Source organism: Rutidosis leptorrhynchoides, chromosome 5 (genome assembly GCF_046630445.1).
Source record: "Rutidosis leptorrhynchoides isolate AG116_Rl617_1_P2 chromosome 5, CSIRO_AGI_Rlap_v1, whole genome shotgun sequence".
Lineage (NCBI taxonomy): Eukaryota > Viridiplantae > Streptophyta > Magnoliopsida > Asterales > Asteraceae > Rutidosis > Rutidosis leptorrhynchoides.
Genome location: NC_092337.1, coordinates 356,466,984 through 356,539,072, shown reverse-complemented (window position 1 = coordinate 356,539,072; position 72,089 = coordinate 356,466,984).

Here is a 72,089-nt window from a genome sequence, read left to right as displayed (position 1 = left end):
TATAGTTCAATATTAAATATGCTAATACAAAATTCACACAACCATGGTTAACCAATCGTAAAAAGGAATGGTACTCGAATTTCCCATCGGTGTTCATAACAACCGTTAGTGTACAACACATATATCACTAACCCTTGGACAACACATATCCGCTCATAAAATCGTTAGTGTACAACACATATATCACTAAATTGGACAACACGTATCCATTCGTAAAACGTTAGCGTACAACGCATATAACACTAACTTGGACAACACATATCCATTCATAAATCTGTTAGCGTACAACACATATATTGCTAACTTGGACAACACATATCCATTCATACAAATAAACACATCATATACATACATGTATACTTATCCCACTCACCTCGAGATGCATGCACAAGTCATGTATGTAAAGTCGCCACCAAACGCAACCGAGCAAGATTTTACCTATAATATACATATAGGTATTCACACAATCAACACACATTCCCTTCAAGAGAATTTGACGCAAACGCCCTTAACCAAGGGTTTATACCTACCTCCACAATCTGCCCATTTAGATACCTAAGTGCAAAATACACCTTTTTATACATTTAACGACACCCGAAGGTCCAAAACTAACGAGACTAGTTCCCGCGTTCTCGAAATACTCAAATACATCAACTTTAGCCATTAAATGCATACTATCCCGTATATTACCCAAAAACCCGTTTCATGGTTGACCAAGTTTGACTTTATGGTTAAAATACCAATTTTAACCCGAAATCATTTCTCACGTTTACTTTCATTCAAAAAATGCCATTTAACACTTAACAAGAGTGTTTAACATCCATTTAATCCAATTTAGTGTCATTACCAAATTCGACCCAATCAAAGTCGACCCATTTTGACCTAAGTCTCAAAAACGCCCAAAATCAATAACGACTAGTGATTATATTACCAAAACACCAAATAACACCTAAAACAAGTATTTACATACTTAATTCACCAAAACTTGACTCAAAACCCATTTTGACACATAAACCCTAATCTTGACCCATTCCAAAATTAGTCAACTCAAATACACCCAAAAGGGTTCCAACGCTTCCAAAATCACTAAACTAAGTGATTACACCCAAAACCAAAGCCTAATCATGTCCAAAACGTCAATCAACCCAAAACCGCCATGTATCAAAAATAACTAGTTTCCATAAACCCACTTCATCATCTAAATGGGTTTTACAACTAAAAAGCTAAAAACCCTAACTTGAATATCAAATCATAAAGATGAATTTCGGAGTTAGAACTTACCATCACTATCACAACGTAGCCGTGAACGAGGAGAACAACTTTAACTCTTGAGACCCGACCCGAATCACTCTTCTTCATTCCCGATTCGAGCTTTCTCTCTCTAAACCCTTTACTCTCTCTCTAGGGTTTGGGGTGTGAGTGGGAGGGAAGAAATGAGAAGGAAATGAGGTTTGGATAAGATTAGGATCAGTTTTATGGCTAAAGACCCGTCCATATGTGAAATACCAACTTTGCCCCTCATTTAACTCATTAAAAGGCTGAAAAGTACCAGATCGTGCCTATTGTCGCGCCGCAGAGCAAATTTGTCGCGCCGTGGCCCAAAGGGTGATTTTAGATCACTTTTTTAAGCTTTCTGACCCTCAAAATAGGCATTTGTTGCGCCGTGGCCATTCTGGTCGCGCCGTGGCCATTCTGGTCGCGCTGTGACAATTGCCTGTTTCATCCGAACTTCAGCAAACTTGTTTTGGCCATAACTTTTTGACCGTAACTCCGTTTTCGATGAATCAAATATCGTTGGAAACGTAATAAGATTTCCTTTCTAATGGTAAGGTTTTGAAATATCAACTCAAATTTATTTGGGGTCGAAAAGGTACGTACACATCTTGTAACTCAAACAACGTCCAGTTTTCTTCGACATTCGAACAAGAAATACGTACACACTTGGTACACTTCATGCACTCATCACACAATCATCTTTATACTATTATACAACCAAGTATGAACATTCTAAAGTTCATCACGTACCTTGGACATGTTATGATGAAAAACGGGATGTTACATGTTGCATACTAAATTAAGGACAAGATTTGGAGTCCATGCTTGTATAATATTGTTTAAAAACTGCATTCGAAGACTTATGTTGATGTGTAATATTATTGTAAACCATTATGTAATGGTCGTGTGAAAAACGCTATATTTTAGATTATCATTATTTGATAATCGTCGTAATATTTTAAAGGTTATGGTTTGTTCTAAAATCGAATGCAGTCTTTGAAAAACGTCTCATATAGAGGTCAAAACCTCGCAACGAAATCAATTAATATGGAACGTTTATAATCAATATGAACGGGACATTTCACTTGAGCTCTCAACCTTTAGATTGAAAAGACTCGCACGGTTAAGAAAATATCGATTTTTAATCTCATTGTGACTTTGGTCGTTCAGAAGAGATTCTTTCTCGATCAGAATAATAAAATGAAAGACACTACAAAAAAGATATATTCCTATCACCTACCGTCATATTAGATTATAAGTTATTTGGTATCAAGTTTTCTTTATTAAGACATAAGTTTCATAAATTTTATGTTTGGGGCATTACATTTCGAGAAACTAAATAGAATTCTTGAAAGTGTTTTAATATCTTTTTTTTTTCTTTAATAAAGGTTAAAACTTGAAAAATACTATAGAGAAAATACCATGAGTTCATAAGCATCAAGATAACACCTTGAAACTTAAACAACCAACTCACTTAGTCAAACCCAAAACCCAAAAGCACAAACAAGTTTTATATTTTTGAAGACTATGTAAAGATGTGATGGTTCCTTTGTATATTGAGACAATCAAAAGGTAATGATGCGAAAAACCATACTTTTTAACATTATTAAATTGCATGTCCATTGAGTGACTATAAAACAAACTTTTAATCATTTTTGGGACCAAGCATATACTTCGATATGATTATGGATTTGTGATTGAATAATCATATGAATCGCAAAAGGTGTCTCAATGCAAAAAAAAAAAAAAAAAAAAAAAAAAAAAACAACGTAATCATGATGCTTTTTACGTGAACGCGAGTATATGGATTTTTTATATTTTGCCATCACCTTCCTTTTTTTATAAAGGTGACACACTTTTGACCTATTTAGGTCAAAATGACTAATGTTAAAATAGTTTACGAATTATATTTATGGGTTTAGATCTTAGTTAATCGTTTTTCGTTGTTTTAAGTGCTTTTTGAAGCATGAACTATATTTTAAATTTGTTGACAAAGAATTAGTACATAAACAATAAGTCCACAGTTTTTGTCAATCTTTGAATGTTTGGAATGTAATTGATCTTTGGTATTTTTGTTTGGTGGAAGTGTATGCGTTACATTTCACTACTCCCTCGTTTTCAATTTAATTGTCTCATTTTGATTATTTAATTTTTTTTGTTAACTTTGAATTAAAATATTTTAGTTTCTTTTTATTTAATGAAATTTATATAATTAAAAACATATTTAAATCCCAAGACTTCACATAAATTTTACCATATCCTACGTAACAGAAACAAAGATATTTTACCTAAAAGTTGGTAAATAAAGACTTGAAAAGTCAAAGTAGAAATATTAAATTGAGACGAATGGAGTACCGTAAATTAATCAAGTATAAGCTCGTTAATGTTTTAAATAAAGTTATGATTCATCCACACAGATTTGTATATCATCCGTACGGATGAAGCTTGTCCATACGGATGAGTGAGTCATTCGCACAGACGAAAGACTCGTCTATCGGGTCAATATATATATGGGTTACGAGTTTCATTGTTAAGTTATTTGTGAAACAGTAGCCACATATTACAAGTTATTTTCGTCCCAAATCATTCATACAACTCATGTGGTTGATTCTAAACCTCATAACGTCCATACAATCGATTAGTCTATCTCGTTTCATAATGCATCTATAAGGAAACTTAATATTGAAGATTTCACACTCGATATTGATATTAATTATTGATTTAATCCGCTAAACCGGTCCAGAACAAAATATGATAAATAAATGTTGAATTCACGCAATAATAACAACCAACCATCAATTATCAATTATTGAATTAAAATACAGTATCAATCAATCGATTATTAGATTGAAAATACAGAATATAACATACTTACTTTTTTGGAGGGGTAACGCCCCATCCCATTTTAAAAGGTACCAGGTTTTTTTTTTTTTTTTTTTTTTTTTTTTTTGGAATTACGAGAAATTATTGTAAATAGTAGCAGAAGTTCAACAAACAAATGAACCTCCTAAAATATATAAATGAGCAAGCTACCAGCTAAACTAAATAATCGAGCTACCCCAAACTCACTACATCAAAACAAAGGCGGATCTACACGTACACAAACACCAGAAACGAAATAAACCAAAAAATGGAAAGAGAATCGCTAATCTATATGAAGATTATCTTCATCAAAAGAAGAAAAATCGAAAACTACGTGACGATAATGAGATCAAATATCCTTAATAAATTCATGAAAGGTTTGCAATTCCTTGCCATGCACCGGTCTCCTTCTTTTTTGAAAGGTATTAGTATCATTTTTCTTGACCGACAAAATTATTTTATTGAAAAATCCTCACTAGCAAGGCGCTACTGAGGGATTTTATAAGTCGATCGTTCCAACTAACATTAACTTTTTCTCTATTACACAACCGATAAAAAGAAAAGTTACGAATAAAGTCGAACAAGAACTCTTTCTTCATCGATCACGACCCGAACAACTTATCATTCTGGAATCTCCATACGTGCCATACCAAAGCTGCAACTGTGCGCATTATAACCTATCCTTCGAACCGGACGAAGAATGCTATGCCTCAAACCATTGTACCCAATCCGACCAAGAGTAGAAATCGCGTATATCGTTGATGTCAATCCATAATCTAGTCCTTCGCCACAAATCCCGAGCTAAAGAACACTCAAATAATAAATGGTCCAAAGATTCAACTCTATAGTTGCATAAAGGACAACTAATATCTTTTATATCCATAACTCGAGCCGAAAAATTAACACAAGTCGGTAGTTGGGCGATTGAATATGTTATTTGAAAGTATGAAAGTAAATCTACTTTGTCTACAACAAAGTAGATGTACACTTTGTCTGCACTTAATGATCTTATTATCTTCTTATTTTTTTTCTTTACTATTACTATTTACTATTTTTGATATTACAAGTAATCGGCTTGTCTATTTCTGATTTGACAAAAATTCAGTAGTACGTTGTAAGGTTTTTCAAGTTAGCTTTTGTTGATGTTAACTAGATTTTGAGTACTGATGATTCATAGATTTATTTACAATACTTGATAGTTGATATTCCTTTTTTTGCATGATATGATTTATGTACAACACGAATTGACATAGTTATAGAGTATATGTAAATGTATTAGGGTGTCACTCAAAAAGTGTATTAATTCAACACCAAGTAGAAGATCAAAGTTTACAATGGTGTAAAAATTTAGGAAAAATATTTTGGTGATGATTCACATATTTTATATAAAACTAAGTTCTTAAAACTACAGTACAACGTACGAGCTCACATTTGATTACAGTAGGTAAACTATTTCTCGAATATTAGGCTGATTCATTTATATTTACAAATTTTATACCCTTTCACAAAAATGTCAATAGTATTCCATCATTTATTGACATTTGTGAAAAACTATAGTTACAACTTCCGTCAAACGGAAGTACTCATAAAACTAGTTATATATATTATACATAAATGAATTAAACTAAATTAAAAACTCAAGCTAGATTGAAATATGTATATGCAAAACCTTTTCACAAAAGGTTACAAGCTACATTTTCGATAGTTTTAAATTTATTTTTTCCCTCTTTTCCTTTTTCGAATATCTTTCTAGCAATATATGCTTGTTTTTAGTGTAATACTTGCTTCTAATCTTCTCCACGACTTCTCAACTACTCCACGTCTCCATTCCTCCATTTCTCCACTTATTTCTATTACGGATAAACATTGAAGATTTGGTTTATATTTAGTTGTTATGTATTTTCCTTAATTATCTCATTGTATAGTTATCTTCATTGTTGTTGTGTACCCTATATATGTACCAATTATTCTATTGAATAAGATTAAGAAACACTTATTCTATATGGTATACAGAGCCATACGACTCCAACCCTAACCCTAACCCTAATTTTTTTTCGAAGGCAGCAATGTCTTACAACACAATTATAAATGATGCAGATCCCACTCATCCCATCATCATTGTATCATTAGACAATGTAATCAAGCTTACATCTGTTATCTACAACTCGTGAAAGTTACATATTCAAGCTACGGTTGATGGTTATGGCTTGTTTAAGTTTTTGGATGATACATATCCTACTTCACTACAACCGATCACCAAAGAAGGTACTTCGTCTATCAATCATGCGTATACAACTTGGATACGCCAGGATCGTTTATTGTTTGAGGCCCTTATCGGCACTTTGGATTCAAGTGTTGTTCCACTTTATCCTTAACCACAACCACCAAAGATTTATGAGATACTCTCACCAGCACCTATGCTAGTTCATCTCGTGGCCAAATAAAACATCTCAAGATGAAGCCAAAAACATCACCAAAGGACCGCAATCAATAACCGTATATATGCACGCCATCAAAGCTTGCACCGATCACTTTGACTTACTCGACTCAACTGTTCCTCCAGAGGACATCACCGATTGTGTTCTCAATGGGCTTGAAGACTCATATCAGAGTGTAATCAATGGTGTAAATTCTCGTGACACTCATATTCCCTTTAATGAGCTCAACGAAAAGTTACTAAACAAGGAACTTGCACTAAAAAGTAAACCTTTGTTTAGTGTTTTTCGTGGTACCACTAATGTTACCTACACACGTACAAACTATAATGGGTCCAGGCCTCCTACTACACTAGACGACCCGAATTTTTCAAGTACATGTCATTTAACACCCCGTCAAAGTCCATTAACGGCGATGTTAACTCTGGTTTCAGTGCTTGGCTCGACTTCTATGAAACAGCAAAGTTCTACAACAGAAGTAATAAGTACCTGAGAATAGACATGCTAAAAGGTCAACACAACAGTTGGTGAGTTATAGGTTTAGTATCACAACAGTAATAAACATAGACCATAAAAGTTTTGTAGTTCAAAAGTTTGTACACAACGTAAGTTCATGTTTTCAAATCTTTGTAGACAATAAAGTGTCTTAGTTTAAATCTTTCGTATACAACAAAATGTCTTGTTTCTAATATTTGTATACAATACCATATTCTGTTTCAAATGTGTAAAACAACAAAAATGTCTAGTTTCAAGTTTGTAAACCACGATATTTAGCAATAAAAATTTCTAAAGTGTATGCATCTCGTGAGCACTCGAATTAAGAAGCTTAACATCGCGCATGGTATCCCACACGTCTTCCTTTTACCCTATAATAGTGTACACCGACCAAGTGTATCGTTTACGAAGTAACATGCACCTCAGTTAAGATAGGGTGGGGTTTGTCAAAACCCAACAGATCTGTCCATATGATTCGCGCTTACATAAGTAATTTAACATATTCGAGTTAAGGGCTTTTCAGTCTGTAACTCATGCAATACAAAGTTTGTTTCTAATTCAATGTGTCTGGTTGTAAATCTGTTCCAACAGCGTGTAATCACATCCCGAGTATAAACAGTAAAAGTTTAAAAGAAAGTAGGACTATGAACATTCGTATAATAATTTTTTTTTGAAAACTAGTAAGCATGTATTCTCACCCCAAAAACAGTAGAGAAAAAGGGGGCAATAACTCACCTTTAGCGCAGCTACAAATACCACAGTAGATAACCAAGATGTAGGTCCTTGACCCGTAGACTCAACCTAGAGAATATAAGTTGGTCATTATGTGTCTAATAAGCTAGGTCAGTCCATAGGGTGCACATAGTCCTAATGCTCAAGTCCAACGCCATTGTATAGTAAAAGTCAACTAGTTCATGCAAGTCAAACAAAAGTAAAACTTGGTCAACTCATGAGTTTCACACATTCGTTTAGCAAATTAACGTTTACTAGTTTAATTATCGTACTTGTTTACAACGGTCATGCAATCGGACACGCATTGTTCACAAATGACACACCAATAAATTATGATAAACCCCAGATCACAAGTACATGTCATAAGCTTTCTAAAAAGACCAAGAACGCTATCTAAAAATTCCTAGAAATCACGTAGTATGCAAATCTTTCTTGTTCAGTTTCTGTTTGCGCATCAGTTTCATAAAACCTCTCATTTAATCTAGAAAATAGTAAATCACGAACGACCAATTGGAGATGGCAACTAACACCTTAAAGTATCGGTGGTCAAAAGATCTAAGAAAACCATATAGCCAATTAGTACAGTTTTTCCCAACAAGTCGGACTTTCTGATTTAGACATAATCCGGACCTATGGTTTAGGCACGCATATAACATATAGCAATTAGAGTTTTCAGAGTTAAACATACAAATGAGATATTCTACATAACATACATTTAACAACATATCAAAAGATCAAGCTCCAAAACAATTTCAACTTCATGCTTGACCATTATATGTACAAACGGGACAGATTCGATCCCGTTCAGGTAGTTGTTTTCGGGGTTGATTATACAAGCATCAGAAACAATTAGCACATTAGGTCTACATGAAAGATTAATTACTAATCATGTAATTTTCAACACAAAAAGGCATATTTTCCAGAAGTCATGTTAAGTAGTCGTTTGACTTAAAAGAAAATCGTTGTTTAACAAGTTTTATCGCAAACGTTCAAGTAAGCATAAAATGACTTTCAAAAATTCAATAGCTATGATACCCTAGTTCATTTTGTGTGTTTTTCAATTATCTATCCATAAAACATCAGTTCATGCATCAATTTCAAACACATAAATTACAGTTTTCAGAATAAAGCATAATTACACGTCGAAACTTCAATTAAGCATAATTATAGCTATACATAACGAAATCGCGCGATTCTTGCGACAAAATTAATAATTTTTCATTGGATTTCCATCTAAATACTTCATATGTAAAGAAAAAAACTCATCATATCATTAGCATATCAAACAAATTTGAGATTAAACCCTAGCATGCAATCCGAGCAAAATAACGACTAGTAACACATACACAAATCAAGATTTGAGCACTAGAAACTCTAGCAACCCTATACATGTATAATAACAATTAAATCTAGAAAAATAGAGTTTTTAGATCATACCCTAATCATACAATTGTTGGTATAGATGCGTAGAGGAGAACGAGAGGAACACGAATACGTAAACGATTTAGCAATCAAGCAAGAAATTGATGTGATCTTGATCCTTGAAGATGTTGATCATGATGATAGGGTTTTGGGGCTGTATTAGGTCGTGATTTGGGAGGCAGGAAGAAGCCTTGCCTTAATTTTTTGTTAAATGAGGGTTTAAGTTGGGTTTAGGGCTTAAAGGATGATAGTTTGGGCCAATTAAGCAAACCGGGCCACAATTAAAAATAAGGGATGGACTAATGGCATGTGGTCTGCCGAATGGGGCTGAAAGAGGTGTCCATGGGCTCTTTTGGCTAGGTAATTTAATCGCTAGGCTTGTTCCCATAAATCGTTAACCGAAAATGAAAATCGAATCGTTAAACATTAAATCCTTCGGATTCTTGAATTATATTAAATTCTCTTAATTATAAAAGAATTCTAATTTTATAAAGTACATGGAATAATTATTTACTTAATAATTATTTATTCCGTTGCTACGTATCGTTAACCAAAATCGAAAGCTGGAATGTTAACCGAGCGTTTAGCAAATTTTTCGTGCTTTTAATTTATAAAACTTCTAATAAATTAAAAGTATTTTAAAAAATTTATAATTATGTAAATAATTATTAAAAGTGAATTATCTTTCCTTTCGTTGCCTTAAAAGAAGTTTTTCCGGTTTTCACTAACCGTACGTTTTTCTTGCTTTTTCTAAGTCTCTCGCATACTTCTAAAACAAAGTATGAACTCAAGTAATATGTAGCACATATTAAAAATAGTATTTTCTAAAAAAATTTCCGGCGTATAAATTCATTTAACTAACGGTAGTTAAGTATTTAATGGAAAAGTTAACGAAAAAAGTCGGGTTGTTACATTACCTACCCGTTATTGAAAATTTCGTCCCGAAATTTTGGTTAGTGCCATCCATCAACGTTACGTTGGGGAAAATAGATGCAGGTAATTTCATTTCGTTTGATCTTCTAGCTCTTACGTGAGTTTGAGTTCTCTACGAGGGTTTCAACGAATTCTAACAATAGAAATTGTGCTTTGTTTGAGTTGGTTGAGCTTATGGTCCAAGACCTTTATGGACTCTTAGATGAAAGGAAGTTTGGCATCTAAGCATATCTCAAAGAGATGATCGATGAAGCTTTACTCTGCTAAGTGTTTCTCCGAGTTTCAAACGTGAAAGGTATCATGATTGTTCTGCTTTAGTCTCTTGACTTCATGGTTTACGAAAAATTTTGTTAAAATTTTCACTCTCGTGGTTAATACTAGTTTAATTTTGGTAGAGTTCCTCACCTTTGAGGAATGGTATAAGGAGATTCCTGTATGAGGAGAGTATCAGCTTAATGAGAGAAGAAGTTTTCGTATTCGTGTAGCCACCTCGAGCATCTCATAGTTCAACATTAAAACTAGGCGAAAATGAGATAATATACATGTAGTTATATATACGTTTTGAAGTTGAGTAACAGCTGACCATTTATCAGAAGCATAAAAATGACGTGTCAATGAAGAAAGGCGTGTTCTTGGATTATGTGATATATAGGGTCTCGGTATTTTCAGATGGCAACAAAGAAAATAACAGAGTCATGTAACATGGTACGTGGTGGTGATAAGGTTGATCAAGCCTCATCACCATCACGATTTATTAGAACTTCAGTATGACTTACTGTAATATAACCACGTTGATCAGGCGCATTATATTACACCAATTCATACCCCCATTCCAACATCACTCCATCAAATTTAAGAGGATATAATCGTGGAGAACGAAAAATGAAAAAGGTGTATTGGTATCTCGAATAAAAACTCGTAGTTAATCGAGCAGAGTTTGTGCAACCTCCAAAGGTGTGTATCTCGATAGAAATGAATAACTGGATGTTGACGTCAATGTGTTCAAAATCTTTTGGTAATGTCTTTAGGTACAAAGAGAGTAGTGAAGCATGGTAACGAGTAGTACACAATAGTAGTTATAAGTAGTAATGACAGTAATGATCAGTAGTAGTCATAGTACTAAGTGGTGATAGGTAGTGTTTAATAGTAGTGGTAGCAGTAGTGATCTTCAGTATTACGTGTACGTAATGGTAGTGTAATATCAGTAGTGAGTAATTATTATCACAACGAATAGTAACAGAATTAAGTGTTAGTGTACACGTACTATACACATATATATGTACACATATATGGTCATGTAAACAGTAATACATAACAGTTAACATTCAGGTTGTAGTCTAGACTCACTAATGCGTCCTAACAACTCAGTTAAAGACACTAATGCAATTTCTAGATCCCTACAACCATTAGCTCTGATACCAAATTTTATAACATTAAAGTTGGGGTAGAAACCCACCCAGTGCCTTTCCTATGGTGACCACTGGGCATACCTCAGACGCTGATTTTACGACCTGCGTTTCCACCAAACTTCCAACCCTACAAGGGATCGCAAGGAGTAAGAGCCAATGCTTCATCACATGTTACACTGTGAGAACCCCCTCTACGATTAACCCGCCCAAAATCGTTGCTGTTGATCGAAACCGAATCCACAGAACGTTAACCGGTCGTGATTTGGACACAGTTAGACCAGCTCTGATACCAACTTTAATGCCCCATCAAAGTCTATTAACAACGATGTTAACTCTGGTTCCAGTGCTTGTCTTGACTTCTATGAAATAGCAAAGTTTACAGCGGAAGTAATAAGTACTTGAGTATAGACATGCTAAAAGGTCAACACAACAGTTGGTGAGTTATTTAGTATCACAACATTAATAAAGATAGAACATAAAATTTTCGTAGTTCAAAAGTTTGTACACAACGTAAGTTCATGTTTTCAAATCTTTGTAGACAACAAAGTGTCTTAGTTTAAATCTTTTGTATACAACAAAATGTGTTGTTTCTAATGTTTGTTGACAATACCATATTCTATTTCAAATGTGTAAGACAACAAAAATGTCTAGTGTTAAGTTTGTAAACCACGATATTTAGCAATAAAAGTTTCTAAAGTGTATGCATCTCGTGAGCACTCGAATTATGAAGCTTAACACAACGCATGGTATCCCACACGTCTTCCTTGTACCCTATAATAGTGTACACCGACCAAGGTATGATTTACGAAATAACATGCACCTCAGTTAAGGTAGGATGAGGTTTGTCAAACCCCAACAGATCTGTCTATATGATTCGCGCTTACATAAGTAATTTAACATATTCGAGCTAAGGGCTTTTCGGTCTGTAACTCATGCAATACAAAGTTTGTTTTTAAATCATCATGTATGGTTTTAAATCTGTTCTAACAGCGTATATCCACATCCCAAGTATAAACAGTAAAAGATTAAAAGAAAGTAGGACTGTGAACCTTCGTATAATAAACTTTTTGGAAAACTAGTAAGCATGTATTCTCACCCCAAAAAAAGTAGAAAAAAGGGGCTATAACTCACCTTTAGCGCAGCTACAAATACCACAGTAGATAACCAAGATGTAGGTCCTTGACCCGTAGACTCAACCTAGAGAATATAAGTTGGTCATTATGTGTCTAATAAGCTAGGTGTAACAACCCTAGTTTTTCCATTACTATCGTTACTTGTCCCTTAATTATTTAACGGTGATTACGTAGAACTTTATGTGTTTAACTGATTTAAATGCATACATGATCCTAGTGGATTACTTGAATTAATATGTTTATATTAATTGATGAACTTGTTTCGGATAACGAAATACTTAGAAAACGACACGATTACGTTAATCGCATCTAAAGCCTTTCAGTTTACCTAACTTAGAAATTTGAATAAAATAATTGTTTTTAATAATTATTAGCTTTATGAAAAACTTATTTACTTTATCATTTATTTAATGAGTTAAACCTGATGGATTACGTTTCAATGACCGGTTAACGTTTCGGGGACCCGGTACGGTTAACGGCACTCGAAACGGACCACGCGCATACGAGGTAATAAGCAAAATGTGCCCTGGAAACCCCCTATAGGGCCCCACGGCCGAACCCACCCCATCACCCCCTTATGGACTTGTTTTTGGGCTATTAATTCATTAGTGGACTTTTAGATCAGGGCCTAACTTGATTTAATTAATAAATAAACATCCCTGGCTCCTCATTCATTCAACCTAGTCGACATTTCATGCTCCCTCCTCCCTCTTGTTGGCCGTCGAACATCATCACCATCATACACCATCAAAACTTGAAAATTAGAAGAAGTCTTGAGCATAAACGTTGTTCTACGCATCGTTCTACGTCTAGTATTGTTGTTTAATTGATCGTTTGAGGTATAATCACTAACCTTAATCTCTTTAAATCTGATTTTATTCAATTACATAGTGTACAAGAGTCTAGTGCTCAATTGGTTGTGATTGCATACGTTGTTAGTCATTACTTTGCGCGATCGATGTATTTGGTTTGAATCACGAATTGGTTTGCTATGAGTCTGATGAGATGAGTTTAATTACTGTTTGTATAATGTATCTAGATGGATAGATCTCGAAAAATTAATAAATTTGGACTTTGGAATTGCATGATTTCGTTACTGGATGCAGTAGTTATGATCAATTGAAGTTTTTGCTAGGGTTTTGCATGCAATATGAATTTTCTGGTGTTTATGCTTTATGAATGAGTCATTGAAATGCTAATCACTGGATTCCTTTTTAAAAATCACTCAAGTTAGACTTAAGAATCATGCTAATTGGCTATGTATAGCTCTCAGTATGATTAAATGAAAAATGGTGTCTTGTATTGCTCGAAAACTGTTTTCATATGCACACGAAATGACCTCACATGAACTATAAATTGTTTGAGACTTTTATCATCTGTAATATTGTCATTTAGATGTTCATAAACATATTTCATTTGTATGATAGCTTTTGAAAATATTGTTTGCTATGTGTATTATGCATCACCAAATGACATGTCTAGTTGTTGTCCAAAAACAGAAGATCTGTAGAGTTATGAAAAACTGTACAAATTGGCTACATGAATTTCTTTGATTATTTTATCACAGATAATTTGGAGTGTCTAAATTTAATGGAGATTTTTTCTAAAACTGCTGCGCGTGCTGAAACTGATTTGGTAAACCTTAACTAAAGCTTATCTGAAACACGACTTGTAGACATCATATGAGGGCATGACTAGGCTTTTTGGAAATGTTTATGAGTCTAGTTATGATATGGAGTTTGCCATATTACCATGACTTATGTGCTATGAATTATGTTCGTTGTTTGCAAGTTGTGCATGAATTTTATGCTATACGATAAACTGTGAACACGTACTTGACAAACTGTGAGCTAAAACATGTTAGTTGACTTAGAATTGACATGTTGACTAAGATTGCATGACCTACTGATATGGTTGACTTTAGTTGACCACTTTAACCGAGTTTAACTTTTGGTTTGACTTTGGTTGACTTTTGTTGACTTGCTTGGACTAGTTGACTTTTGCTTACATGATTGAGTCAGTCTGAGCACTAGGACAACACGTACACTATGAGTTGACATAGTGTATTAGTGTGACTTATGTATTTACTTAAGGTAACTTATTTAATTAGGTTACGTTTTACGGTCGTAATCGTCCGGCTACCGTACTATTTTACTAAGAGTTTACTGTGCATTTTCAAAGGTGAGTCTACAGTCCCTACTACTTTTACATGGGATGAGATAACATGCTATTTCAAATGTTTTACATATTAGGAACGAGTAACTAAATGATATACATATGAGTTCAGATCAAAAATCCGTTAGCTTGATTATATTAATTACTTTACGTAAGCTCGACTTATAGGGACGGTACCGTTAGGTTTGACAAACCTCGCCCCAGCACACGGGGGTGCTTATTCTGTTGTAACTTGTATACTTGATCAGTGTATGCTTAGAAAGGGTAAATGGAAGACGTGTAGCGAATGAGCTATCCGCAGGCTAAAGTCTTATAATCAAGTGTTCATGATAATTGTATAATTTTTACGATGCTTTCAAAGAAATCTCGTGGCCTAACTTACGATAAATGTTTTTCTAAACCTGTAGATTCACTCAATAATTTTTGTTGACTTTTCGCATGTTTTTATCTCAGGTCCTTAGAGGTATTGCTTCCGCTAGCTGAGGTTCTTATGATTGCTTATTGCTATTACTGGAGTGAAGTCCAGCATTGTTTACAACTTGTCTCATGAATAATATACATTCGCATTATGAAGTCTTTTCATTTGTTTAAATAATGTTTGGGAATTATTTACCGTTGGTCATTTCTATTAAACATTTTTGAAGTATATTTTATTTAATGACCACGTTTACTAAATTGTAATGCGAATGCTTTCGGAAACGTCTTATATAGAGGGTGTGACCGTTAATTGTGGGGCCAGAGTTAATACGCCGTTAGTCAATTCTGATGGGGTATTACACTAGGTCGGTCCATAGGTTGTACATAGTCCTAATGCTCAAGTCCGACGCGATTGTATAGTAAAAGTCAACACAAAGTCTACTAGTTCATGCAAGTCAAACAAAAGTAAAACTTGGTCAAGTTGGTCAACCTAAGTCAACTACATCAGTAGGTCATGTCAATGATTTCACAAAGTCAAACCAAGGTCAACTCATGAGTTTCACACATTCGTTTAGCAAATTAACGTTTACTAGTTTAATTATCTTACGTGTTCACAACGGTCATGCAATCGGACAAGCATTGTTCACAAATCACACACCAAGAAATTATGATAAACCCTAGATCATAATTACATGTCATAAGCTTTTTAAAAGACCAAGAACATTATCATACGATTCCTAGAACTCACATAGCATGCAAATCTTTCTAGTTCAGTTTTTATTTGCGCATTAGTTTCATAAAAATTCTCATTTAATCTAGAAAATAGTAAATCATGAACGACCAATTGGAGATGGTAACTAACACCTCAAAGTATCAGTGGTCAAAAGATCTAAGAAAACCATGTAGCCAATTAGTACAGTTTTTCCCAACAAGTCGGATATTCTGATTTAGACATAATCTAGACCTATGGTTTCAACACGCATATAACACATAGCAATTAGAGTTTTCAGAGTTATACATACAAATGAGATATGCTACATAACATACATTCAACAACATATCAAAAGCTCAAGCTCCAAAACAATTTATGATTCATGCTAGACCATTATATGTACAAATGGGACAGATTCGATCCCATTCAGGTAGTCATTTTCAGGGTCGATTATACGAGCATATAGTAACAATTAGCACATGAGGTCTACATGAAAGATTAAGTACTAATAATTTAATTTTCAAAATAAAAAGGCTTATTTTCCAGAAATCATGTTAAGTAGTCGTTTGACTCAAAAGAAAATCGTTGTTTAACAAGTTTTACCACAAACGTTCAATTAAATAAGCATAAAATGACTTTCACACATCCAATAGCTATGATATCTTAGTCCATTTTGTGTGTTTTTAAATTATCTATCCAAAAAACATCAGTTCATGTATCAATTTCAAACACATAAATTACAGTTTTCAGAATAAAGCATAATTACACGTCGAAACTTCAATTAAGCATAATTATAGCTATACACAAGGTTGGAGAGCTCGGGTCTCGGGGAGATCTCGTTTGGACATTTTTTGGGAGATCTCGGCATCTCGAAAAAATCTCGGGGAGATCTCGGACGTTGACTTACGTTGACTTTTTAGTTTTTTCATATAAATATAAATATATAGATAAATATATGTATATTTATATATACATTTTTACGAGATTTTACAAGAAAATTCGAGAAAATCGGAGAAATTACTAGATTCTGCGAGAAAATCCGAGAAATGAGCGAGAAAATCAGAAAAATGAGCGAGAAAATTCGAGAAATCATGGCTTTAACCAAGATTGACCCCGTTGACCGAGAAATCTTGGGAGATGGACATCTCGTCTTGGCCATCTTTCAAAAACGAGATCTCGGGGAGATCTCGGGGAGAAATAAGGAGATTTACAACACTAGCTATACATAACGAAATCGCGCGATTCTTGTGAGCAAACTTTATAATTTTTCAATGGCTTTCCATCTAAATAGTTTATATATACAGAAAAAACACTCATCATATCAGTAGCATATCAAACAAATTCATGTTTAAACCCTAGCATGCAATCCGAGCAAAATAACGACTAGTAACACGAACACAAATCAAGACTTGAGTACTAGACATTCTAGCAACCCTATACATGTATAATAACAATTAAATCTAGAAAAATAGAGTTTTTAGATCATACCCCAATCATATAATTGTTGATATAGATGCGTAGAGGAGAACGAGAGGAACACGAATACGTAAACGATTTAGCAATCAAGCAAGAAATTGATGTGATCTTGATCCATGAAGATGTCAATCATGGTGATAGGGTTTCGGGGCTGTATTAGGTCGTGATTTGGGAGGGAGTAAGAATCCCTGCCTTAATGTTTTGTTAAATGAGGGTTTAAGTTAGGTTTAGGAATTAGGGCTTAAAGGGTGGTAGTTTGGGCCAATTAAGCAAACCAGGCCACAATTAAAAATAAGGGATGGACTAATGGCATGTGGTCGGCCGAATGGGGCTGAAAAGAGGTGTCCATGGGCTCTTTTGGCTAGCTAATTTAATTCCTAGGCTCGTTCCCATAAATCGTTAACCGAAAATGCGAACCGAATCGTTAAACGTGAAATCCTCCGGATTCTTGAATTAAATTAAATTCTATTAGTTATAAAAAAAATTCTAATTTTATAAAATACATGGAATAATTATTTTACTTAATAATTATTTATTCCGTTGCAAAGTGTCGTTAACCAAAATAGAAAGCTGGAACATTAACCGAGCGTTTTAGCGAATTCTTCGCGCTTTTAATTTATAAAACTTCTAATACATTAAAAGTAGTTTAAAACTTCATAATTATTTAAATAATTATTAAAAGTGAATTATCTTTCCTTTTGTTGCCTTAAAAGACGTTTTTCCGGTTTTCACTAACCGTACGTTTTTCTTGTGTTTTCTAAGTCTCTCGCATACTTCTAAACCAAAGTATGAAATCAAGTAATATGTAGCACAGATTAAAAATAGTATTTTCTTAAAAAATTTCTTGCGTATAAATTCATAGAATTTAACTAACGGTAGCTAAGTATTTAACGGAAAAGTTAACGGAAAAAGTCGGGTTGTTACAGGTCAAGGTTCAAAGCAGTCCACCAACTACACTAGGTCTAGGACATTTTTTGGGTAAATGTTTATTGTGTCATGAGAAAGGACATTCATTACAGAAGTGCCATGTGTTTGCTGAAGCTTATCCTGCAATACATCCACCTTCACCTCCCACCTTTCACAATTCCAGCCCATAAGTCCATGATACTTCACTCAATTCGCAGGCTTCTATTCAACTGTGGCTTTTGGACTCAGGTGCTTCACACCATGTGATAAAAGACATGGCTAACTTATCGGTGCAATCACCTTATAATGGTACATATGAGATACTCATCGGTGATGGTAAGGGATGGCCCATTTCCCACATCGGGACTACATCTCGTTCCACTTTTACAAAAGATGTTAGGACCCCAAAGTTGTATAGTGTTAATGTGAAACATGCTTAGATGAAGGTTCCTTAGAAGAGGGCTATATAAGGAACCTATGTAGTCTTAATTAGATAGCCATTGCATTGTAACTAGAACATGAGTTCTAGAAGCTGTGGAATGTAAATTTTACCGATTCTCTCTCATACCGAGTCTCCTTCTTACTTACCGAATCTCACTCTAAATTGTCTCATCTTCCAATCTCAACATGATCTGACCTATCATTTGGTATCAGAGCATCCAGAGAGTGATATTACCTCACTAGATCGATCTAGAGATTGAAGATTACAGAATCTGTACACTCTCGATATATTGAATCAGATTCGGTATATTCAAATCTGATAATCTGACGTTCAGATTCTTGTGATAAGTTCAGCGAAGGTGTATTAGGTTGATTAGAAAGAGTTTCGATCATCATTACAGCTTTTGAACAACAATTATGAAGAATCAAGTTAATTTTTAGAGTTCGTGGTTAAAACTCTCGGTATTGATCAATTCTAGCTTGATTATGTATTTTAGTAAAGATTTGAGGTTTCAGTTGTGTTCGTGAGGTGATTAATCAAGTTTTTGACGGTCCAATTTCATCAATTCTTTAAGTTTTGAAGATTCGATCAACTCTCGGTATCTTAACTGCCATACCGAGTCTGCTTCAAAGTTAACAATTCGTGTTAAGTGTTGTAGATTATGGTGTGTTTGTGATTCTATCACATTCGGTTTGATCATACGCAGCTAATTGGTGTGATTTGAGAAAGGATTCGATTGTTTTCTAAGATTCTATACTTAGACTCAGTGTTGTCAACTGCTACAGTTGACACTCGGTATCCTATACATTCGGTATCTTTGATATTCTGTGTGTTACTAACTTGTTTCCTTTTGCAACAAGGTTACCGAATCTAATTCAAAGGAATTGGATTGTGTTTGCATTCAAAAGTTTACAGAATTTGACTACCGAGTCAAATACCGAACCAGAGTCTTAGTATCACTTAATTCATTGGTTTTAAGTGTTCTAAGGTTTCAAATCTTGTGGTTACTAAATCTTTACCGAATCTGGGTGTGTTACTTGTGCTACTGATCAGTTTCTGATACAGAATCTGGTTTACCGAATCTTTACCGAATCTGCTATAGTACCGAACCACTTACCGAGTTTGCTACAGTACCGAACCAGATACCGAATCTGACATTTTGTTAGATTTTTGTGAACCTTTATCCTAGAATTGTGTAATACCGAATCTTTACCAAATCTACCTCAATTTCAAGATGTCTACACAAGATACTTTAATCATTGGATCAGATTCCCGACCTCCAGTGTTGTTTGATGGCAAGTACACTCAGTGGCTTCATCGTATCACTCAGTAATATACTACAAGGGTGAGAAAGCAAAGTATATATGGGCTTCTCTGAGAGATGGTCCAGTTGTAGAGTATTATCCGGATACTGGTATGCCAATTCCAGTCTATGAACTTTCTGGTGATAGATGTGAGAGAGCTCAGGGTGACATAGAGGCAAAGAACATTATTATGCAAGCCATCCCGTATGAGTTATTTGAAAATTTTAATAGCAACACTACAGCAAAAGACATATGGGATGAGATCAAACGACAGCAAGAAGGTTATGACATGTCAGATATTACTAAACTAAATAAGGCTCTGGGATTTTATGAAGATTTCAAGCAGGAACCCAAAGAACAACTCAAGGATACCTATCATCATTTCAATAGTGTTCTCAATGAGTTGAAAAGGTGCAAGATCATAAAAGTGAATGCTGAAGTCAACATGAAGTTCCTCAAAAAGCTCAATGATGATTGGCTTCCTTATGGAACCATTGTTCGATCTACCAAAGAGATTGATAAGATAACTATTCATGAGCTTGTTGGAGTTCTTATGCATTATCAACCAGAGGTGTCTAAACTTCAAGAGGGAAGGAAAGAGTCGTCTCCAAGTGATCCTCTTGCTCTCATTGCCAAAAACAAGAGTAAATTATTTACAACTTCCAAAAGCTTGTCCAAGAAAGTGCTTGTTGAAGAATCAACTGATTCTGAAGAGTTGAATCTTTCTGATGTTGATGATTCTCACCTTGAATTAGTCAAGATGGCAGCTATGTTCACCAAAGCCTTGAACAAACACAAGTTCAAAGGCAAATCAAGCAATCAACGTAAGAACTCATCTTCATCCTCCTACTACAAGAAACCTGATCAATCAAAACAACAACGTGCTGATGATTCCAAGAAGAATGATTCAATCTGTTTCAGTTGTGGCAAAGCTGGTCATTACTCTCGTGAGTGCAAGATGCCAAAGAAAAAAGATGCAGCTTACTACAAGAAGAAAATATTAATGGAAAGATTGTGGAAACAGGAGGAGAGCTGAAACCGATTGATGATACTTTGTTTAACTGGACTGATGATTCAGATTCAGAGGTGGAACATGCAAATGTTTGCAAGGTGACCAAGCTCATCAAAGCAAAGGAAGCAATGAAGAATTCTGACTCAACATCTGATGATGATGAGGTACAATCAAATGAAATCTCAAATGATTTTATCAAAATGCAAAATGACCTGATGAAGAACTTGGTCTCAATGTCAAAAGAAGTTAAAGGTTTAAAATCTGAAAACAAGGTTTTGAAAGATAAAATCAAACTAAATGAGACAAAAACTTCATCATCTAAATTACAATCGGAGTTGGAAAGATTGAAAGTCCAACTCATCTCTACGGAAACTGAGTTGGAAGATCTCAAAAAGACAATTCATCCGATTAAAGTCGAAAGGACTGATTATCGTCTAAAATCGGAACGACTTGCAGAAAAAGTTCAATTTTTAGAAAAAAGATCTTTATGATTTGAAAACTCAACATGAACCCACACTTTCAAAGATAAACAAGAAAATTATTCAATTGGAAAACACCATAATTGAGAAGAACACTGAAAGTTCTTCATTGTCAAAAGAGTCTCTTCAAATGAAAGCTCAACTTGCTCGATATGAGGAAAAACTCTACCGTACAGAGCAATCTAAAGCTATCATTGATATGGAACTTTCAAAACAAACAATTTTCATGAATAGACCAAAAACGATTCATGGTGAAAAGTGGGGGTTGGGTTATGAAGATCCTAAGATTTTAGATAATGCTTCCAAAAAGATTCCAGGATTATATCATTCTGATTACTTTCAGACTGGTTTACCATCTCATTTTGTGCATGCTTCTGATGCTGATTTTGATGATATTATTGTTAATCGCAAATCTAGAAAATACCATCAAATTAGCTTAATGTATGAGAAAATCAATGCTAAAATAGGTAAATCATATCTTGATTTTTTGAAGGAACTTGTTGAAACTGAAAAGAATATGCAACGTGAAAATTATGTGCCTAAGCATAGACTGGTTTATATTCCTACACTCATTCTAGAGAAATACATTTTAATGCTTGAGAATGAAGTGTTTAACAAATGATAATGCTAAAAACGAACATATATTTCATAGCATTATCCCTCAAGAAAGACAAGCTTTTAGTTGCAGTTGTCCTATTTAAAAGGAATATTCGTTTAAATATTAAAAGGTGAAGACAAAAGACAGATTCGACGAATTGAAGACGCAAACGACCAAAAAGCTCAAAATTACAAAGTACAATCAAAGAGGTTCCAATTATTGATGAGAAATGTCTCAAAATTACAAGAGTACAAGACGCGAAACGCAAAGTAAAAGATATTAAATTATACGCAAGGACGTTCGAAAATCCGAAACCGGGACCAGAGTCAACTCTCAACGCTCGACGTAACGGACTAAAAATTACAAGTCAACTATGCACATGAATATAATATAATATATAATTAATTCTTAAAATTAATATATATATTATATTATAATTAAAAACCGTCGGCATAAGAAAACAAGCTCATGTGAGCTGGAAATAGAGGCCATGCGATCGCATGACCTTGAAGAGTAATTCCCATGCGATCGCATGGCCAACAGTATCTGGCCACAACCCTATAAATTCGCGTGTTTGGTTCAGTGTAAAAAGATATATCAATCCATCTCTCTATCTCACATACGATATATATATATATATATATATATATATATATATATATATATATATATATATATATATATATATATATATATATATATATATATATATATATATAATTTTAATTTTAATTTTAATTCTAATAATAAGGGTATGTTAGCGAATGTTGTAAAGGTATAAGTCGAAATTCTGTCCGTGTAACGCTACGCTATTTTTAATCATTGTAAGTTATGTTCAACCTTTTTACATTAATGTCTCGTAGCTAAATTATTATTATGCTTATTTAATACCGAAGTAATCATGATGTTGGGCTAAAAATATTAAAATTGGGTAATTGGGCTTTGTACCATAATTGGGGTTTGGACAAAAGAACGACACTTGTGGAAATTAGACTATGGGCTATTAATGGGTTTTATATTAACTAAACAATACCTTGTTAATTTAATATATAAACTTATAATTTGACGTATTTATATATAACCACATACGCTTGACTGGGTACGGTGGGCGGGATATCTATAAATACCAATAATTGTTCATTTTACCGGACACGGAACTGGATTAATAGTTAATAGACTTGTTGAAACAGGGGTAAATTACATTCAAGGGTAATTGGTGTAATTGTTAACAAAGTAGTAAAACCTTAGTTTACACGCAGTCGATAACCTGGTGTATTCATTAAACAAAGTATTAAAACCTTGTTACAATTCGAATCCCCAATTAGTTGGAATATTTGACTTCAGGATTAAGAATAATTTGACGAAGGCTTTCGCTCTTTATATTTATGACTGATGGACTATTATGGACAAATCCGTATGGACATATTAAATAATCCAGGACAAAGAACAATTAACCCATGGGCATAAAACTAAAATCAACGCGTCAAATATCATGATTACGGAAGTTTAAATAAGCATAACTCCTTTATTTTCATATTTAATTGCACTTCTAATTATTACACTTTTATTTATTGTCATTGTATTTAATTGCACTTTTAATTTTCGTACTCTTTAATTATCGCAAGTTTATTTTATCGCAATTTTATTTATCGCAATTTCATTATCGTTATTTACTTTACGCTTTAAATTAAGTCTTTTATTTATTTAATATTTTACATTAGGTTTTAACTGCGACTAAAGTTTTAAAAATCGACAAACCGATCATTAAACGGTAAAAACCCCCCTTTATAATAATAATATTACTTATATATATTTGTATTTTTATAAATTAAAACTAATATAGCGTTAAGCTTTGTTTAAAAGATTTTCCATGTGGAACGAACCGGACTTACTAAAAACTACACTACTGTACGATTAGGTACACTGCCTATAAGTGTTGTAGCAAGGTTTTGGTATATCCATTCTATAAATAAATAAATATCTTGTGTAAAATTGTATCATATTTAATAGTATTTCCTAGTAAAAATAAAGCTATTTCATATACACCTCACATAACATCAACAAACCTAGTTCTAGCATTATTACCAAAGGTGAGGTGTTTGATGAACTAACTTTTGATGTGAAACCAATTCTACCGGCCTTACCTGCATGTTCTGATGATGTTTTCTCTGAAGACCTAGCACATGAATTAACTGTCTTCTTTGAGACAGAATCCCTAGGTCAAAATTCTTTAGATGAAAAAATAGAACCTCGAGATGAACCACCTGTTGAAAACTTGATAGACTTTAACACAACAATTGATCCTTTGAATGAATTCTATGCAAGCATACCTGCTGTATGAATTTCGAGTCGTAAAGTAGATATACTGGAAAAGAAAAATGTTGAATTGCAACTTAAGTGTCAATCATTAGAACAAATGCTTGCTTTGTGTGATAAATTGCCTCCACTTCCTAAGAAAGAATGTACTTATGATTTTAAGGAAGGTGAAGTGATGGTTTCTGCTAAGGAATTATGTCTTGAGATTAAAAGCTTAAAACAAAAGATAATTCAACTGAAACAGGCTAACACACTTAAGCAACCATCTTCTGTTGAAACCAATGTGTGTTGGTGGGATTACTAAGAAGGGGAAGGGGACAACAACATCTAAGGATGCAAAACCCATTACTATTCTTAAAAATCCTCTACGTTCTTAATTTGGTAAACGTGTTTCAAAAGTTGCACATTGAACACAGTTTGTTGTCAAAAAGGTTCATTCTCAAGATGGTTCCGTGTCAACTGAAAAGATTTCTATGATTCCAATGTCAAATAAATCAAAAGAGAGTCTTTTAAAAAGATCAGTTAAGTCTACACAACACACAAGTCCTAAACATGATTTGAGTGAACGTAAAATCAAATTAGAAATTTTGCAAAATCAATCATCTCATGTGTCAACTGAAAAGTTTGGACGTCTAACTAACAGAGGTGTTTTCCGTGTCACAGGTCATAATTAAAACTTGACTTACAAGTCTGTATGGGTTCCTAAGTCAACGACTAAGAAAGTAGCAAACAAACCAAAGAAATCTGCTAGTCGCCCTAGGAAGTCATCACATGTATTTCAATTTTCTTCTGTGAATAAAACATCTACATGGAATAAGTTGTGTGTTAAGACTTCTGATAATGATGTAAAACTTGATATTGAGTATGATGCTTCATGTAATGTGGTTTTAAATGATGCTTTATTGTCTAAATTGCATGATACTGTACGTGATTATCTCATTGTTGATCTAAAGTTTATTGTTGGTACTAACCGTAGAGGACCCAAGAAACTTTGGGTACCTAAACTCTCAGAAATTAACGTTTACAGGGTTTTGACGTCTGTGTTTGGTATATTGATTTCAGTTGCTTTTGACACATGATGGGCGATAAATCCTTGCTTGTCAATTTCGTTGACAAATTCCTAGGAACGGTTACATTCGGAAATGATGAGATTGCAGCAATAACGGGTTATGGAGATTTTGTGAAGAATGGCATAACAATCAAACGGGTCTCATATGTTGAGGGTTTTGGGTGCAGTTTATTTAGTGTCAGCCAATTTTGTGACGGAGATCTCAAAGTTTTATTAGAACGTCGTCAATGCTCGGTGCAATCCACCGATGGAAATGATCTCCTTGTTGGTAAATGTTATGCTTCACTTTATACTATTGACCTTAATGATGCACCATCACATGGAAACATGTGTTTGGCTACCCGTTCCACGAAGAAAAATTCATGCTTATGGCATCACCGGATGTCACACCTGAATTACAAGGGTATTAATTGACTAGTCTCTAAAGACTTAGTTGATGGTATTCCAAGCTTTCAATATGATAAATATCATGTGTGTCCATCATGTGCGATGGGTAAGCTGAAACGGACTAATCATCCGCTTAAGCAAAAACCTAGTACTTCATCATCTTTGCAACTATTGCATATGGACTTATGTGGACCCATGAGAATTTCTAGCCTCGGTGGCCGGAAACATGTGCTTGTCATTGTAAATGACTATACCCGATATACATGGATTTTTCTTTTGAGGACCAAATCTGAAACCCCCACCATTATCATTGAGTTCATCAAAAAGACTCAACGCTCCTTTAACAAACATGTTAAGAGCATCCGAACTGATAATGGGATGAAATTTAAGAATGACCTGCTTGATAGTTATTTGAAAGACCAAGGCATTGAACATCAGTTCTCTGCTGCACGAACCCTTCAATAGAATGGAGTGGTCGAACGATGTAATCGTACATTGTGCGAGGCAGCTCGAACGATGCTTGCCTACTCCAAACAACCTCCAAAAATGTGGGGGGAAGCCATTTCAACTGCATGTTATACCCAAAATCGCTGCATCATTAATAAAGACTTTGATAAAATTCCTTATGAGTTACTATATGGTAGACGCCCGAATGTCAAATATTTCCGTGTCTTTGGTTGTATATGCTATGTGCTTAACGATTTTGACAGCCTCGAAAAGTTTGATCCTCATGGCGATCAGGCCATATTTCTCGGTTATTCCTCGAACGAAGTTGCTTATCGTGTCTATCACAAACGAACAAAGACAATCAAGGAAAGCATTAATGTCAAGTTCGATGAATTTTCGAGAATGGCTTTTGAACAACTCGATTCAAAAGCCGATCCTAACCTGGCTACTACTTCTTCTGCGCATAATTCAATTTTCTTGAAGAAGGGTGTTCCTACGGTTACAATAGAGGAATTGGATATCTTGTTTGATAGTCTTTATGCTCCTCAACGGAATTCAAATGTTCAAGCCGTATCGGTTACACCATCACAGTCAACTACTGTGGAGACTCAACCAAGTCTCTTTGATGAAGATACAACACCAACTGATTCACCTGTTGCTTCTTCATCCTCCCTCCCACCTCCTGATGATAATCTTGAACCAACTCAAGATACATCCATTGATACAACTCCAGTTGTTTCTCCAGATACTCAAACGAATCCATTAGAAAGTGTTACATCAGCACAAGCGGATCAATGCTCAATGTCAACAACGGCTGATATTTCAATGGATACTGCTGATGTATAACCTCTTCCACATAACAACCGATGGACTAAAAGTCATCCAGTTGATCTTATCATTGGTGATGCATCTGCTCCAGTCTCAACTCGAAGGGCTACTCGGAATATGTGTCTATACACTGCCTTTCTTAGTAAGATTGAACCAACTACGGTTGCTCAAGCTTTACTAGATCCGAACTGGGTGGTAGCAATGCAAGAAGAGATCAATCAGTGTGATCATTTGAAAGTATGGCGATTAGTTCCAAGACCAACAGGTCAACGACCAATAGGGGTTAAGTGGATTTTCAAGAACAAGAAGGATTTTGATGGAATTGTGGTTAGAAACAAGGCACGTCTTGTGGCCAAGGGATATCGACAACAAGAGGGTATTGATTATGACGAAACTTTTGCTCCGGTTGCTAGGATTGAGGCTATTCGTCTTTTCCTTGCATTTGCTTCTCATATCAAGTTCACGGTGTTTCGAATGGATGTCAAAACTGCTTTTTCGAATGGTCATCTACAAGCGGAAGTTTATGTTGATCAACCAGAAGGCTTTGTCAATCCCATTCATCCAAACCATGTCTATTACTTACAGAAAGCTTTGTATGGTCTGAAGCAAGCACCGCGTGTATGGTACGAGACCTTAACAAAGTATTTGTTGGATAATGGCTTCTCTCGTAGAACAATTGATACAATGCTATTCATCCGTAAAAACCACGGTCACATTCTCTTAGTTCAAATTTACGTTGATGACATTATTTTTGGTTCCATGTCCCCGGCCTTATGCAAAGAATTTGGTGACCTTATGGCCAACAAATTCGAATGAGCATGCTTGACCAGCTTAATTTCTTCTTGGGGTTACAAGTAAAACAATTACCAAACGGGATTTTTATTAGTCAAACAAAGTTTATCAATGATATGCTAAAACGTTTTAAAATGACTGCTTTAAAACAAATGACAACCCTAATGAGGACATTACTGGATGCTGATGCTAATGGGGAACCCTTTGATGTTACGCTTTATCAAAGCATGGTTGGTTCTTTAATGTATCTGACTGCAATTCGACCAGATATTACACTTGCTGTAACTGTCTGTGCTCGCTTTCAGTCAAACCCTAAGAAATCCCACTCCAAAGCGGTTGTTAGGATTTTACAGTACCTTAAAGGTACACCTAACCTTGGAATCTGGTATCCTCATGGATCCAATTTCAATCTCACTGCTTATACTAATGCGGATCATGGCGGTTGGGATGTTGATAGAAAAAGCACATCTGGATCAATTAAGATGTTGGGGAATAGGTTAGTTGGTTGGTCATCCAAGAAATAAAACTATGTTTCACTGTCAATAGCTGAGTCTGAGTACATTGCTGCAGCTCACTGTTGTTCACAAGTTTTGTGGATGCAAACTAAACTTTTGGACTATGGCTTTAAGATAACTAAGACCCCGATATACTGTGATTCACAAAGTGCAATTGCCATAACTAGCAACCCAGTTCAGCATTCTAAGACTAAACACATAGATATTCGTTATCATTTCATTAAGGACCATGTAGAAAAAGGAGATGTAGAGTTATACTTTGTGCCTACCAAAATGCAATTAGCTGATATGTTCACTAAACCCTTAGATGAACTTAGGCTAAAGTTCTTGATCAAAGAGATTGGCATGGTAGAGTATAGTGCTTAACTTTCCTTAGCTCTATTGGGACTTATACCTGGGATCAAGTGTTTAGGGGGAGTATATACTTTCTAGGGGGAGTAATTGATTTCTTCTGCTTTAGATATTCTCTTTCAAGGGGGAGCCTTTAGATTTCTGTTAACTTCATGGGTTTATTTTTTCAATGGTTACGAAAGGGGGAGGTAACTCATTGATATCATGTTTCAAGGGGGAGTTAATTCATTTTCTTGGGAACATATCAAAATGTTGATTTACTTTCCTGTATATCACATTTTGAGGGGGAAAAAGGGAGAAAATAAAAAGAAAATTGCTTTTCAAAAGTGAATTCATAAACTTTTTGTTTTATATCTGAAATAATTTACTAAGGCTTGTATACATCTCAGTTTGCAACCCGTTTTAACAATTGGTATCACTGAAGATTTGTACTTTGTACATAATTCAAAGTTTTTCTAAGTACAAATCTTGTTTTGAGAAAATTCATAAAAATTGAAAAAGTTAAAATCCAAAAAGATTTGAATTTTACTGAATAAATGCTAATTTTTAGCATCATATCGAATCTGACAACCAACAGCACAGATTCGGTAAGTTCAAAATTTTCAAAAATTGTCAATGTTTTTCATTGTAAATGTGATAATCTTGAAAGATTCTTGATAAAGATCTGTCAAAGTTTGAAGTTAATTTGTTTGAATTTTGAAAATGGACTGCATTCGGTAAAATAGGCCCATTCGGTAAGGCCCATGTTTTTCAAAATCATTCGGTATCTATAAATAGGAGGGTGAAAATCAAACTTTCTCTCACCTTGTATTAATTACATACCGAATCTGCCTTAACTTACCAAGTCTGCCTAATCTACCGAATCTGATCTTCTGTATCTTCAAATTCTTGGTATTTCTTTGTTTTCATTAAATCTAAGATGCACATATTGTAGATCTGAGATAATTGAATGTTTATAAACCAGAAAAGATTACAAATAACAAGATTGTGACACTCATTTTTGAAAAAGTGTTGATTATACTGAATCTGAGTCGAATATCTTAAATCTTAGATTAAACACATATGATTAGGATAATTAACATGAAATCTTGTCAAATCTATGTTAAATTGATTGATCTATCAATTGGCCGAGTTGGATTGCATGTTTAATTGACTATTAGATGGATTCTGTATATACCGAATGTGTTCTTGCTACAGTACCGAGTCTGTTCAAATGATTAACATGTTTTCCTGATTTAATTGAGTGGTTAGTTGATTATGATTATATTTTTGCATGATATGAGACTGAATATGCATGTTTGAGTGATTATCTTTGAATTTTGAAGATACCGAATCTGTTCTTGGCTTGATACCGAGTCTGTTATTTGGTACTTTGAAATTATGTGATTTTTAACTTGAAACACTTAACATGTTTTATCTAAGTATTTGAAATGAAAACTCAAGCTTATTTGGTTACCGAATCTGAAGTTTTCATGAATACCGAATCTGCTTACTTGTGTTCAAAATTGATTAAGTGTTGTTCTGATTCTTTATGGTATATATTTGATTTTACATGATGATTTTGTAATGTGATGAATATCGTATGAATGTCATGTTTGTCAAATGTGTGGAATAAATGATTTTTATAACTTAGAAAAACCATAAAAATTATAAAATCTGAAAAATACAAAGGTTTTTAAAGGAAATAAGAATAGAGATATGTGCTTTATGATAACATCTCGTGGTCTTCAATTTCTTATTTATACAGCTAAATGGTGAACAATCACTTCATCAATTCAGAAACCAACATCCCTTGCAATTACTGGACTGCTATTCTAGAGAGGCATACGTTATGGCCTACTCTAAGCTCAACAGTTAGTGTGCCAGTCACAGACTTAGAGTTTCTAAATAGAACTATTAGGTTTGTGGAGGCTACACAACCTACTGCTGCTAATCCAGAGGGAAAACAAGCTATATTTGAATTTGAGCTACGAGGGGTACAAGGGTTCAGGAGTATCACCAAGGCTGACTTCAGGAGGATCTTTCAGCTTCCTCTTGTACAGAATGTTTCTGCTTTACCTGCTACTCAGTAGATGATGAGATCAATCTTTCAACTTGGATATGTTGGAGCTACTAATGTTCCACCAGCTAAGTTCTAAAAGAAATATCTGCATTCTCGGTTGTACGTGATGTTCTCGATCATCAACAGATGCTTGCTGATGACAAGGACTGGATCTGACATTCTAACTGTGCCAATGCTCAAGCTGTTCTACTGATTCACAAGAGTGGAAACTCCAGACTATGCAGAAATCCTATGGGATTTGGTTCAAGCTCAAGTTGATAAAGCAAAGGGTTCATACATCCCTTGTGAAATATATTTGTTCCAGGTAAACATGGATTACAGATGAAGAGATTTGGGGAGTTGAAGATGAATACCCCGGTGACTTCTGATAATCAATTCACTGCTCTGATTCCAAATTGGCTAGTGAGGCTAGCTGAACCCCAAGACACTCGAATGCGTTCTTATTTTGAGGCTGCAGGAATACCTCTTCCGAACCCGGTACAACAAGGTCAAGTTGAACCCGCCGCGGTTCCAGCCCCAGAGATTGTAGAGGAACCTGTAGTTCAACCACCCAGCCCAGCTAATCCTCCACTTAGGATAAACCTCAAAAGCCCTAGGGTAGTTCACCAAGATCAACCTGTGAGGATCAGGGAACCTAGTTCACCTAGGATTGAACCGACCCTTTCAAAAACACCTGAGGGAAGCAGTGACACCGATTCTTCAGCAACTGAATCATCTCCCGAACATTCTCCAAAGAGAACACGATATATGCCCGATGAGATAATTCAGACTCCGCCAACCCTACGAGTAACTAGATCTAGGACTACGACTCCTATCGTACGCCAAACAGTTACTCCAACCATTGGTGATACGGAACAAGACCTAGAGCCTATTAGATCACCTTCACCTATCTCCGTATCACATCCAATAATAATAGTAAGCCCTACACTAAATGAAGCGCAATCTTCGGTAGGCAAGAGAGCTAAACGCACGGATGGTAAAAAGACCAATAAGCCCATCCAATCTAAAAAGGACTTAACAATAAATCCTAGCCAGCAAGATGCTCCGACATCTAAGGAAGTAAAGTCTTCCTCTATCGTAAAGTCTGCGTTAACTCAATCATTGAAGTCCAGAATGGCCGAAGGGGAGCCAAAAAATCTTGAAAAGGCACCCTGCTTATTGGCTGGTAATCCTCCTGTGCCTCAACGCACAACAGGGTCTAGAGGTCCGGGTTATTTTGATGAGGGAGATCTGTCGCATCCCATGGAAACGAGTTAACATGACAATCTTTCGGGATATTTATCAGAATTCTAGCAGACTGTTCCTTTGGTTCAAGAAATTGATCCATTGGTTCAAACCACTTCTCTTCCGGATTCTGAATCTCAAGGTCTGGAAGAAGAGTCTTTAACTGAAAGAGATGTGCCACTTCATGGTATGTCAGTGATTTCAGGAGTCGGAGATAGTAATATCTCTGCGAAAACTCAACCGACGGGTAGTTCTGCTACTCTGTCAGAGTCTGATAATGGTAAGAACGAACATATATTTCATAGCATTATCCCTCAAGAAAGACAAGCTTTTAGTTGCAATTGTTCTATTTACAAGTGATATTCGTTTAAATAATAAAAGGTGAAGACAAAAGACAGATTCGACGAATTGAAGACGCAAATGACCAAAAAGCTCAAAAGTACAAAGTACAATCTAAGTGGTTCAAATTATTGATGAGAAACGTCTAGAAATTACAAGAGTACAATACGCGAAACGCAAAGTACAAGATATTAAATTGTACGCAAGGACGTTCGAAAATCCGGAACCGGGACCAGAGTCAACTCTCAACGTTCGACGCAACGGACTAAAAATTACAAGTCAACTATGCACATGAATATAATATAATATATAATTAATTCTTAAAATTATATATATATATTGATAGTTAAAGCTAAGGGGTATAAAATACTATTAAATTTTACTAGGAAATACTATTAATACGATACAATTTTACACAAGATATTTATTTATTTATAGAATGGATATACTTAAACCTTGCTACAACACTTATAGGCAGTGTACCTAATCGTACAGTAGTATAGTTTTTAGTAAGTCCGGTTCGGTCCACAGGGAAAATCTTTTAAACAAAGCTTAACGCTATATTAGTTTTATTTTATAAAAATACAAATATATATATAAGTAATATTATTATTATAAAGGGGGGTTTTTACCGTTTAATGACCGGTTTGTCGATTTTAAAAACTTTAGTTGCAGTTAAAACAAAATGTAAAATATTAAATAAATAAAAGACTTAATTTAAAGCGTAAAGTAAATAACGATAATGAAATTGCGATAAATAAAAGTGCGATAAAATAAACTTGCGATAATTAAAAAGTACGATAATTAAAAGTACAATTAAATACAATAACAATAAAAGTGCGATAATTAGAAGTGCAATTAAATATAAAATAAAGGAAATTAAATATGAAATAAAAGAATTATGCTTATTTAAACTTCCGTAATCATGATGTTTGACGTGTTGATTTTAGTTTTATGCACATGGGTTAATTGTCCTTTGTCCTGGATTATTTAATATGTCCGTATGGTTTTTGTCCATAACAGTCCATCAGTCATAAATATAAAGTGCGAGTGTCTTTGTCAAATTATCCTTATACCCGAAGTCAAATATTCCAACTAATTGGGGACTTAAACTGTAACAAGATTTTAATACTTTGTTTAATAATTACACCAGGATGTCGACTGAGTGTAACCCAAGGTTTTAATACTTTGTTATCAATTATGCCAAGTGTCCTTGTACATAATTTCACCCCTGTTTTAATAATTCTAGTGGCTATTAATCCATTCCCGTATCCGGTTAAATGAACGATTATTCGTACATATAAATATCCCGCCCATCGTGTTCGATTGAGTGTATATGGTTATTTATAGGGACGTCCAATTGTAAATCTTTATATTAAAATTAACAAACTATCATTTAGTTAAACAAATATAAAGCCCATTAATAGCCCATAGTCTAATTTCCACAAGTGTCGTTCTTTTGTCCAAACCCCAATTATGGTACAAAGCCCAATTACCTAATTTTAGTAATTAGCCCAACATCATGATTACTTCGTTTTAAATAAGCATAATAATAACTTAGCTACGAGACATTAAATTAAAAAGGTTGAACATAACTTACAATGATTAAAAATAGCGTAGCGTTACACGGACAGAATTTCGACTTACACCCTTACAACATTTGCTAACATACCCTTATTATTAGGATTAAAATTAAAATTAAAATATAAATTAAAATATAAATAAATATTACGTATAGATATATTGAGAGATAGAAAAAGATGATGAAAAATGATCAAACTGCGTTGCCTTTTATAGGGATTTGAGTCCAGGTAATCTTCGCGACTCGCGCCCTTTTTACTCTTCAAACTCCGCGAGTCGTGGAGTTTGAAATTACAGCTCACCCAGCTTTGGCTCTTTGTTTGCCGACGAATTATAAATATATTATAATATATATATTAATTTTAAGAATTAATTATATATTATATTATATTTATATACATAGTTAACTTGTAATTTTTAGTCCGTTGCATCGAGTGTTGAGAGTTGACTCTAGTCCCGGTTCCGAATTTTCGAACGTCCTTGCGAATAATTTAATATCTTGTACTTTGTGTTTTGAATCTTGTACTCTTGTAATTTCGAGACGTTTCTTATCAATAATTGGAACCTCTTTGATTGTATTTTGAACTTTTGAGCTTTTTGGTCGTTTGCGTCTTCAATTCGTCGAATCTGTCTTTTGTCTTCACCTTTTATTATTTAAACGAATATCACTTTTAAATAGAACAATTGCAACTAAAAGCTTGTCTTTCTTGAGGAATAATGCTATGAAATATATGTTCGTTTTTAGCATTATCAAATATTCCCACACTTGAGCGTTGCTTGTCCTCAAGCAATATAGTCTTGAAATACTAGAATCACTTCTTTATTCTTCACACTTTGTACATCAGTGATTTCTATACGGCGGTATAAACAATGGTAGTAGCAATATGGTTTACAGTCCCACATGACTATAAAAATTTAGATCCTTTAAGGAAATTGGATCTTTATGAAAACATTTGATCTTTTGAAAATTAAATCTAGTTTTTACCCTAGATAAGTTTTCCGGAATAACCATTCACCGGTGTTTGCAAATTGTTTTTGTGGATTTGGTGGGTTTCATATTTGAAAATTTTAGCTCAAAACTTGTGGTTTTGTGTCATCCACTTGCTAACCTTGTATTAGGAAAGCAACACGTCCAGTATACTTGTTCCGAATATTACCTTTCGGCAAACTACAGTCCGGTTGTAAAGGAAAGCGTTGAACAATCAACTGTTAAGGCAATGTCCCCTGACATGATTTTAATTATGGTCTATAACGTGTCGGACGCAATTACTATCCTTTGTAGGAGCAATAGTAAAGCTCACCCTTATAAATTGTCGGTCTGGCACAAGGTCCTGTCTTTGACCATGCTATGCAACCACCGTTCTTACGGTTGACACCCGATTTGGTTCAGGTGACCTAATGAATTCCAGGTGAATTCCTAGGATTTTACGTTCAAAGGTAATGAACGTATTGAAAATGGGTTTTCAGAAAACAAATCGGTTTATAATTTGATCAAAATATTTTCTCGTTCAAGCTCGATTTTAGATATCATTGAATTCCATGAGTTTGAAATCTCAATCTTTAAGGTCAATCTCAAGGATTGAGTAATATCAGTCTTAAAAGCTGATTTTTGATCTTTAAGGAGATTATCCTTTCTGGGGATCTAATTCATTAGTCTTATCCAGCTAATTTGCGCGGTGCCCCCCCATTTTACGAGATAAATCCTTCTCATGGCTAGGATAAATCTGACCACTTGGTGACCCTGTTTTATGCTGAGGTCCGTGGATTTCCTGCTGATTTTAGAGATGACTTTTCTAGATTTTTCGCCAACCTACAGCTGGTCTGGACGACAACTTCCTGACCTAAATCAAGACGCGCGTTTCTTTTTCGGAAGACTTTACTTCCTTTTAATGATGGAATTGATTCATCATGTAGATCCATCTCTTCTTTTCTTTCATCGGGTAAAACAATTTAGTTTAGTCCAAAGCAGAAGTATTTTCAGTTATTTGTTACAGAAATATGTGACATATGTTTAAGATAACTTGGTAATTTTTCCCACACTTGGCTTTTATTTTCCTTTTTATTGTCCTCTATTCCATTTTAAATGAATTCTAACATTTTAGTTTGTTTCTCAATTTATGTCCTTTCCAAGGTAACAATAATTTCGGTGTTAACACCTAGTTTTATCGTTCATAAATATGTATAAACATGATTTTGAGTTCATTTAATTGAAAATTTTGAAAAATTTTACTAGAATTGGGTAGTCAGTATATAAGACTAGGGCTGTTCTTTATTATCAGAGAGCACTAGATTCTAATACAACTACTGCTTTACTAGTATTTTTAATGGTAACCAAGTGTTTAAGATAAAAATTTTAAAAATCCGAAAGAATTTAACCCCTTCCCACACTTAAGATCTTGCAATGCCCTCATTTGCAAGAAATCAGTAACAATTTAAATTATTGAGGGTGATTAGCGTAGAAATGATTAAATTTTACCAAATTTTCCAAACATATTGTTGTTTGTGTTGAATGATAAATGGTGTACATCATTTGTTCATTCCTTCTTGTTGTTATTTCACATATATTTTGCATCTTGTCGTCAAAATTAGTTGCTTTTGCTGAACTTAATGCCAGTCTTTGAAAATGCGTTGTTTTACCCTGTTGTGTACATAAGATAAAATGCAAACATATATACATATTTTTGAAGTTTGGTATATTACCCCACATTCAAAAATTATTAAAATCTAATAAAAAAAATTATAAAATTATAAAAACTATTACAATATTAACATAAGTATTAAATGTATCAACATTACAAATAATAAAATAAATAAAACTAAGTATACTAGGGATGATACTGATACCAGTAGGGGTTCCATGCATAACCGTATGTGTTATAGAATGCTTCGGCTGGGTTATACGTAGGATATGGTGGTTGGATCTCTATAGACCAGGGAGGAAATACGGGCGATGGAGTAGGAATATAGTTTCTACCTACATGTTGGCAATGAGCTATGATTTGGTTTTGATGAACTTGCCAATCTTCAAATGCTCGATGTCTAGCATTTTCATACTCTTGTGAAGCTATAAACCTTTGCATTTCTGTCATTTCATTTCCTCCTCCCACATTACCTGGCTGTTGGTTTCTCTCAACCTGTGGATGTCTACCATGGTATTGTACTGCGGCGTTATTTCGCCTCTTCAAAACCTTCACACCATGGTATACATTTAAACCTATTGTATCGCGGGGTTCTGGTTCTTCAACTAATAATCCCCCCCCGACTTATATCCACACCGAGATATTCAGCAATCAAAGTAATAAATATACCACCTCCTATTATACTGTGCGGTCTCATCCCTCTAACCATAGCTGATAAATAATAACCCATACAATACGGTATACTTACAGCGCTTTGTGGGTCTCGAATACACATATGGTAAAACAAATCCTGTTCATTTACCTTTTCCTTATTCTTACCTCTTTGTGTAATCGAATTAGCTAAAAACCTATGAATTACTCTTAACTCTGCTCTATCTATATCCAAATAAGAGTAATTTCCCCCTTTAAATCGGTGATGGCTAGTCATTTGACTCCATACACCATGCGTATCAAAATTTTCATCAATTTTCCTACCATTTAATATCAACCCTCTACAATCGGCAGATGCTAACTCCTCAGGCGTATATATACGTAAGGCCTGAGCCATGTCTAGTAAAGACATGTGGCGCATCGAACCTCCTAACAAAAATCTAATAAAAGATCGATCGGTTAAACTAGCTACCCGATCATTTATTTATATACTACACAATAATTCTTCACACCATACTTTATATACAGGTCTACGCATGTTGAATAAACGTACCCAATCGTTAAAAGTAGAATTACCATACCTCTGTGTAAGTAATTCCCTAATTGGCCCGGCTAATTCTACAGCTTCTAACGATGCCCATTCTATTACCCTAGGTACTTCAACAGCTTTAGAATGAAGAGTATGCAAACCCCTTTGGTATTTTGGATAATCTATCCAACGTCTGTCAAATCTCAAGTTCGGGTGCAAATCTTCCAAGTGCATATCAGAAAATGTCATAACTGGATGAGGTATATCTTGTTTGTAGTAGTTATCCACCTCCTGTTGTTCCGCATTCTCAGCAGGAGCATTGCGAGCTTGGGATGAAGATTCACCCCTTTCAGTCTGCAAAACACATCAAACACAATTTTTGTGCATCCAAATATGCATTAGTGTCAGCAAAATCATCAATCAAAATAATTACAATTACATGTCCAATTTATATCAAACTTATGCTCATTTTCATATTTTTATCAAATCTACACTTTTTCAAATAAGCATATACGAAAATGTTCGTCAAGTTCATAAGCATTCAACTGAAATAACATGTCAAAATAATCATTACTAGCATTTAAACAAGTTTCAAATGGCATTATTTCTCAAAAATTAAGTTCATGAATTTTAGACTTGAAAAAGTCCACTTTAATTCTCAAAATCATGCTTAGGCTCAAAGTTTAGATCATTTAACTACCTAAACATGTTACACTACTTAATTTAGCAACAATTCATGACAAAAATCGGCCATAACCTGTTTATATCAAAAAGCCCCAAATTTGCTCAAGAACACAAACCCTAGATTACTCAAAATTTGAAGTTTAAGGCTTCTAATCATGTTAAATAGTATCAATCTAGGTTATACAAGCATAATACACAAGCAATTTAAGCATAATTACACTAAAAAGCATTAAAATCGAATTGGGGAAAAAATTGCTCAAGAACACTAATTTTCGGATTAAATGGTGTTTAGGTGTAGAAATTTACCGTTTTCCTTGAGTAATTCCTTGATAGCATCCTTCTCAACATGATTTTAGTAAAAAATTTGATGATAAACGGTCAAAAATTGCGAATTTGGTGTGTGTTTTTCGGGTGTTTGCGCAGTTTGGAGTGGGTGGGTGTGTGCAACTGAGCTGTTCAGCTCGTTTTATTTTTTTCTGGGTTTTGGTCTCTCCGCGAGTCGCGGCATTTGACTTTTTCAAACTCCACGAGTCGCGGTGTTTGGTTTTTTTTTTTTTTTTTTTTTTATTTTATATAAGCCTTAACTTATAAAACAAATATAAAATAAATTTAAAATTTTGTTTTCCTTTGTTTTAGGACGAGGTCGTTTCGGATCGATGTCCTAGTCCGTCCTTCTAAAATTTTAAAATTTGTCTTTTTGTAGCGATTGTTTTAAAAGCTAAGATTTTTGGGTTTTTTTTTTAATGTTTTTGGCATACTTTAATTCAATAAGTTTAAAAATAATGATAATAAAATTTCTCGTCCCTCCCTCGGGTAAAGCAATTTCGGTTCAAAGACCTAGTCTTCAACTTACGACGAATTTTAAAAATCATATTTTTAACTTAGCGAAATAAAGTAAATTTTTGTTTTTAAATTCACACCAAACTTAAATTTAAAATGCATAAAATTAAAAATTCACACTAAACTTAATTAAAAATTCGAATTATAAATTCACACCAAACTTAAATTATATTTTTGTTTTTATACATGCAAACTTATATTAAAAATATTAATTTTTCAAATATTTACAATTTTAAGTATATTGATTTTAAAAAGTTTACAATATTATTTTAATATTAATTTTAAAAACAAAGTAAAAATAAAATTAAAAATCATTTTGGCTTTTATCCCACTTTAATCAATCAAATATTATCAAAAATATGCCCCCTCTTTTCGGTAAAGTAATTTCGGTTCCATGACCTAATTTAACTCATGACGAATTTTTGAAATATTTTGGTTTGATTGATTAAAGATATTTATACCTTAAGAATAAACATTAAATTTCGCAGTGATGTAATAAATTTTTATATGATATCCATAATTTCGGTCGCCAAACCTAATTTTATTCAATACCAATTTAATACTTTATAGCGAACAAATTAGCGTTTATTATCAAAAGGTTAAAAATGAAAATAAAAAAAATAAAAACTGTACAGACTTACCTGTGAGATAGTATTCTTAGTGATATGATCTATCCCACTCATAAGATAGTCGGTTTAATTGGTTTTCCATAGCTACAAAGGCGTAACCTCGAGCATTCAGTGTTTTTTCTTCTAAACATATGAACGGTCCGTCTCTGCATAAAGTAACAAATTCGGTGTTTGAATAGGTTTGATTATTTGAACATTTACCTCCATGTGACCATTTTCCGCATTTGTGACATCTTTCTAGGTGTCGTGCTCTTCTTTTCGCTGAGGATTTTGATTTTCCTTTACCAAATTGTAACTTATTATCTTCGCATCTGGATTCTTTTCTTACTCCGTCCAATCTTTCTCTGATTACTGATACTATTTCACTCGGAAGTGTGTCATTATTACGTTTAGTGATCAAAGCGTGTAGCATTAGACCATGGTTTAGTTCACAGGAAGTCTTCATTTCGTAAAAACCTAAAAAAAATAAAAATTCAGAATGGGGGGGAGAAGACTAGTTCTTTAGGGTCTGCTAGGGAAAGACTATTCGGGTTCCATTTTCGAGAACTACACGAAAACAGAAAATCTAACTCTAACAGAAATACATATTATCCTTTAAAAGACTTGAATCTCCCCACACTTAGTTAGCTGTGGTATCGAAATTGTGATTAACTTCATTGTCAACTTCCATTGGACTATCTATGTAATGTTTAACTCTGTGACCATTAACCTTAAATTCAATCCCATTTGAATTTATTAATTCTATCGTTCCGTATGGAAAAACTCTTTTGCCTATGAATGGTCCAGACCATCTTGATTTCAATTTTCCAGGAAATAGCTTGAATCGTGAATTGAAAAGAAGAACCCTGTCTCCTTCTTTAAATTCTTTTAAACTTCTGATTCTTTTATCATGCCATTTCTTCGTTCTTTCCTTATAGATTAACGAATTTTCGTATGCTTCATGTCTTAATTCTTCTAATTCGTTTAGTTGACTTAACCGTAGACGTCCAGCTTCATGTAAATCAAGATTACATGTCTTCAAAGCTCAAAATGCTTTGTGTTCAATTTCTACTGGAAGATGACATGCTTTTCCATAAACAAGTCTAAAAGGTGTGGTTCCAATTGGAGTTTTGTAGGCTGTTCTAAAAGCCCAGAGTGCATCCTCCAATTTAATGGACCATTCCTTCGGATTTGATTCTACGGTTTTTTCTGGAATACGTTTTAAAGCTCGGTTGGTATTTTCAACTTGTCCACTTGTTTGTGGATGATATGCGGTGGAGATTTTATGAGTTACTCCATATCTTTTGAGAACTTTCTCAAGTTGATTATTACAGAAATGAGTACCCCGATCACTTATTAAAGCTTTCGGCGTTCCAAACCTTGCAAAAAGACGTTTTAAAAAGTTGACTACAACTCGTGCATCGTTAGTTGGGAGAGCTTGTGCTTCCGCCCATTTAGATACATAATCAATGGCTACGAGAATATAGAGATTATTATGAGATTTTGGAAATGGACCCATAAAGTCAATACCCCAATGTCAAATACTTCACATACTTGAATGACATTTTGTGACATTTCATCACGTTGACTTATTTTTCCGGCTCTTTGACATGCATCACAGGATTTGCAAAGAAGGTGTGCGTCTTTGTAAATTGTAGGCCAATAGAATCCAGTATCATAAACTTTTCTTGCTGTTAGTTGAGGCCCATAGTGCCCTCCTGTTGGTCCTGTGTGACAATGGTTTAAAATTTTACTAGCTTCATCTCCGAATACACATCGGCGTATTATTTCATCTGGACAACTTTTAAACAGATGTGGATCTTCCCAGAAATAGTGTTTTATATCACTGAAGAATTTCTTTCGTTTTTGGTACGACAATCCTTTTTCAAGGAATCCACATACTAAGTAGTTTGCATAGTCTGCAAACCATGGAATTTCATTATAATCTATCTTCAATAGATATTCATCAGGAAAGTTGTCTTGTATGGCCGATTCATTTAGAACTTCTAATTCGGGATTTTCAAGACGAGAAAGATGATCAGCGGCGAGATTTTCTGCTCCTTTTTTATCTCGGATTTCAATATCAAACTCTTGTAAGAGTAAGATCCAACGGATTAATCTTGGTTTGGCATCTTGTTTCGAAAATAGGTATCTAAGAGCAGAATGGTCGGTATAGACCACCGTTTTTGCTAGAACGAGATATGAACGAAATTTGTCAAAAGCAAAGACAATATCAAGGAGTTCTTTTTCAGTTGTTGTGTAATTCGTTTGTGCTCCTTGTAATGTCTTACTAGCATAATATATAGGTTGAAATCGTTTTTCAATCCTTTGTAACACCCCAGCTTAACATGACCACAATATTGTCCGCTTTGCCCGCAGGCGCACGGCTTTTTTTTTGGCGACCACACACGAGAAGCACTTTCCCAGGAGGTCACCCATCCTGGTAGTGCTCTCGCCCGAGCACGCTTAACTGCAGCGTACTCACACATATGCTCTGCCTGTGGTCCCAAAACGCGTTGTGTCATTTAAGCGTGAGTATTACCTTATAATCCCATGATCACTCATGTTCGTGGGCGATGTGGGATTTGCCTAGGGTGTTACATTCACCCCCCCCTTAGGGACTCATCATCCTCGATGAGGTTTGCCCCACCACCCCCAACGGCACATGAGTGGCTCTGATACCATTCTGTAACACCCCAGCTTAACATGACCACAATATTGTCCGCTTTGCCCGCAGGCGCACGACTTTTTTTTGGCGACCACACACGAGAAGCACTTTCCTAGGAGGTCACCCATCTTGGTAGTGCTCTCGCCCGAGCACGCTTAACTGCAGCGTACTCACACATCTGCTCTGCCTGTGGTTCCAAAACGCGTTGTGTCATTTAAGCGTGAGTATTACCTTATAATCCCATGATCACTCATGTTCGTGGGCGATGTGGGATTTGCCTAGGGTGTTACATCCTTTGTCCTAAAACGGCTCCCATTGCAAAATCACTTGCATCGCACATTAGTTCAAACGGTAGATTCCAATTTGGTGTTATCATGATCGGCGCATTAGTGAGTTTCTCTTTAAGAATATTAAAAGATTTGATACATTCATCTGAAAAGATAAATGGAGCATCTTTTTCTAGGAGTTTATTCATAGGAGTGGCAATTTTTGAAAAATCTTTTATGAAACGTCGGTAAAAACCGGCATGCCCTAGAAAACTCCTAACTCCTCTAACAATGGTGGGATGTGGAAGTTTAGCAATTACATCTACTTTAGCTCTATCCACTTCAATTATTTCCTTTGAGATTTTATGTCCAAGAACAATGCCTTCTTTAACCATGAAATGGCATTTCTCCCAATTAAGTACTAGATTTGATTGTTCGCATCTAATCAGCATTCGTTCAAGATTAGCTAAACATGATTCAAATGTATCACCGAAGACTGAAAAGTCATCCATGAAAACTTCCATGCATTCTTCTATCATGTCGTGAAAAATCGCCATCATGCACCTTTGAAAGGTTGCAGGGGCGTTGCAAAGTCCAAATGACATGCGTTTGTAAGCAAAAGTACCATAAGGGCACGTAAATGTGGTTTTCTCTTGATCTTCGGGTGCTATTGGAATTTGAAAATATCCGGAAAAACCATCTAGAAAACAATAGTAACTGTTTCCGGCTAGCCTTTCCAACATTTGATCAATGAAAGGTAAGGGAAAGTGATCTTTTCTGGTGGCGTCATTTAATTTTCTATAATCAATACATACACGCCATCCTGTTACAGTCCTAGTAGGAATAAGCTCATTTTTCTCATTTGTGATAACAGTCATGCCACCCTTCTTAGGCACGCATTGAACTGGGCTTACCCATGGACTATCAGAAATTGGATAAATTAGACCTGCATCTAGCAGTTTAATAATTTCTTTTTTAACAACATCTTGCATATTAGGATTTAGTCTTTGTTGGCGTTGCACATACGTTTTATAACCTTCTTCCATAAGGATTTTATGTGTGCAATACGAAGGACTTATTCCTTTAATATCATGAATCTTCCATGCAATGGCTGGTTTATGAGCTTTCAACACAGAAATGAGTTGAGATTTTTCATTTTCAGTAAGAGAAGACGATATTATTACAGGTAATTCAGATTCACCATGTAAATAAGCGTATTCCAAATGGTTTGGAAGTGGCTTTAACTCTAATTTCGGTGGTTCTTCTATCGATGATTTATATCGATATCTGTCTTCTTCTTTTAGCATTTGAATTTCTTCTATTGTTGGTTCATATCCATTAGCTATAAGTGTAGCTAACATTTCAACTTCATCAATTGGTTCAGTTCCTTCTCCTAAAGAACATTCTCCAGTTCCTTGTAATTCTAGAAATTCTTCTAACAATTCTGCATGTGAATCTATAGTTTAAATATAATAACATGTATCATCTGCAGATTGCGGTTGTTGCATTGCTCTATCAACTGAAAAGGTAACACTCTCATCCTCTATACTTAGGGTCAGTTTCTTACCAAACACGTCTATCATTGCTTTAGCCGTGTTTAAGAATGGTCTTCCTAATATGAGAGGAACTTGAGAATCTTCTTCCATGTCCAGAACAACAAAATCTACTGGAAATACTAAAGTACCAACTTTAACTAGCATGTTCTCCATTATCCCTCTAGGATATTTTATTGATCGATCGGCTAGTTGTATGCTTATTCTTGTTGGTTTCAATTCTTCAAGGTCTAGTTTAGCGTATAGTGAATACGGCATTAAATTTATACTAGCACCTAAGTCTGCCAATGCTTCTATTGAACTAAGACTACCCAGAAAACATGAAATTGTGAAACTTCCTGGATCAGATAATTTTTCTGGTATCTTATTCAACAGCACTGCTGAACAATTAGCATTCATAGTAACGGCCGAGAGTTCTTCCATTTTCTTTCTATTTGAGATTAGATCTTTAAGAAATTTAGCATATCTAGGCATTCCTGAAATCACATCAATGAAAGGAAGATTTACATTTATCTGTTTAAACATATCCAAGAATTTGGATTGCTCGCCTTCAAGTTTCTCTTTATTCATTTTACTCGGGTAAGGAAGTGGTGGTTGGTATGGTTTAACATAAGGTTTATCCTTAGCTGTGTTATCTTCATTAACCTTTTCAACTACCGGTTCTTTTTCCTTATCTTGTTCAGGTTGTGTTTCTTGTGGAGTAGGAATAGCTTCATCAGAATTTTCAGGTATTTCAGGTGGTTTAAGTGTTGTACCACTTCTTGTGGTAATAGCTTTAGCTGTTTCATTCCGGGGGTTTGCATTTGTATCACTAGGTAAACTTCCCGGTTTTCTTTCACCTATTAACCTTGCTAGGTTACTTACTTCTTGTTCCAAATTTTGAATAGAAGCTTGTTGATTTCTAAATGCTTGGGCATTTTGTTCATTCGTTTGTTTCTGAGATGTGAAAAACTGCGTTTGAGTTTCAACTAGCTTCGTCATCATATCTTCTAAATTCGGATTTTTATCATCAGTTTGTGGTGGTTTGTTTTGAAAATTAGGTCTTTGCTGGTTGTAAGTATTGTTGGATACTTGTTGATTGCTAGAACCTTGTTGGTTGTTGTATGGAATATTTCAGTTATAGTTCTGATTTTGATTGTAAATAGGTCTTGGCGGTTGATAATTATTCTGATAATTATTTCCAGGCCTTTGGTTTATGTATGAAATATTCTCTCTTTGTTCCATTGTTAATTCAATACTGAGACAATCTTTTGTCAAATGTGGTCCTCCACACTGCTCACAACTAATTCGTATTGAGTGGATATCTTTAGTCATCTTTTCCATTCGTCTCTCGACAGCATCTATCTTTGCAGAAATGGAATCTAAGTCATGGCTAGAATCAGCTCTAGCTGCTTTAGATGATCTAACGATATCTTTTTCTTGGTGCCACTCATGTGAGTGGGAAGCAGTGTTATCAATAATTTTGTAAGCATCAGTTTCGGTTTTCTTCATAATGGAACCACCATGTAACGACCCTGGTTTTTCCAACGTTATTTATTAATAATTATTATTATTAATACGTGTGATTAATCGAATGTATGTTATTACATTTACATGTTGCTTTAATTGCCCGTACTTGAACTTTAAATGCCCGAAACGTCTTTGTGACACCCGGAACTTGCACGAATAATATTTTAAGATATTATTTACATTCATGATTAATTTTATTAATCATTTTAATTAACTAAGACTATTAGTTAATTACTTGGGCATTTAGTGGACTTACTTGTTACTTGCATACAACTTGGGCTTTATACATGTACATGGACTTATGAGAGCCCACCCTACTTATTAGTTGGACTTAATTAGCCCATTAAGACTTGCAAGTATCAAACTTAAGTGTAACTAGTTAGTTACATCCATTTAGAATCTTGTTAACACTTGATCCCCATGTAAACACCTCTTTTACCCAACTTTTGTAAGACTTTGCAAGCTAGTGACCATTAAACTTTCTCCTCCTCCCCCCCCCCCCTTGCACTAGCCGTCGGTTTTGGATGCCCCATAAGGGTGTTTTGTTTTTCAAATTTCATTACTTCATTCTCTAGATTACTCTCTCAAAACACACACACAAACTTACTTCCATTTTCTCTCTTTTCTCTCTAGCTTTTGTAAGTAACTTGGACTTATTTTGCTCTTCCTTTCTTCCTTGTAAAACCGAATTCTATATCCATCATCATCATTCTTTTGTTACTTGCTACTTGTCTTTGATTACTTGTCTTGTTGTTGTTTAGTTATTTACATGTTATTACTTACTTACTTACTTGTCTTTCTTTACATGTTTCAAGAATCAACTCTTTAGTTTGATTCTTCACTTATATCTTGTATTTATCAAGAACATCCAAGAACATAATCTATCTAGTTATGTTCTACATATTTTGTTTCAAAAGATTTAAAGTTTATAATCTTTATAATTGTTACTTGTGTTCTTGTTTGTTGTATGTTACTAGAATATCACCTTCATGGTTGGTTTAGGCTTATCATTCATTTTCTTTATTTCTTATTGTTAGTTGCTTACTACACATTTGAACAAGGACATGAAACCAACAAGAGCTTACACTTTGGTGCAAGTATCATGGATCCAACACTTGGTTGTGATCTTTCTTAGTGTTCATGAACTTGTTCCTAAACTTACATGTAACCTTGGTCATGATTACTAGTTAATCTTGATCTTATATTTCTTGGATCTAACTTGTTAGTTCAAGAACAACACTTTAAACTCTCTAACTTGTGTTGATTTGACTTAAGAACTATAGATCTAGACTTTGAGTCTTGAATCTTCAAGACCTAACTAAGAACTATGTTCTACAAGCTAAGATCTTGCTTACTTAAGTTCAATTCAAGTTTGTAACTTATTATTGTTTTAAAAGTTCATGTGTGTGTAGATCTAGGACTTGATGTAACTTTGGTTCATCAAATTCATGTCTTAGACTTGCACTAAGGTTATGATGGACAAATCTTGGTTAAGATGATGTATACACATCCATGAGTGGTGCACTTGAAGCTAGACGCATCAAGGATGAGAACCATGATGAGCATCCAACACCAAGATCACCGGAACCCTTGAAAACCCACTGCATTCTGTCCAAAAGTTTCTGACCTACTGCTTCTGGAACAGACCAGTAGACCTGGACTGTTCTAACCTTGATTTTTAGATAGAACTTTTCGAGTAGATAACTTTTCATATAGGACTCGTCTTAATCCGAGTTACGGTTTAGGATTTATGGCCCTCCGATCGTTACCATGTCCTTTAACGTTGTGCAGAAATTTCTGACCTACTCGCACTTAGACCGTCGCCACGGTCAAACCAAGACGATTTTGCTTCTGTAAATTTTACCACACTTAAGGGACTCATAGACGGAGCCATGACCACTGGTCTCACCTTAATTCAGTAAGGGTAGAGGCCGTGGTGACTGACCGAAGTCAGCCTTTGTTTTAAACGACTTTCATAAACGAGTCTTACTTGTTACCTTTTGTTTAATGATGATTGATGATGACCCTTATGACCTTAATTACGTACTTGTAAACCTTTTGAGACGACTTATTGACTTAGTGCTATTTGACTTAGGTTGAGGACGTTTGGACCGTTACTTGCACACCACTTTCCGACTACTACCTTACCATTACTACTAATCATTGTGAGTTATAGCATTCCCTTTTTACTTTAACTTATTTTGGGAACTGAGAATACATGCGGATTTTATGTTTTACATACTAGGCACGAGTACTTAAACTTTATATATGTGTGGGTTATATAACGGCAGAAACATTCCCTTTAGCTCGGTAACGTTTAATCATTGGTTTTTGAACCGTGAACGCGAATCTTAGATATGGATCCATAGGGTTTGACATCCCCACTCGGGCTAGTAGCGCTAGCATTTAACGAGTGTTTAATACTTCGAGGTTATACGCACTTGCCAAGTGCACTTTAAGGGGGTACATTAAACGTTAAGTTAGTTACCGGGTGCCCACGGTTAAGCATATACTTTTACATACTTTTGAAACGCTCGTTGTAGCACTGAAATCTCGTGGCCTACTTACATTACTGTTATACTTAAACTATAGCTCACCAACCTTTGTGTTGACCTTTTTAAGCATGTATTTTCTCAGGTGCTTGAAGTCGCTTCCGCTATCTTACTAGTCGTGCTGTAGAACCCGCTGCCTAGAGTTGTTATCGCATGACTACTTATCTTGCATTCAAACTTTTTACTTATGAACTTATGTTATGTAACGACCATTATGGTCACGTACACTTATTTAATGCTTCTACTTAGTGAAGCATACTTTTGATTTGTAAAACAATTGACGTATGTTATGACGTCACTTTTATTAATGAATGCAAACTCTGTTTTGAAAACGCATATAGTACTTAACCTTGTAATGATCCTGTTGATGATGGTCCGTACATGATGATTTAGTACGGGGCGTCACATTTGGTATCAGAGCATTGGTTGTAGGGAATTAGGATGCATTAGTGAGTCTAAGACCGACCCGAGTAGGATTCACTAATAGGGCTAATCTACAACTTGTTAGTTTACTTGTTTCCGCTGAACTTACTGCATGCTGCTGCTTACTGTTACTGCTATATGCCGTATGCTACTACGTGATTTCACTACTGCATGCTATTACTTGCTTTCGATTGCATGCTAGTTTCGTACGATTACTGATATTGCCATGCTACTTATTGTTATACATGATTTAAACTGTTGGCCTATTATTTGCTTGCTTTATGACATACTGACATGGAAAATTTATTTTTCCTTGTTCAGATGTCGGACGTTCCACCTACTGACATCCCGAGCGGCTCAGGCCCCGTTGTTCCACCCACTGCTGCACCTGTTGCTGCTGCTGCTGCTGCCGACATTCCGGCCCCGACACCCACTGGCGACCCCGGCGCCTCTAGTTCTGGAGCTAGCTCTAGTGTGCCTATCCCGGCGTCTTCTTCCAGACCCCTGAGGCAACTGGCTCGCATTGGTGGCATGGAGATCCCCGCGGAGTTCGGGGAAGGTCCCTTCCGTAATCACTGGCGCACACCTTGCCGACGCACTGCCGACGGCCGCTTAGCCGTGATTACGCCAGGCCGACACCGACAGATGTTGGCCGCTTTCGGATATGTTGAGCCACCCGCGCCACCACCGCATGATTCAGACGACGGTTCTTCCACCGATGCTTCTTCAGACGACACCTCATCTGACGACTCCAGTGATGAGGAGGATCCCGCTGACCAACCGATTCAGGCACCTTCTACCCCGCCGAAGAAGCGGTATCGCTTCGCTGGCATAATTCCTGGTCGAACTGTCACTGACGCTTATGGTCGGCGTCGTAGGATCACTGCTCGTAAACGGCTGGTGCCGTACCCCGCCGACCCACAGATATTACCGTCTCCACCCAGAGCCGGACCATCCACTTCAGCACCACCGGCTCCACCTGCACCGCTAGCACCACCTGCCCCATCACCTTCCTCTAATGAGGAAATGAGGCGGGAGATTGAGATTCTCCAGACTCGAGTTACTGAGCTCGAGGAGCAGTTGGCTCATGTTTTGGACATCTTGTACCCACCATCGCCGTAGGACTTTGTACTAGATTCTGTATTGTAATCTCTTTTGTAATTTCATATTTCACTTATGTAATGTACGAACTTATTGTAATGTATGAACCTATTATCATTAATGAATGGAATTTGTGTTGCTTACTTCTTGCGCAAGTGTTCTATTTACGTTATCATCTCATGGTTTTGTGGTACTTATATCTGCTTGCGTTATTTAATCAACATGTGTTGTGCTGTTTTCATGTTGGTTGTTATATAATGTACTATTATTATTTGCATAATGGATTTTGACTTGAGTCAAAATGTTTGTATAGAACATCATGGCCAACGGGAGATCTATCCCCACCGCGGCACAAATTGAGGAAATGATTAACGAGCGAGTCGCTGCTGCACTAGCTGAAAGACAACCCCAAGTTCCACCACCACCGCCTGTCAATCCACCTGTCGTCCGAGATGGGTGTACTTACAAGGAATTTCAAAACTGCAAGCCACACTACTTCAGTGGCACTGAGGGACCCGTCGGTCTCACCAGATGGTTCGAAAAGTTGGAATCGGTATTCAGGGTTAGCAATTGTTCTGAGGCTAACAAAATGAAATTTGCATCTTGCACGCTGTCTGATGGCGCGCTCACATGGTGGAATACCATGGCCCAAGCGAAAGGAATTGATGAGGCGTATGCTACGCCTTGGGAAGAATTTAAATGTGCTATGATCGAGGAATACTGTCCGAGAACCGAGATTCAAAAGATGGAAATCGAATTTATGCAATTGAAAACCGTAGGGAACGACCTTAACAGCTACAACCGTAGGTTTTTGGAATTGGCTCTTATGTGTCCAACCATGGTTACCCCCGAATTTAAGCGTTTGGAGAAATACTTCTCGGGACTTCCTAAGTCCATCAAGGGTAATGTTACCTCATCCAAACCACCAAGTGTTCCCAAAGCAATGCGCATGGCGCATACTCTCTTGAATCAAATCATCCTTGACGAGCCGGAGAAGGCTAAGTTCGAAACTGTTAGTGGTGAAAAGAGGAAATGGGACAACAACCACAACAACAACAGGGGTAGGAACTATGATCAAAACCCGGCAAAGCGACATGAAGGGTTTAGGCAAAACAACAACATGCACAACAACAACACCAACCCCAACAACAACAACCGCACCAATCCGAACTACAAAGGAACCTTACCACAATGCAATAGGTGCTACAAGCACCACACTGGGTATTGCAATGTTATCTGTGAGAAGTGCCAACGATCTGGACATGTTGGCAAGGATTGCAAGGTTACCACTTTGAATGTGAAGCCAAACCACAACAACAATGGGCCTAAGAAGTGTTATGAATGTGGAAAGACGGGCCATTTCAGAAACGAGTGTCCTAACAAGCGTAAGGATGGCGGACCACCACGTGCTAGAGCCTTCAATGTTAATGCAAGGGACGCTCGCGACAACCCCGACTTGGTGACAGGTATATTCAAGATCAACAATCTTTTAGCTTCTGTCCTATTTGATACTGGTGCCGATAGGAGCTATGTGTGTAGACATTTTTGTGATAAGTTAGATTGGTCGTTAGTTCCTTTGAAGGAAAGTATGCTTGTCGAGGTCGCCAATGGAAAACTTGAAAAGGTTGACCATATTAGTCGTGGAGCTATTATCAACATAGCTGGTGCAGATTTCGAAATTGATTTGATACCTATCAAACTGGGAAGTTTTGACGTGATCGTCGGTATGGATTGGTTGAGCAAGATAAAGGCCGATGTTATCTGTGGAGATAAAGCACTTCGCATACCACAAGGAGATGGCGAACCACTGGTTATCTATGGAGAGAGATGTACCTCGAAGTTGAACCTCATTAGTTGCGTGAAAGCGCAAAAGATTATGAAGAAGGGACGCTTTGCTGTCCTAGCACATGTGAAAGCGGTAGAAACTGAGATGAAGAACGTGAACGACGTTCGAATTGTGAACGAATTTTCTGATGTCTTCCTAGAGGGATTGCCTGGATTACCGCCGCAGAGAGCAGTAGAGTTTCAGATTGACTTAGTGCCAGGAGCTGCACCTGTAGCTCGCGCACCTTATAGACTCGCACCTTCCGAGATGCAAGAATTACAGAGTCAACTACAAGAGCTATTAGATCGAGGGTTTATCCAACCAAGCTTCTCGCCTTGGGGCGCACCTGTGTTGTTTGTAAAGAAGAAGGATGGATCCTTCCGTATGTGTATCGACTACCGTGAACTCAACAAATTGACTATCAAGAATCGATATCCTCTTCCACGAATTGATGATCTTTTTGATCAACTACAAGGATCGAGCGTTTATTCAAAGATCGATTTGCGATCCGGATATCACCAGCTGAGGGTGAAGGAAAGTGACGTGATGAAAACTGCATTCAGGACCCGTTATGGTCATTATGAGTTCCTCGTGATGCCATTCGGTTTGACAAATGCACCTGCCGTGTTCATGGATCTCATGAATCGTGTCTGCAAGCCTTACTTGGATAAGTTTGTTATCGTCTTCATAGATGATATCCTCATCTACTCTAAGAGCGAAGAAGAACATGAGCAACACCTTCGGCTAGTGCTTGAACTCTTAAGACAAGAGCAACTTTACGCCAAATTCTCCAAGTGCGAATTTTGGTTGAAGGAAGTACAGTTTTTGGGTCATGTTGTGAGCGACCAGGGTATCAAAGTTGATCCCGCCAAGATTGAAGCCATCAGCAAGTGGGAGACCCCCACTACTCCAACGCATATTCGCCAATTTCTAGGTCTCGCCGGTTATTATCGAAGGTTTATCGAAGGATTTTCTCTGATTGCGCGTCCTTTGACCGCACTGACTCACAAGGGCAAGAAGTTCATTTGGGAAACCACACACGAATCAGCATTCCAAACTTTGAAGAAGAAATTAACCTCCGCACCTATCCTATCACTTCCTGAAGGCAGTGACGACTTTGTTGTTTATTGCGATGCATCGAAGAGTGGTTTTGGTTGTGTACTGATGCAACGATCAAAGGTTATTGCCTATGCCTCCCGCCAATTGAAGATTCACGAACGGAACTACACTACACATGATCTTGAACTTGGAGCCGTTGTCTTTGCACTCAAATTGTGGAGACATTATTTGTATGGAACTAAGAGCACTATCTTCACCGATCACAAGAGTCTCCAGCACATCTTCGATCAGAAGCAATTGAATATGAGACAGCGTCGATGGATCGAGACGCTCAACGACTACGATTGTGAACTCCGTTATCACCCTGGCAAGGCCAATGTTGTAGCTGACGCTTTAAGCCGAAAGGAGAGGACGGCACCTCTCCGTGTTAGGGCTCTGAACATCACCATCCATTCGAACCTCAACAACCAGATCAGAGTAGCCCAAGTTGAGGCTCTCAAGGAGGAGAACATATCTCACGAGCATTTGAACATACTTGTCTCTCGATTCGAGGTTAGAGAGTCTGGACTCCGATGTTATGCCGGAAGAATTTGGGTACCTTACTATGGAGATCTACGAAGCCTGATACTTGATGAAGCACACAAATCGAGATATTCGATTCACCCCGGTGCAGGTAAGATGTACCACGACCTTAAAGAACAGTATTGGTGGCCGAATCTTAAGAAGGACGTTGCGACTTATGTTGGTAAGTGTTTGACTTGCTCGAAGGTTAAAGCCGAGCATCAGAGACCTTCTGGGTTACTTCAACAGCCGGAAATCCCACAATGGAAGTGGGAAAGGATCACAATGGATTTCATTACTAAGCTGCCGAAGACGGTGGGCGGATGCGATACTATTTGGGTTATTGTTGACCGCCTCACCAAATCTGCACACTTCCTAGCGATGAAGGAAACTGATACAATGGAAAGACTTGCTCAGCTGTACATCAAAGAGGTTGTATCTCGTCATGGTGTACCTTTATCAATCATCTCCGATCGCGATCCCCGTTTTGCTTCCAGATTTTGGCGTTCTTTGCAAGAAGCCATGGGAACTCGTCTTGACATGAGTACTGCTTATCATCCTCAGACTGATGGGCAAAGTGAACGAACGATTCAGACCTTGGAGGACATGCTGCGTGCATGTGTCATTGATTTTGGAAAGGCCTGGGAAAGGCATTTGCCACTCGCCGAATTCTCGTACAACAACAGTTATCACTCAAGCATTAATGCTGCACCTTTTGAAGCATTGTATGGTCGTAAGTGCCGATCTCCTATTTGTTGGGCCGAAGTAGGCGAAAAGCAAATCACCGGACCCGAGGTAGTTCACGAAACCACGGAGAAGATTGCTCAGATCCAAGCTAGACTTAAGACTGCCCGTGATCGCCAAAAGAGCTATGCCGATCTTAAACGGAAAGACTTTGAATTTAATGTTGGTGATCGTGTAATGTTGAAGGTTGCACCTTGGAAAGGTGTGATCCGTTTTGGAAAACGTGGAAAGTTGAACCCACAATACATTGGTCCATTCGAGATCTTGGAACGTGTTGGACCAGTTGCATACCGTTTGGATCTACCAGCACAATTGAGCTCAGTTCATCCTACCTTCCATGTGTCAAACTTGAAGAAGTGTCTTGCTGCACCCGAACTCATCATACCATTGGAAGAACTTACTATTGATGACAAACTCCACTTTGTGGAGGAACCTGTTGAGATTATGGATCGTGAGATCAAAACTTTGAAACGCAACAAGATTCCGATTGTACGAGTACGATGGAATGCCAAACGAGGACCTGAGTTTACTTGGGAACGAGAGGATCAAATGATGCGGAAATATCCTCATCTTTTCCCGACTCCTCCATCTACTTCAGCTTAAATTTCGGGACGAAATTTTCTTTAACAGGTGGGTAATGTAACGACCCTGGTTTTTCCAACGTTATTTATTAATAATTATTATTATTAATACGTGTGATTAATCGAATGTATGTTATTACATTTACATGTTGCTTTAATTGCCCGTACTTGAACTTTAAATGCCCGAAACGTCTTTGTGACACCCGGAACTTGCACGAATAATATTTTAAGATATTATTTACATTCATGATTAATTTTATTAATCATTTTAATTAACTAAGACTATTAGTTAATTACTTGGGCATTTAGTGGACTTACTTGTTACTTGCATACAACTTGGGCTTTATACATGTACATGGACTTATGAGAGCCCACCCTACTTATTAGTTGGACTTAATTAGCCCATTAAGACTTGCAAGTATCAAACTTAAGTGTAACTAGTTAGTTACATCCATTTAGAATCTTGTTAACACTTGATCCCCATGTAAACACCTCTTTTACCCAACTTTTGTAAGACTTTGCAAGCTAGTGACCATTAAACTTTCTCCTCCTCCCCCCCCCCCCTTGCACTAGCCGTCGGTTTTGGATGCCCCATAAGGTTGTTTTGTTTTTCAAATTTCATTACTTCATTCTCTAGATTACTCTCTCAAAACACACACACAAACTTACTTCCATTTTCTCTCTTTTCTCTCTAGCTTTTGTAAGTAACTTGGACTTATTTTGCTCTTCCTTTCTTCCTTGTAAAACCGAATTCTATATCCATCATCATCATTCTTTTGTTACTTGCTACTTGTCTTTGATTACTTGTCTTGTTGTTGTTTAGTTATTTACATGTTATTACTTACTTACTTACTTGTCTTTCTTTACATGTTTCAAGAATCAACTCTTTAGTTTGATTCTTCACTTATATCTTGTATTTATCAAGAACATCCAAGAACATAATCTATCTAGTTATGTTCTACATATTTTGTTTCAAAAGATTTAAAGTTTATAATCTTTATAATTGTTACTTGTGTTCTTGTTTGTTGTATGTTACTAGAATACCACCTTCATGGTTGGTTTAGGCTTATCATTCATTTTCTTTATTTCTTATTGTTAGTTGCTTACTACACATTTGAACAAGGACATGAAACCAACAAGAGCTTACACTTTGGTGCAAGTATCATGGATCCAACACTTGGTTGTGATCTTTCTTAGTGTTCATGAACTTGTTCCTAAACTTACATGTAACCTTGGTCATGATTACTAGTTAATCTTGATCTTATATTTCTTGGATCTAACTTGTTAGTTCAAGAACAACACTTTAAACTCTCTAACTTGTGTTGATTTGACTTAAGAACTATAGATCTAGTCTTTGAGTCTTGAATCTTCAAGACCTAACTAAGAACTATGTTCTACAAGCTAAGATCTTGCTTACTTAAGTTCAATTCAAGTTTGTAACTTATTATTGTTTTAAAAGTTCATGTGTGTGTAGATCTAGGACTTGATGTAACTTTGGTTCATCAAATTCATGTCTTAGACTTGCACTAAGGTTATGATGGACAAATCTTGGTTAAGATGATGTATACACATCCATGAGTGGTGCACTTGAAGCTAGACGCATCAAGGATGAGAACCATGATGAGCATCCAACACCAAGATCACCGGAACCCTTGAAAACCCACTGCATTCTGTCCAAAAGTTTCTGACCTACTGCTTCTGGAACAGACCAGTAGACCTGGACTGTTCTAACCTTGATTTTTAGATAGAACTTTTCGAGTAGATAACTTTTCATATAGGACTCGTCTTAATCCGAGTTACGGTTTAGGATTTATGGCCCTCCGATCGTTACCATGTCCTTTAACGTTGTGCAGAAATTTCTGACCTACTCGCACTTAGACCGTCACCACGGTCAAACCAAGACGAGTTTGCTTCTGTAAATTTTACCACACTTAAGGGACTCATAGACGGAGCCATGACCACTGGTCTCACCTTAATTCAGTAAGGGTAGAGGCCGTGGTGACTGACCGAAGTCAGCCTTTGTTTTAAACAACTTTCATAAACGAGTCTTACTTGTTACCTTTTGTTTAATGATGATTGATGATGACCCTTATGACCTTAATTACGTACTTGTAAACCTTTTGAGACGACTTATTGACTTAGTGCTATTTGACTTAGGTTGAGGACGTTTGGACCGTTACTTGCACACCACTTTCCGACTACTACCTTACCATTACTACTAATCATTGTGAGTTATAGCATTCCCTTTTTACTTTAACTTATTTTGGGAACTGAGAATACATGCGGATTTTATGTTTTACATACTAGGCACGAGTACTTAAACTTTATATATGTGTGGGTTATATAACGGCAGAAACATTCCCTTTAGCTCGGTAACGTTTAATCATTGGTTTTTGAACCGTGAACGCGAATCTTAGATATGGATCCATAGGGTTTGACATCCCCACTCGGGCTAGTAGCGCTAGCATTTAACGAGTGTTTAATACTTCGAGGTTATACGCACTTGCCAAGTGCACTTTAAGGGGGTACATTAAACGTTAAGTTAGTTACCGGGTGCCCACGGTTAAGCATATACTTTTACATACTTTTGAAACGCTCGTTGTAGCACTGAAATCTCGTGGCCTACTTACATTACTGTTATACTTAAACTATAGCTCACCAACCTTTGTGTTGACCTTTTTAAGCATGTATTTTCTCAGGTGCTTGAAGTCGCTTCCGCTATCTTACTAGTCGTGCTGTAGAACCCGCTGCCTAGAGTTGTTATCGCATGACTACTTATCTTGCATTCAAACTTTTTACTTATGAACTTATGTTATGTAACGACCATTATGGTCACGTACACTTATTTAATGCTTCTACTTAGTGAAGCATACTTTTGATTTGTAAAACAATTGACGTATGTTATGACGTCACTTTTATTAATGAATGCAAACTCTGTTTTGAAAACGCATATAGTACTTAACCTTGTAATGATCCTGTTGATGATGGTCCGTACATGATGATTTAGTACGGGGCGTCACACACCAGCTGCAATATCTATGTCTTTCCTTGTAGTGATGTCGCATCCTTGGTAGAATATTTGTACTATTTGACAGGTGTCTAAACCATGTTGCGGACATCCTCTTAATAACTTTCCAAATCTAGTCCACGCCTCATATAGAGTTTCATTCGGTTTCTGTGTGAACGTAACAATTTCTCCTTGAAGTCTTACGGCTTTAGATGCCGTAAAGAATTGTTTAAGAAATTTTTCAACTAAAACGTCCCATGTATCATTCGCCCCTTCAGGTAATGATTCCAACCAATCTTTGGCTTCTCCCTTTAAAGTCCAGGGAAATAACATGAGATATATCTGTTCATCCTCAACTTCTCGGATTTTAAATAGAGTGCAGATCCTATTAAAGGTATGAAGATGTTCATTTGGATCTTCCTTCGGCGCACCACTAAATTGGCATTGATTAGTCACCATGTGTAGAATTTGTCCTTTGATTTCATAATCTGGCGCATTAATGTCTGGATGAGTAATTGCGTGACCTTGGCCAGTGCGTTTAGCTCTCATTCGGTCTTCCATACTTAAAGGTTCCAGATTCTCCATAATTGAATTTGTTGAATCGGAATCACTAGAGGATTCTGATTTAATGGTTCGTTCCTCAACAATCTCTGTTTGAATGATTGGTGGTTCCGGAGGAAAGTTTAGTGGTTCAGGATCTATGAATTGTCCCTGAATATTCTCCGGATTCTCAATTGTGAGGTCGGGTTCAAAAAATGGATTATCGGAAATTTGAATTGGAGTACTTGGTCGACTGGATGACGATTCTAAAGGAAAATCAACGGCGGTAATATTTGCTAGATGTCTTGATCTAGTTACAGGTGGTGAACGTACAAAAGGTGGTGAACGTCTTGCTCGGTGCATTAACTGAATATCCTATTAGTTTTTAAAAGGAAAGAAAAATTATATAAGTTATCCAATTAATAGACTTTTCTGATTTTGCCAACGTTTCGAATAGCCAAAAGATGCAGCAGAGGGGCAGGATTCGTTTGGTCTCAATATAATTGAGGACTGTTTGGCTCCAATAACCCGGTCCACGTACAAATCCAACTATTACTACGAACCAGAAAATTTTGATGTCTATCAATTTAACCACTTAAAATAAATTTTCGTAATTTTAAGAAATTTAGATAAGAAGTAGAATAAAAATCTATGTCCTAAAAACTAGAATAGCGAGAAATAAGAAAGAAAAAGAGCGCGTCGAAAAAGGTCGAAAAAGAAAAAAAAATTGAAAAAGGCGTCGAAAAATGAAAGAAACAGAGAATGACTATAAAACTTAAAAACACTCGACTAACCCAACCTTATTACTATCACTAACTTAAAATTATAATCGCAAATTGAGATTACTAATTGGAATGATAATTGATACATAGGTAAAAGGTGTCTAAAAATATTAAAGCTTACAAGTAAAACTATATTCCAAATGGCAATATCTTAAAAAGGTACTAAAACTTAAAAAGGCGTCGCAAAATTCTAAAGCACCTAAATCTTAGTCTAAAGAAAAAACACTTAAGGGATTTTACGACAAAGCCTAAAAATCTAGAAATAAAAATAACTATGGCAAAAACTAAGTTTTAAAACTAAAAACTAGCGAAAAACACAAATATTACGCTAAAACAATTAAAAAGGGACAAAATATAAAAATATACTAAAAGTTGTAAAAAGTACAATTTTTTATAAAAATATTATTTTTATATTATTTATTTTATAAAATTATTAATTTTATAATTTAATTAAACTAAATAAAATTAAATAAAACAAAATAAACTAATTAAAACTAAATATTATAATAAAAATACCCTAATTAGGGTTTAGAATTAATAATAATAATAATTATCCCGTAATTAATGCTGTTAGGGTTCCTGTGTACCCGTGTCAGGGCTGCTCCGCGACTTGCGGTGCCCGAGGCTGGAAAACTCCGCGAGTCGCGGGGTTTCAAATTTCAGATCAGGTTGCTTCGTTTGACAGGTTCAACGAAATTTTATTTATATATTTTTTTTTCTGTTTTTAATTTAATTAAAATATTTATATAATTTAAATAAAACCTATATTTTAAAAACTAGAATAGAAATAAAAATATGTTACAATTTTATAAATAAAAATCTTAAAACTAGATTTATATATAAATTTTTTTTCGGTTTTTGATTTTATGTTTTAAATAAAAACAAAATATTTAAATAAAACTTATATTTTTATAAAATAAAAATAAAGAAACTTTATAAAACTTAAATATTTAACAAACTCTTAAAAATATTATATTTTTGTTTTTCTTTTTATGTTTTCGAATATTTAAAACTTATTTTTACAAAAGCGTCTTTTTATAAAAGTAAACTAAAAATAATTTTTTTATATATTTATTAGCGTTGCACTTCCGGCTTTTAAGCTAGATTGTCCCCGGCAGCGGCGCCAAAAATACTTGATAGTTAAAGCTAAGGGGTATAAAATACTATTAAATTTTACTAGGAAATACTATTAAATACGATACAATTTTACACAAGATATTTATTTATTTATAGAATGGATATACTTAAACCTTGCTACAACACTTATAGGCAGTGTACCTAATCGTACAGTAGTGTAGTTTTTAGTAAGTCCGGTTCGGTCCACAGGGAAAATCTTTTAAACAAAGCTTAACGCTATATTAGTTTTATTTTATAAAAATACAAATATATATATAAGTAATATTATTATTATAAAGGGGGGTTTTTACCGTTTAATGACCGGTTTGTCGATTTTTAAAACTTTAGTTGCAGTTAAAACAAAATGTAAAATATTAAATAAATAAAAGACTTAATTTAAAGCGTAAAGTAAATAACGATAATGAAATTGCGATAAATAAAAGTGCGATAAAATAAACTTGCGATAATTAAAAAGTACGATAATTAAAAGTGCAATTAAATACAATAACAATAAAAGTGCGATAATTAGAAGTGCAATTAAATATAAAATAAAGGAAATTAAATATGAAATAAAAGAATTATGCTTATTTAAACTTCCGTAATCATGATGTTTGACGTGTTGATTTTAGTTATATGCCCATGGGTTAATTGTCCTTTGTCCTGGATTATTTAATATGTCCGTCTGGTTTTTGTCCATAACAGTCCATCAGTCATAAATATAAAGTGCGAGTGTCCTCGTCAAATTATCCTTATACCCGAAGTCAAATATTCCAACTAATTGGGGACTTAAACTGTAACAAGATTTTAATACTTTGTTTAATAATTACACCAGGATGTCGACTGAGTGTAACCCAAGGTTTTAATACTTTGTTATCAATTAGTTGCTTTTGCTGAACTTAATGCCAGTCTTTGAAAATGCGTTGTTTTACCCTGTTGTGTACATAAGATAAAATGCAAACATATATACATATTTTTGAAGTTTGGTATATTACCCCACATTCAAAAATTATTAAAATCTAATAAAAAAAATTATAAAATTATAAAAACTATTACAATATTAACATAAGTATTAAATGTATCAACATTACAAATAATAAAATAAATAAAACTAAGTATACTAGGGATGATACTGATACCAGTAGGGGTTCCATGCATAACCGTATGTGTTATAGAATGCTTCGGCTGGGTTATACGTAGGATATGGTGGTTGGATCTCTATAGACCAGGGAGGAAATACGGGCGATGGAGTAGGAATATAGTTTCTACCTACATGTTGGCAATGAGCTATGATTTGGTTTTGATGAACTTGCCAATCTTCAAATGCTCGATGTCTAGCATTTTCATACTCTTGTGAAGCTATAAACCTTTGCATTTCTGTCATTTCATTTCCTCCTCCCACATTACCTGGCTGTTGGTTTCTCTCAACCTGTGGATGTCTACCATGGTATTGTACTGCGGCGTTATTTCGCCTCTTCAAAACCTTCACACCATGGTATACATTTAAACCTATTGTATCGCGGGGTTCTGGTTCTTCAACTAATAATCCCCCCCGACTTATATCCACACCGAGATATTCAGCAATCAAAGTAATAAATATACCACCTCCTATTATACTGTGCGGTCTCATCCCTCTAACCATAGCTGATAAATAATAACCCATACAATACGGTATACTTACAGCGCTTTGTGGGTCTCGAATACACATATGGTAAAACAAATCCTGTTCATTTACCTTTTCCTTATTCTTACCTCTTTGTGTAATCGAATTAGCTAAAAACCTATGAATTACTCTTAACTCTGCTCTATCTATATCCAAATAAGAGTAATTTCCCCCTTTAAATCGGTGATGGCTAGTCATTTGACTCCATACACCATGCGTATCAAAATTTTCATCAATTTTCCTACCATTTAATATCAACCCTCTACAATCGGCAGATGCTAACTCCTCAGGCGTATATATACGTAAGGCCTGAGCCATGTCTAGTAAAGACATGTGGCGCATCGAACCTCCTAACAAAAATCTAATAAAAGATCGATCGGTTAAACTAGCTACCCGATCATTTATTTATATACTACACAATAATTCTTCACACCATACGTTATATACAGGTCTACGCATGTTGAATAAACGTACCCAATCGTTAAAAGTAGAATTACCATACCTCTGTGTAAGTAATTCCCTAATTGGCCCGGCTAATTCTACAGCTTCTAACGATGCCCATTCTATTACCCTAGGTACTTCAACAGCTTTAGAATGAAGAGTATGCAAACCCCTTTGGTATTTTGGATAATCTATCCAACGTCTGTCAAATCTCAAGTTCGGGTGCAAATCTTCCAAGTGCATATCAGAAAATGTCATAACTGGATGAGGTATATCTTGTTTGTAGTAGTTATCCACCTCCTGTTGTTCCGCATTCTCAGCAGGAGCATTGCGAGCTTGGGATGAAGATTCACCCCTTTCAGTCTGCAAAACACATCAAACACAATTTTTGTGCATCCAAATATGCATTAGTGTCAGCAAAATCATCAATCAAAATAATTACAATTACATGTCCAATTTATATCAAACTTATGCTCATTTTCATATTTTTATCAAATCTACACTTTTTCAAATAAGCATATACGAAAATGTTCGTCAAGTTCATAAGCATTCAACTGAAATAACATGTCAAAATAATCATTACTAGCATTTAAACAAGTTTCAAATGGCATTATTTCTCAAAAATTAAGTTCATGAATTTTAGACTTGAAAAAGTCCACTTTAATTCTCAAAATCATGCTTAGGCTCAAAGTTTAGATCATTTAACTACCTAAACATGTTACACTACTTAATTTAGCAACAATTCATGACAAAAATCGGCCATAACCTGTTTATATCAAAAAGCCCCAAATTTGCTCAAGAACACAAACCCTAGATTACTCAAAATTTGAAGTTTAAGGCTTCTAATCATGTTAAATAGTATCAATCTAGGTTATACAAGCATAATACACAAGCAATTTAAGCATAATTACACTAAAAAGCATTAAAATCGAATTGGGGAAAAAATTGCTCAAGAACACTAATTTTCGGATTAAATGGTGTTTAGGTGTAGAAATTTACCGTTTTCCTTGAGTAATTCCTTGATAGCATCCTTCTCAACATGATTTTAGTAAAAAATTTGATGATAAACGGTCAAAAATTGCGAATTTGGTGTGTGTTTTTCGGGTGTTTGCGCAGTTTGGAGTGGGTGGGTGTGTGCAACTGAGCTGTTCAGCTCGTTTTATTTTTTTCTGGGTTTTGGTCTCTCCGCGAGTCGCGGCATTTGACTTTTTCAAACTCCACGAGTCGCGGTGTTTGGTTTTTTTTTTTTTTTTTTTTTTTTTTTTATTTTATATAAGCCTTAACTTATAAAACAAATATAAAATAAATTTAAAATTTTGTTTTCCTTTGTTTTAGGACGAGGTCGTTTCGGATCGATGTCCTAGTCCGTCCTTCTAAAATTTTAAAATTTGTCTTTTTGTAGCGATTGTTTTAAAAGCTAAGATTTTTGGGTTTTTTTTTTAATGTTTTTGGCATACTTTAATTCAATAAGTTTAAAAATAATGATAATAAAATTTCTCGTCCCTCCCTCGGGTAAAGCAATTTCGGTTCAAAGACCTAGTCTTCAACTTACGACGAATTTTAAAAATCATATTTTTAACTTAGCGAAATAAAGTAAATTTTTGTTTTTAAATTCACACCAAACTTAAATTTAAAATGCATAAAATTAAAAATTCACACCAAACTTAATTAAAAATTCAAATTATAAATTCACACCAAACTTAAATTATATTTTTGTTTTTATACATGCAAACTTATATTAAAAATATTAATTTTTCAAATATTTACAATTTTAAGTATATTGATTTTAAAAAGTTTACAATATTATTTTAATATTAATTTTAAAAACAAAGTAAAAATAAAATTAAAAATCATTTTGGCTTTTATCCCACTTTAATCAATCAAATATTATCAAAAATATGCCCCCTCTTTTCGGTAAAGTAATTTCGGTTCCATGACCTAATTTAACTCATGACGAATTTTTGAAATATTTTGGTTTGATTGATTAAAGATATTTATACCTTAAGAATAAACATTAAATTTCGCAGTGATGTAATAAATTTTTATATGATATCCATAATTTCGGTCGCCAAACCTAATTTTATTCAATACCAATTTAATACTTTATAGCGAACAAATTAGCGTTTATTATCAAAAGGTTAAAAATGAAAATAAAAAAAATAAAAACTGTACAGACTTACCTGTGAGATAGTATTCTTAGTGATATGATCTATCCCACTCATAAGATAGTCGGTTTAATTGGTTTTCCATAGCTACAAAGGCGTAACCTCGAGCATTCAGTGTTTTTTCTTCTAAACATATGAACGGTCCGTCTCTGCATAAAGTAACAAATTCGGTGTTTGAATAGGTTTGATTATTTGAACATTTACCTCCATGTGACCATTTTCCGCATTTGTGACATCTTTCTAGGTGTCGTGCTCTTCTTTTCGCTGAGGATTTTGATTTTCCTTTACCAAATTGTAACTTATTATCTTCGCATCTGGATTCTTTTCTTACTCCGTCCAATCTTTCTCTGATTACTGATACTATTTCACTCGGAAGTGTGTCATTATTACGTTTAGTGATCAAAGCGTGTAGCATTAGACCATGGTTTAGTTCACAGGAAGTCTTCATTTCGTAAAAACCTAAAAAAAATAAAAATTCAGAATGGGGGGGAGAAGACTAGTTCTTTAGGGTCTGCTAGGGAAAGACTATTCGGGTTCCATTTTCGAGAACTACACGAAAACAGAAAATCTAACTCTAACAGAAATACATATTATCCTTTAAAAGACTTGAATCTCCCCACACTTAGTTAGCTGTGGTATCGAAATTGTGATTAACTTCATTGTCAACTTCCATTGGACTATCTATGTAATGTTTAACTCTGTGACCATTAACCTTAAATTCAATCCCATTTGAATTTATTAATTCTATCGTTCCGTATGGAAAAACTCTTTTGCCTATGAATGGTCCAGACCATCTTGATTTCAATTTTCCAGGAAATAGCTTGAATCGTGAATTGAAAAGAAGAACCCTGTCTCCTTCTTTAAATTCTTTTAAACTTCTGATTCTTTTATCATGCCATTTCTTCGTTCTTTCCTTATAGATTAACGAATTTTCGTATGCTTCATGTCTTAATTCTTCTAATTCGTTTAGTTGACTTAACCGTAGACGTCCAGCTTCATGTAAATCAAGATTACATGTCTTCAAAGCTCAAAATGCTTTGTGTTCAATTTCTACTGGAAGATGACATGCTTTTCCATAAACAAGTCTAAAAGGTGTGGTTCCAATTGGAGTTTTGTAGGCTGTTCTAAAAGCCCAGAGTGCATCCTCCAATTTAATGGACCATTCCTTCGGATTTGATTCTACGGTTTTTTCTGGAATACGTTTTAAAGCTCGGTTGGTATTTTCAACTTGTCCACTTGTTTGTGGATGATATGCGGTGGAGATTTTATGAGTTACTCCATATCTTTTGAGAACTTTCTCAAGTTGATTATTACAGAAATGAGTACCCCGATCACTTATTAAAGCTTTCGGCGTTCCAAACCTTGCAAAAAGACGTTTTAAAAAGTTGACTACAACTCGTGCATCGTTAGTTGGGAGAGCTTGTGCTTCCGCCCATTTAGATACATAATCAATGGCTACGAGAATATAGAGATTATTATGAGATTTTGGAAATGGACCCATAAAGTCAATACCCCAATGTCAAATACTTCACATACTTGAATGACATTTTGTGACATTTCATCACGTTGACTTATTTTTCCGGCTCTTTGACATGCATCACAGGATTTGCAAAGAAGGTGTGCGTCTTTGTAAATTGTAGGCCAATAGAATCCAGTATCATAAACTTTTCTTGCTGTTAGTTGAGGCCCATAGTGCCCTCCTGTTGGTCCTGTGTGACAATGGTTTAAAATTTTACTAGCTTCATCTCTGAATACACATCGGCGTATTATTTCATCTGGACAACTTTTAAACAGATGTGGATCTTCCCAGAAATAGTGTTTTATATCACTGAAGAATTTCTTTCGTTTTTGGTACGACAATCCTTTTTCAAGGAATCCACATACTAAGTAGTTTGCATAGTCTGCAAACCATGGAATTTCATTATAATCTATCTTCAATAGATATTCATCAGGAAAGTTGTCTTGTATGGCCGATTCATTTAGAACTTCTAATTCGGGATTTTCAAGACGAGAAAGATGATCAGCGGCGAGATTTTCTGCTCCTTTTTTATCTCGGATTTCAATATCAAACTCTTGTAAGAGTAAGATCCAATGGATTAATCTTGGTTTGGCATCTTGTTTCGAAAATAGGTATCTAAGAGCAGAATGGTCGGTATAGACCACCGTTTTTGCTAGAACGAGATATGAACGAAATTTGTCAAAAGCAAAGACAATATCAAGGAGTTCTTTTTCAGTAGTTGTGTAATTCGTTTGTGCTCCTTGTAATGTCTTACTAGCATAATATATAGGTTGAAATCGTTTTTCAATCCTTTGTAACACCCCAGCTTAACATGACCACAATATTGTCCGCTTTGCCCGCAGGCGCACGGCTTTTTTTTTGGCGACCACACACGAGAAGCACTTTCCCAGGAGGTCACCCATCCTGGTAGTGCTCTCGCCCGAGCACGCTTAACTGCAGCGTACTCACACATATGCTCTGCCTGTGGTCCCAAAACGCGTTGTGTCATTTAAGCGTGAGTATTACCTTATAATCCCATGATCACTCATGTTCGTGGGCGATGTGGGATTTGCCTAGGGTGTTACATTCACCCCCCCTTAGGGACTCATCATCCTCGATGAGGTTTGCCCCACCACCCCCAACGGCACATGAGTGGCTCTGATACCATTCTGTAACACCCCAGCTTAACATGACCACAATATTGTCCGCTTTGCCCGCAGGCGCACGGCTTTTTTTTGGCGACCACACACGAGAAGCACTTTCCTAGGAGGTCACCCATCTTGGTAGTGCTCTCGCCCGAGCACGCTTAACTGCAGCGTACTCACACATCTGCTCTGCCTGTGGTTCCAAAACGCGTTGTGTCATTTAAGCGTGAGTATTACCTTATAATCCCATGATCACTCATGTTCGTGGGCGATGTGGGATTTGCCTAGGGTGTTACATCCTTTGTCCTAAAACGGCTCCCATTGCAAAATCACTTGCATCGCACATTAGTTCAAACGGTAGATTCCAATTTGGTGTTATCATGATCGGCGCATTAGTGAGTTTCTCTTTAAGAATATTAAAAGATTTGATACATTCATCTGAAAAGATAAATGGAGCATCTTTTTCTAGGAGTTTATTCATAGGAGTGGCAATTTTTGAAAAATCTTTTATGAAACGTCGGTAAAAACGGGCATGCCCTAGAAAACTCCTAACTCCTCTAACAATGGTGGGATGTGGAAGTTTAGCAATTACATCTACTTTAGCTCTATCCACTTCAATTATTTCCTTTGAGATTTTATGTCCAAGAACAATGCCTTCTTTAACCATGAAATGGCATTTCTCCCAATTAAGTACTAGATTTGATTGTTCGCATCTAATCAGCATTCGTTCAATATTAGCTAAACATGATTCAAATGTATCACCGAAGACTGAAAAGTCATCCATGAAAACTTCCATGCATTCTTCTATCATGTCGTGAAAAATCGCCATCATGCACCTTTGAAAGGTTGCAGGGGCGTTGCAAAGTCCAAATGACATGCGTTTGTAAGCAAAAGTACCATAAGGGCACGTAAATGTGGTTTTCTCTTGATCTTCGGGTGCTATTGGAATTTGAAAATATCCGGAAAAACCATCTAGAAAACAATAGTAACTGTTTCCGGCTAGCCTTTCCAACATTTGATCAATGAAAGGTAAGGGAAAGTGATCTTTTCTGGTGGCGTCATTTAATTTTCTATAATCAATACATACATGCCATCCTGTTACAGTCCTAGTAGGAATAAGCTCATTTTTCTCATTTGTGATAACAGTCATGCCACCCTTCTTAGGCACGCATTGAACTGGGCTTACCCATGGACTATCAGAAATTGGATAAATTAGACCTGCATCTAGCAGTTTAATAATTTCTTTTTTAACAACATCTTGCATATTAGGATTTAGTCTTTGTTGGCGTTGCACATACGTTTTATAACCTTCTTCCATAAGGATTTTATGTGTGCAATACGAAGGACTTATTCCTTTAATATCATGAATCTTCCATGCAATGGCTGGTTTATGAGCTTTCAACACAGAAATGAGTTGAGATTTTTCATTTTCAGTAAGAGAAGACGATATTATTACAGGTAATTCAGATTCACCATGTAAATAAGCGTATTCCAAATGGTTTGGAAGTGGCTTTAACTCTAATTTCGGTGGTTCTTCTATCGATGATTTATATCGATATCTGTCTTCTTCTTTTAGCATTTGAATTTCTTCTATTGTTGGTTCATATCCATTAGCTATAAGTGTAGCTAACATTTCAACTTCATCAATTGGTTCAGTTCCTTCTCCTAAAGAACATTCTCCAGTTCCTTGTAATTCTAGAAATTCTTCTAACAATTCTGCATGTGAATCTATAGTTTAAATATAATAACATGTATCATCTGCAGATTGCGGTTGTTGCATTGCTCTATCAACTGAAAAGGTAACACTCTCATCCTCTATACTTAGGGTCAGTTTCTTACCAAACACGTCTATCATTGCTTTAGCCGTGTTTAAGAATGGTCTTCCTAATATGAGAGGAACTTGAGAATCTTCTTCCATGTCCAGAACAACAAAATCTACTGGAAATACTAAAGTACCAACTTTAACTAGCATGTTCTCCATTATCCCTCTAGGATATTTTATTGATCGATCGGCTAGTTGTATGCTTATTCTTGTTGGTTTCAATTCTTCAAGGTCTAGTTTAGCGTATAGTGAATACGGCATTAAATTTATACTAGCACCTAAGTCTGCCAATGCTTCTATTGAACTAAGACTACCCAGAAAACATGAAATTGTGAAACTTCCTGGATCAGATAATTTTTCTGGTATCTTATTCAACAGCACTGCTGAACAATTAGCATTCATAGTAACGGCCGAGAGTTCTTCCATTTTCTTTCTATTTGAGATTAGATCTTTAAGAAATTTAGCATATCTAGGCATTCCTGAAATCACATCAATGAAAGGAAGATTTACATTTATCTGTTTAAACATATCCAAGAATTTGGATTGCTCGCCTTCAAGTTTCTCTTTATTCATTTTACTCGGGTAAGGAAGTGGTGGTTGGTATGGTTTAACATAAGGTTTATCCTTAGCTGTGTTATCTTCATTAACCTTTTCAACTACCGGTTCTTTTTCCTTATCTTGTTCAGGTTGTGTTTCTTGTGGAGTAGGAATAGCTTCATCAGAATTTTCAGGTATTTCAGGTGGTTTAAGTGTTGTACCACTTCTTGTGGTAATAGCTTTAGCTGTTTCATTCCGGGGGTTTGCATTTGTATCACTAGGTAAACTTCCCGGTTTTCTTTCACCTATTAACCTTGCTAGGTTACTTACTTCTTGTTCCAAATTTTGAATAGAAGCTTGTTGATTTCTAAATGCTTGAGCATTTTGTTCATTCGTTTGTTTCTGAGATGTGAAAAACTGCGTTTGAGTTTCAACTAGCTTCGTCATCATATCTTCTAAATTCGGATTTTTATCATCAGTTTGTGGTGGTTTGTTTTGAAAATTAGGTCTTTGCTGGTTGTAAGTATTGTTGGATACTTGTTGATTGCTAGAACCTTGTTGGTTGTTGTATGGAATATTTCAGTTATAGTTCTGATTTTGATTGTAAATAGGTCTTGGCGGTTGATAATTATTCTGATAATTATTTCCAGGCCTTTGGTTTATGTATGAAATATTCTCTCTTTGTTCCATTGTTAATTCAATACTGAGACAATCTTTTGTCAAATGTGGTCCTCCACACTGCTCACAACTAATTCGTATTGAGTGGATATCTTTAGTCATCTTTTCCATTCGTCTCTCGACAGCATCTATCTTTGCAGAAATGGAATCTAAGTCATGGCTAGAATCAGCTCTAGCTGCTTTAGATGATCTAACGATATCTTTTTCTTGGTGCCACTCATGTGAGTGGGAAGCAGTGTTATCAATAATTTTGTAAGCATCAGTTTCGGTTTTCTTCATAATGGAACCACCATGTAACGACCCTGGTTTTTCCAACGTTATTTATTAATAATTATTATTATTAATACGTGTGATTAATCGAATGTATGTTATTACATTTACATGTTGCTTTAATTGCCCGTACTTGAACTTTAAATGCCCGAAACGTCTTTGTGACACCCGGAACTTGCACGAATAATATTTTAAGATATTATTTACATTCATGATTAATTTTATTAATCATTTTAATTAACTAAGACTATTAGTTAATTACTTGGGCATTTAGTGGACTTACTTGTTACTTGCATACAACTTGGGCTTTATACATGTACATGGACTTATGAGAGCCCACCCTACTTATTAGTTGGACTTAATTAGCCCATTAAGACTTGCAAGTATCAAACTTAAGTGTAACTAGTTAGTTACATCCATTTAGAATCTTGTTAACACTTGATCCCCATGTAAACACCTCTTTTACCCAACTTTTGTAAGACTTTGCAAGCTAGTGACCATTAAACTTTCTCCTCCTCCCCCCCCCCCCTTGCACTAGCCGTCGGTTTTGGATGCCCCATAAGGGTGTTTTGTTTTTCAAATTTCATTACTTCATTCTCTAGATTACTCTCTCAAAACACACACACAAACTTACTTCCATTTTCTCTCTTTTCTCTCTAGCTTTTGTAAGTAACTTGGACTTATTTTGCTCTTCCTTTCTTCCTTGTAAAACCGAATTCTATATCCATCATCATCATTCTTTTTTTACTTGCTACTTGTCTTGGATTACTTGTCTTGTTGTTGTTTAGTTATTTACATGTTATTACTTACTTACTTACTTGTCTTTCTTTACATGTTTCAAGAATCAACTCTTTAGTTTGATTCTTCACTTATATCTTGTATTTATCAAGAACATCCAAGAACATAATCTATCTAGTTATGTTCTACATATTTTGTTTCAAAAGATTTAAAGTTTATAATCTTTATAATTGTTACTTGTGTTCTTGTTTGTTGTATGTTACTAGAATACCACCTTCATGGTTGGTTTAGGCTTATCATTCATTTTCTTTATTTCTTATTGTTAGTTGCTTACTACACATTTGAACAAGGACATGAAACCAACAAGAGCTTACACTTTGGTGCAAGTATCATGGATCCAACACTTGGTTGTGATCTTTCTTAGTGTTCATGAACTTGTTCCTAAACTTACATGTAACCTTGGTCATGATTACTAGTTAATCTTGATCTTATATTTCTTGGATCTAACTTGTTAGTTCAAGAACAACACTTTAAACTCTCTAACTTGTGTTGATTTGACTTAAGAACTATAGATCTAGACTTTGAGTCTTGAATCTTCAAGACCTAACTAAGAACTATGTTCTACAAGCTAAGATCTTGCTTACTTAAGTTCAATTCAAGTTTGTAACTTATTATTGTTTTAAAAGTTCATGTGTGTGTAGATCTAGGACTTGATGTAACTTTGGTTCATCAAATTCATGTCTTAGACTTGCACTAAGGTTATGATGGA